This window comes from Antennarius striatus, chromosome 4, assembly GCF_040054535.1.
Source record: "Antennarius striatus isolate MH-2024 chromosome 4, ASM4005453v1, whole genome shotgun sequence".
Taxonomy (NCBI): Eukaryota; Metazoa; Chordata; class Actinopteri; order Lophiiformes; family Antennariidae; genus Antennarius; species Antennarius striatus.
The window spans coordinates 8,622,157-8,694,245 of record NC_090779.1 but is presented as its reverse complement, the minus strand read 5'-3'; the positions used below and the strand labels follow the sequence as shown (position 1 = coordinate 8,694,245).

The following is a 72,089-nucleotide window of genomic DNA, read 5'->3' as shown; positions in this document are numbered from 1 at the left end:
AGCATGAGGAACAAGCTAGCATGACTGTGTAAAGAGAAACGAAACAACAACCAAGCTTTTCCTTGTACTTCCTTCTCTTTATTCATATGTACACATTACATAAAAACATACAAATTCACTGACTTCTCTTTTTCTCTGCACAGTTTTTCATTCTCTCTCTCCTGTTCTCCTTCCATCTGTCTCAGTCTGCAGGTCCTTCAGTCAATGGAGCTGCAGAACCTGGATGTGTGACTGTCTCTCCCCGCTGCACATCTTCAGGCCAATTGTTATCATCACCGCTAGCATTAGCATCTGTAGTTTAAGTATTTCCTGTATAGAAACTCTCAAATCAGAGGCTTCATTAGCACCTTCCTCGACATAGTAAGAACCAGTGCTTGGATTAATAATTGCATTATTTTCGGTCTACTCCTGTTCTCTCTGTCTCTCTCCCTTCTGTTCTGTGTCATATCTCTGTCACTCTCTCTGCCTTTCTGTATTTTTTATCCACTTCTCTGTAAATATGTGTCTGTGTTCCCCCAGCACATTGCAACGACAAATATCCATCCAGAAATAATCATTACCTCTGAGGCTTCAGAGGAAGTAGAACTTACGGTGCCCCGTGAAAAGTGGATTTGAGGAAGCCAATGAGAGGAAACATGGTAAGTACCAGGAACTGGTGGAGCAGATAGATAGATAGATAGATAGATAGATAGATAGATAGATAGATAGATAGATAGATAGATAGATAGATAGATAGATAGATAGATAGATAGATAGATAGATAGATAGATAGATAGATAGATAGATAGATAGATAGATAGATAGATAGATAGATAGATAGATAGATAGATAGATAGATAGATAGATAGATAGATAGATAGATAGATAGGAAAGGAAATTGTACATATCCACTGCTCAGGCATTACATAGTGAATAAATACTGGGAAAAAGCCATGAGAAAAAGAAACACTGACATCACAGGGAGTGCAGGGAGGGAGGCTGGAGAACCTCCTATGAGACTGTAGATGTCGTCTGTAGAGGTTTTGTAGGATGCTCTCTATGCATAATCCTGAATCGTTTGGGCATTATTGGGGCAGCAAAAAAGGGGGCCATTAAATCCTCAATCAAAGCCACAGAGAAGGCCTGGCAGCGGTTTTGGGATTAAGAGGCTTGATCCATGGACTGTTACTAGAACAGGAGTTGGGACTTGATCAGCCCTGGTTGGGTTGCCTGGGCAAGTGTGTATGATGTTGCAAGACCCGAAACACCCAACAATCCCAGGATGCATTACTGAGGATTTCCCTCTCCCTCCTGCTCAAGTTTGTCTTTGCCTCCATTGTTAAAGTGCTTACTCATGTGGGACAAGTTGGATTCCATAAGAGTAGATCTTTCCCTGTTCTACCTGGAATGTGCCTTGAGATAAAACTTTGTAAAGATCTTGTGCTATACAAATGAAACTGAATTCAATTTCCTTGAATAAAAGGACATAGTCAAAAATGTTCTTTAGTGTTTTTTCACTGTCTGGATTGGAAAACGCCTTTTTGGATTACTTTTGTTGTTCCATTAAAGTAGCTGATTGTATCCTAAACAAACCCACACACTCACACCTACAGATTAGTGTGACCCATTTTCCCAAGCTGGATGTTTTTGTAGGTGGGAGGAAGTCGGAGGACCTGAAGAGTGTCCACGCAGACTTGGGGAGAACATGCAAAAGCAGCACTGAAAGGAATCGAACCTGAAGCCTTCTTAATGTGAGGCAACAGCACTACCCACTGCGTCTGATGCCATTAAATTAAAAGACAAAACACATTGCTTTCACATTTTTCTAGATAGCATTTTATTCCTTGGAAACATGGATTAGCATATTTTTGTGCGTTGTGGCTATAGCAAAAACAAATTTTGAACACTAACATCAGCTTCAACTTTAAAGTTGACCAAGTAAACTAAGCAAACAGATGTTGGATGTGGTTGGACACACCCAACACACAAAGAACAGATTTAGCATGTAATATTCACTTTTTGCTCTGCTTTTGGTCTCCACCAATCCCTGAAGGGAATGTCTGGCTCTTTAGCTGCTAAATGCTCCACTGCGTCCTCAAGCCTGTCAACATTGTACCACACAGTCAGTTTTTCAGAGCTGTTTGGCTAGCTAATGGGAGCAGTGAGAATGAGCCAAAACTGTAAAGTTGCAGGCTGTAAAACCAGAAAACCTAAAAGACACCATGCAACGATTTAGAACTTGGGAACTACAAAAGCCCCTTTCACACAGAGGAAGAAATGGGATCAATCCTTAACGTGGGCAAGTATCAATTACAGTGCCTTCAAAGACTGGAGAGCTAGCTGCTAAACGTTGTCTAGACATGTTGATCTGTGATGCAAAGCTAGCCAACCTGCGGGTGATTAGTTTTTATTTCTTTAGTGCCAGTCTCACGTTGCTGGTCCAATCTGAATTCTGGCATCCTTGCTAAAACAAATAACTTGTAGCGCTCGGCTGTCTATGCAGCATCAACCACGACCCTCTCCTTACCTCCGATCTCCTCATCAATTTTTCATGAAGTGTTATCTGCATCTCTCTCATCTCTGACATCCACCCCAGGTTTTATCCACCCCTTCTGTTTCATCTCAATCCTCTAGGGTAGCCAGACTTCTCAGTCCACCATTCACACCAACACTGCCCCCTTGTCCTATCTGCGGTCCGTTCATCTTCCCCCTGCTGCTTCACTTCTTCCCAGCAGAGTCACAAGCCTGCTTTGTCCCAGATTGCTTGAGGATCAGGATTCCTCATCATCCTGTTAACTGTACATTTATCTGACAAGACAGAGGAGAGAGAGCGACCTCCAGTATCATTAAGCTTTAATGGAGAGCCTAGAAATGAGGGAGAAGCCATAAAAGCAGGAGCTGAACCAGAGTATCTCTTTAATGTCTCTGATCGCCCTGACAGGATTATTAATCAGGAACTAAAGGAATTTAAAACCTTTGCTCTTGGCTTCCTCACTTAGAGTCTTTAGCTTGCACCATTACATAGCAACCCAGGGTCAGGAGGTCTGTGGCTAATTGGTTCTACAGGGTTTTGAATAACAATGAGCTGAGCCCAATTACTGAACTACAGAGAGGTGGAGATGAGAGGAAAGGGAGGGGGACCCAGTGGAACAGGCACATGGAGGATGGAGGGAGAAGGAGGAGGAGATGGGGGAGGCTGTTACACGGCTGCTGTCTCTCTCCTCCTCAGAGTAGGGATATTAATGAGATCAGTAAATGAGTGCTGGCAGAGATGGGGATGTGCTGCTGTAGAAAAACAGCCTCCCTGCCCCTGCAGGACACAGGCAGCAGCTCCTCATTCGCTATTCCTTTTCACAGGAAATGTGTGTGCCTCGTTCTTTTTTGTCCCAGATTTCCTTTTTCTTTGTCTCTCATGTTCATTTATTAGTGATGTATTTTTCTTTTCTTTCCTCTGACATAGCGGATCTCTTTCTGTGGCCCTTTGATAACTGCACTGTATTCCAGTCTGTCTCACTGAGCTTTTAATGCTGTCTTCCGGGGTTTGTATCTAGCAATGGTCAATATAGTTGGTTCCAACAATTTAGTTCAGCTGCAAATTTGTAGTCTCTCTGAGGCAGAACGGCTGCTGATTGTTCCTTATTATCGGGACCCCTCCTGTTTTGGTCAACATCAAGGATTGTTTTTATCCTCTTTTCTCGTCCATCATAACGTGATGCAGCCACATTCAGCATGTAGCGGGTAGATTACAACACTGCACAGCATCTGCACAGTGTCTCTCTGCTCCAGTGTGTTGTATAGTGTACCCCGCTGCCCTGTTATTGCTGATGGAACCGGTTCGGATGGAAGCATTATCAGATTTGGAGAGCTAATTTGTTCCAGCGGCAAGAAGCTTTTCAGGCAGTTAAAGGGATCTTTCTTTCTTTCTCTCTTCTTTTTTTTCCCACTTTTGGCTGCGCTCAGTATTTTTTTGTGCCCTTGAAACATTGCATCAATTTTGAGCTGTAGGACCAATTGATCTCTGCTTAAATAATCTCTCTCAAATTCATGAATTCACATTGAGCAATCCCCTCTTCTTGAACATTCATCACTTTCAATAAACCCCGGAGAAGCTGTCATTATGCCTCAACCTCCTCATTCCGCTCTAAACTGCTGTTCAAGGGCTGCAAATTGGAAATGCGATTTAAATATTGGTTGAAATGGATAGCTCATATTCACCTAAGCCCCTCCGTGCTTGTCGTGTGATGAAAGCCTGGATGTGGCTGCGTTTCCTCCATCATGAGTCAGAAACATTAATTGCTGCTAGTGAAAGGTTTAGCCCTGACCTTTCCAGATCACAAGGCAAACTAAATTCTCTGTAGGCCTACTACTCCGCTCGCTTTTGTCACTTCTTCTTCATGGTTGGATTTTCTCTGAGATGAGAAGGATTCTCTTTGCTTACACTTTTAATCGGCTATAGCAGTGAAATACTCCAGCTGGAATGAGGAGGAGATAAATGCCTTAACTGGAGACTGCAAATGAACTACAAATCCTTGAGCTGGATTGCTGCTCATTCTTTAATTATGTAAGCCTCCATCTGTTTGATTCTCCCCTACTCAATGGTGTCAGTGTGTTTATACACATATATTCTAGCTGGAGAAGATTTATAATCTCTTTCAACTTTCCAAAGCAAGCATTAATAAGTCCATTTTTGCCTGGGGTATTTCCAGCAATATAAACATTAAGTAAGCAGCTGACGATCTCCTGAAACAAGGCTCTGAATATTCATCGCCTTATGATTGATCGGCTACATATATGGAGGTGCTGTCTTGTATATACACTTTTGACCACCTCAGCAGTGTGCTTGGTTGTGTATTACATGTTAAATGTCATCATTTTTTAAAAATGCTTGGGTGTCATTCATCCCAAACAATGCTCTGAGCCCGTAATGTATTCTGAACTCTTGAATCTGCATATTTGCATAGCCTACTGTAACAGAGTTGTAGCTGTGGTCTCAGAAGAGTTTATCATTATTTCACATTTATTTTGTCTCCCTAATTACCTAATTAATTCTGTTGTTTTGATTGTGGTGTTTACCGTTTGCTTTTTGGAGGCGTAATCCTGTTCTATTTGTCTGTTTGAAGAAGGAGCGTTCTCACTGAATTATTCATGCTGCGCTCCAGTGACAGCACAGCCGTTTAAATGATGAAGGCATTTGTGAAATCCTTTCTCTCTCTCTCTCTCTCTCTCTCTCTCTCTCTCTCTCTCTCTCTCTCTCTCTCTCTCTCTCTCTCACACACACACACACACACACACACACACACACACACACACACACACACACACACACACACACACACACACACACACACACACACACACACACACAATCACACAGCCTCTTTCTCTTTCTCACTCTCGTCTCCCATTCTTTGTGAGCGCCTGAGGCAGTGGAAGTGGGATGTAAGGAGTGGAGAGGATTTCACGAGGCTCACAAGCACACCTCAAATGAGGCGATGGGAAAACATGTCCGTCTAATGTGCTGCTCTCAGAGAAGGCCCAACTCAAATCCGAGTCTAATCTGACACCCTAATGTGACCTCTCATCGCTGCTTCTCACAGGAAACATTGCTCCACCCTGCACATTGTAAATGTCCATGTCTGCGTGTGTGTGTGTGTGTGTGTGTGTGTGTGTGTGTGTGTGTGTGTGTGTGTGTGTGTGTGTGTAAGGCTGAACGCCCACTGAGCAAGAATGTGGACACTTGAGTAGACACAGGCCCCCTGGAGTGCTGCTGATGTGTCAAAATGTTGTTCACTGATTGGATATCGCTGTGTCATGTGGTGGCTGGGTGTCCACTTCACACCTTCAGCTGTGACTTTTTCCAGTGTTGAGGACATTTGATCGAGCACAAGTCAGCAGAACTGGTGGATCTATTCGAGGGTAGCTGGCAACTGGTTTGACTTTCTTTTTAAGAAACGCTGTGTCTTCATCCTGGGAGTCTTTACACGGAGTCTCAGTGAGGGAGACTCAGGGAGGTGAAGAGGAGAAGGAGGGAGGTGATAGGCCACTCCGGGGATTGTCTGATTGTTTGTAGTGTTTACTGCCAAACCCTTAAGGACTTTGCAATGTACTTTCATCAGCACTAGGTAGAACATAGATCACACTTCTCTGCTTATGTTCGTTAAATTCTTATTCTCCTGTCACGTTTATGCGCATTTTTAAAAACTGTACATGATCTTTTGTGTCCCAGGCGTCACTTATTTGCATCTGTAAGGACGGATGGCAATTCCTTGCAACTCCCATTATACACCCATTTTCATGAGCAGGATTCCGCACCAGCCATCATTTGTATGCATTTTCTTTCATGGTTTCCCCTCAGGTTGCCGTTGTCCTTAAAACACCAAGATCACAACCAGTAGCTCTGGTTCTCTGGATGCCTGTTTCTTTTAATGATAGGAGGCTTGATGGACGTTATCAGCCACCATGACTCCAGGCTCAGACAAAGCCCCGAGCATACACTATGTATGGTTTTATTTAAAATCTTTTTTAATGCGTTGTTTTTCTCTCTGTAGGCCTGTGGATTCTGCATTCTATTTGATCTGCCCTAAACATACATCTTTAATCTTTGCTGCAGGCTATTTGAGAGGGAGTGTGTCACTGCCTCCCCACTGAGGCTGCAGGTCTGATTTACACAGCGCTGCAGTCCCTTAGGGAGACCTGCAGAGGGCAGCATACTAAACCCGTCGACCCTTTTCACAGCAGCCCCTTTTGCACCTGCACCAAAACAACCACTGCAGCTTTCTTTATTAAAATACATCTTCATTAACTCATGAGAAGAAGTCAAGAAAAAAGAGCACTGAAAAAAAAAAGAACAGGCTGAGAAATGAAACCATCATGGGCCCGCGGGGTGTTCTGCTGTTTGTACTGACACAGAGGACGAGTTATGCTAATTGAGAGTTTTTACATAATTAGGGAGAAAAAAACTTTATCATTATTATTAGTAGAGAATAGCCAGACAGAGAGTAATTTCAAATTTCCCAGCAGGGTGCTGCCAGGGAACAGAAGAGAAAAGGACACACTCTCAATGTTACTCCTGCTGTATTTCGATGCAGAGAGCATAATTCATCTAAGATACTTAGCCTGAGTACGCTTTAATGATGATGACTTTTCCCAATGTGATTTTTCAAAGTGTTTTAATGTATTGTCTTCTTAGCAGATCTGTTTGCCGTGGTAGATTTGAGCGCTGCATATTAACTTATCCACCTAAATGGGGTTTTTTTCTTTCGTGTTTAATGAGCCTTTACTTTATATCATTTTTTTTGCCAAATCTCCATGTGCACTGTGACTGTCTCTTGTGTCAGTGTGTTAGTGTTATGAGTGTTATGAGATCCTCTTATGGGATGGATGAAAGGTTATGCGGGCAGATGACTGGCCACTCAAGCCACACAAAGCTGTAAGTAAGTAAGACCTTGCTTATAACAGGCACACACACACACACACACACACACACAGACGGGTGTGCTGAATCCATTAGTCCCTCAGCAGGGCTTCAGCAGGTCATTAAGGTTCAATTAAGATCCTCTGATATCCTTTTATGCACTTTTCCTATCCAACTAAATCTGATGATGCCACAGTTGGTGGATGCAGCTTGCAGGAAGTTGCCTTCCCCTCAGAGCAAAGAGCCTCATATGCTTGCTTTAAAATTGTGAATGAGGGTTTATGCTGTAGTAAGTATTCCTTTCAAAGGCTTTAGAAGCCACTAGGGATTAAGAGACTTACCACTCTCATCTCATTTGTGTCATGGCTGGGAAAAGGGAACACTCTAACTACATGCCGCACCAATAAAGCGTTTGGGTGAGAGTGGACACGAGGGCTCTCGAATGAGAGGGAGAAACATTGCACCTGCCCCGGTTGTTCTCCACCAACATGGCCGTCTGTGCAGCGCCTGCTTCACAAATGCAGGAACATTCCCTCGCTTCAAAGGTTCCACTGTGTTTTTTTTCTTCTTTTTTTTCATCTCTGCACTCCAGCCCAGGGCCAGAACCACAGATTAATATTTCAAAACATGTTTCTTGCTCACACCCTCCTCACCCACACTTCTCCCCTTTCCTCTCTCTGTACTCCCCCTCTCCTTTGCCCCAATGATTCCCTCCCCCCCTACATCATCCCTCTCACACACAGCCCATTCCCTGTTCACCACTTATTCTCCACGTTCCATTCAACCCACAGACCTGCCTGCTTGCTCACTCGCCGAAATGTGTGATGTTTTCCATATCTCATGTTTTGCTGCTCTACTGCTCCCTTCAATCCAATCGCCAGTGCGGTATGTTTTATGGATTAATAAGAAATGATCCTGGAAGGTCCAGTCAGGCTGTTGAGGAGCCAAAGGCATGAAGGATGAAGCAATGAAGCAGGGGGGCGGGGGGCAGGGTGCTGTCTGCAGTTGAATTTTAATGAGTACCAAGGGGAATATCCTTTTTTTTTTTTTTTTTTTTCTTGGGGTATCCTTCTGGTGTGTTGCTCTAAATCACTGTCACACAAACAAGGTATTTCCCATCATGCCTCTGGTTTGGCTTGGTAAGTGTGTCATCCTGTGGCACAGGCGCCTTACCGACGCACCTGCTCTGCTATCCTAATTGAACAGATGATCTGCCAATTTGTCATGTTTATCTTCAGAGGCATTCTGGCGTCAATGCCCTGCTCCGCTCAGCCCCTCAGAACAGATGCAGATGTTAGCAGAGCTTTTTTTTATGACAGATATTGTAGTCATTACTGAATAATTCATTGCCACATTCACGTCTTTAGATAGCATCTTCAGCATCTTGCTCTGCTTTTTATTTATTTTTTTGCTCCCTCTCTCTTTCTTCCTTTTGCAGCTCCTCACAAGGGAAAACTTTATTATTCTCTCCACTGACAGGAAAGCATATGGATAAAAGATAATTGCCTGGATTGACTCAACCATTGATATGAAAATAGGTTGAAATTATTCACTGTGGTGTAAAGGTTAGTTGAAGGTTATTATTCTGGGGAAGGCGAAGAGACGAGTCTTCATGAACTGCCTGGTGGCAGGCCTGACAAGACATTTCTGAAAGGCTAATATGCTGTGCATGCTGCAAAGGCCATCCAGTTAATAAAGTGAAGAAGTCTCCTGAGGTCTTAACATCAGAAAAGTCAATTATTTAGCAGCAAATTATGGATCGCCATGCGCATCAACATGATGTGCTCCAAATAAGATTGTAAGCATGATTTCAGCACATTTTTATTCAGATTATTATTTGTCCTTTCATTCAGCCCTTCATGCATGGTGGAATGTAATATGGACACTGTAATGAAGAGGAAGACAGTTTCTCAACAAGTTTAATATATTCGGTCTGTTGCATGCTTATAGGCTTGTTATGGTTCAGATGGACTTTGAACACAGGCTTAATAAATCACCTCCACCAGCACCCGTCTGATGTTTCTGCTTAAGAGCTGCTCTGATGTCTGTGGTTGGCCCGTCACTACTTACGCCAGTCTCTATTACCATGGCAACTGGGAGATGTATGCAAGTAGTGTGCTGTAAGCTGGGAGAAGTCATGGTGTGCTGTTTGATAACAGACATACAGAAGTAGACAGCTTTCTGTCTGTCTGGTCCTGCACCAATATGTTCAGGCAGCGGAGTAAATATTCACAGATTCACAAAATGTTTATTTAAAAAGATTTACAGGTGTACATTGTTTTCCTGTGATGCTATATGTACATATTTCCATGAAACAGAGTAGACTTTTTATCTATTTAAGCTCACGTCAAACATAATCTTGTTGGAATGTTTTATGTCTTTTTACTCCCTAAATAGTTTCCTTTTTTCTTTTATTTTATGTCAATCCTTATCATATGCAGGTGATTGACAACCTGTTTTTAGAATTGTGTGTTCATTTACAGACTCTGTATCTGCATTAGCGAATGTGAATGTTAGTGATGTGAATACATCACAGAGAGAAGCAAGATAAGAGGCAGACATGATCACACTCCTCTAGGGAGAATGTCGCGGTTGACACCTTTTCTTCACCTGTTTCCTCACTCTCTCACTCACGCCATCCCTTTTTCCCGTCCGTCGAGGTTCAGTGTCTTCATCCAAACAGACGCAGGTGTGATCATTCAGCCGTTCGTTGTTACTCAAAAACAGCTCGTCTGCTCTCAGAACAGACAATTATTCAAATTTCCATCATCGGAAGAGCCTGTCATCTCACAGAAATTCACAATTCAAAAACATTCAGATGCACTGGTCATACTTAATAGAAATGCACGAGTCTATTTTCAGAACGCGTTCCCTCACTTTGAAATAAAACTCAAGAAATCCAAGAATGTGGCGTTTCATTCCTCCAGTTGGTTTTACTTAATCAGTGATTTATTTATTTTTTTCATCTTTCCTTTCTGCAGCTGCGTTTGAAAACTCTCTGATATATTTGGTATCCGGTATCACTCCTGAATGTTTCCAAACAACCCATCCCAATTCAGCAGCATTAAACTGTAAGGCTTGGTCATTGGTAAATGTTTCCACTGGGCCAGACAAGAACAGGGTCCAGCTTCCCCGTGCTGATGATCGACTGCATGCTGTCGATAACCGTCTGTCCTCTGTTTCCAGAATGTAGTAAAGATCATTGACATCCTATCTCTCCCCAGTCTCCTGTGCAAAGAAATTGGATCCTGTCCTTAAAACGAATCACTTCAGGTGGAGTTTTTCTGAAGCCCAAACTGCTCATGTGATTACAGACAGATCAATAGCTTTGTGGTGTCCCCAGCCAGCTCACCCTGCTGGCACAGGAAATGATGCGATCCATATAGCTGTGACATTGACAGGCCCCAGAGAGGCGACAGCTTCACTTACTAGAAAAATGCTCACCATTAGTGCGGCTGGGTGGTTCTGCCCTGTCATTGTTATGCTAGCAAGGCTGTGACATTTGTGTTATGTGGATGGCAAATGGCTTTCTAGTCCTCTCTCCTTGCAGCGCAATTTGAATTTTCATCGCTTTTGATGGACAGCGAGAAAATGAAATCTTTCCTGACCCTAAAATGCCACGGTTGCCGCCTTCTTCCGATGGCGTCCCACGGTGCCGGTGACAAAAGCCATAGATGCCTGCACAGCGTCTCCCTCTGGATGTTTGCCCTTTAGCTGTTGTGTTGCTGCTCAGAGGTTAAACCTCATGACTTTTCTCATAGTTGTGTAGACGCCTGGTGATAGGCTGCGTCCTTTCTCAGACCCCGAGGACCCCTCTGCCCTCCCCTCTGCCCAGGAAGTGGTGCTCATATCCATGTCAGAGAACAGCAGCACTCTCAAGCACGTGTTGTTGTTGTTTTTTTAGTTTGTTTTTCTGACTGCTTGTTATTTTATATGGCTGAGCCAGTGTCTCTTAAACCCAAGCACTTGTATTGACCCACCTCCCACCTCACCCTCTCATCCCCCCCACTGGTTCCTTGTTTGAAACAATATAGCTTGCCTGTTGCTATTGATTCCAGAAGATTGGGCCCTGGTAAGTGCTCCTTTGAGTCTGGTGTTATATTAAGCAATTGTTCCAACAGCAGATGACAGGGCTGGGGAGTTTTGGCTGCTCTAATAGGCCTGGTATTACTCGTGTGTTAATTGATTGGGTAACAGAGGGAGGGAGGAATTGGTTGCGCTGAGAATCCAGGGCTAAACAGTGGATAAATAAACACTAACTCAGAACACTCACTTAGATGATACAAAAAAAAATAGCTGCAGTTCAAGCAGCTAAATATATTCCAGTCACATTAGACGATGTCCTTTGATGGAGGCACATCATAAACAACCATGACCAGCAAAGGTCATAGAAACAATGTCGGTGTGAATGTTTACTACTGGGAAAATAACCATTCATACTCTGAATATTGTTTGCATTAGTGAAGCCTAAAGTTATCTGGTTGGCCCTGCAGAGCATATTTGCTAAAGTGTCTGAGCTGCACAGTCAGTACTCAAACACTGTCAGCAGTATGAGGGCAGAATTGCATGGAAGGCTGTTTTTTATGGGAGTCACCCGAAGTAAATGCTCCATTCATCCTGTCTGTCTGCACTGGCTTCCATTTCCTCCTCTGTCACACGCATGATTAAGACCAGCTTGGAGCATTTATCACAAGTCCGGAGGGGGGGGTGGGGTGGGGTGTGTGGATGGGGGTGGGGGTGGGTGGGGGGGCAGGTAGTGGAGAGGTGGAGTTCAAGCGAAACGGAAACCAAGCTTTGCTTTTTTGTTTTTCTGACATCCACACACGTCTGACTTGTCACTGCAACGTCAACAGTAAAACCCCCTCTCTCTGTTTTCCTGTCAGTGTCGCACAATGGCTCCGAATCAGCTCAATATGATGACATTTGAGCAGCCACGGTGCATTACACATCTAATTCCATTAGCAGTGAGTGGTCATCAGTTGTTTTTCAATGAATTCAGTGTGTATGCATGGGCATGGTTTTTTTGTTTTTTGTTTTGGTCAAATAATCCCCATTAGATTCCATTTCCAATAACAGCATGTTTAGCTGCGGTTGCATTTCGGTACAGAGGTAATTTGCTAATGGCATGGCCCTTATTAGAAAGCAATTATTATTAATTACCAGTGGGTGATAAGAGAGCTGATTTAGTCCTTAAAGACCACTGTTTTCTGCCAGTGTGGCCAGCGTTTGTGTGTGCATCTATTTGTGTGTGTGTGTGTGTGTGTGTGTGTATGTGCCTTTCTCAGAGAAGATTGCCAACTCCACGCCATCACCCTCACCTCCCACTGGCCTGCTGCCAAGCAGCGACATTGTCATTATCAGTGTGCCAGAGGGCTGGGTAAATGTCGTTATTGTAGCTTGTGGATTCCTCCAGGGAATCAGCAGCTACCCGATTAATTTCTCTAACAGCCGGGAAATATTTGTTGCATCACCAGCCCGGTTCATGGCAAACATCTATCGCTGCTATGCAATTAACGACATAGATCATTTACATAGTCACAGAGCTAATTTTCATAATGTTCCTTTTATTATCAGAGGAAGAAATTAACCCAGGAATTTATTTACACACACACACACTGCAAATGGTAACAGTGTGCTAATTGGCTGTTAGATGATTAATAAGCTTATAGCACATGCTAATGAATGGTGCACTCACTGCTTCAGAGGTGCTCCAGCACTGTGCTTGTGCTTTGGCAGCTTAATTAGACAGATAATTATGTACTTGTTGCTTTCCCTTTCAAACAAATACCATCAAACATTTAAAATGATTAAACTGGCTCTCATTGCTATGAGCATGTGTTGGTTCTTTAATTTCTGTTTTGTTATAAATTGGCCATGTTACATCAGGACTGTTTTGTGAGCACCGAACTGTGTCTCTAAAGCACATATGTCAAAGTCAAGGCCCGGGGGCCGGATCCGGCCCACCAGTGAATTATATATGGCCCCCTGGATAATATTTAATTACGAACCGGCAAGCAGTCCACAGTCGCTGGTGTTTTGCACACACTAACACTACATTCCCCACAATGCAATGGTAGCTTGCGAAGACACTGCAGCAAGCGGGCCTCAGCTTCGATATTCATCAGCAGTCAGAGCAGAGGTCAACTTTCAGCTACCCCCCTCCTCAAAAATGGCTAAACGGAAGTTTCAACGGGATTTCAAGCCAAGAGGGAGGCAGAGGACATGTTCACGGAGGTAAAAGACAAACCTGTGTGTCTTCTGTGTGGAGATAGTTTGGCTGTAATGAAAGAATATAATCTAAGAAGGCCTTGTCAAACGTCTTTGACACACCCAAAGACGTGATTGTTCTTTGAAGGAAGTTCTTTTTTGTCTGTGTGCATGTTGGAAAATATTTTCTCTTGAAATTACTGACAAAGCCATTAGAAAATATTTCTTTATTCATTTATATACATTCTTGGTTCAATAGGCTATGAGCAATCATTTCATTATGTTTTAATAATCATTGAACCACTCATGTCCTCGGCTTGAAGCAAATTTCCTTTTTTTGCCCGCTGTGTATTTGACTTTGTCTTCTCACTCAGACATCAGTTCAGGATCAATGCAGAAATGATTAATAACAAATGTTAAATATAATATGGAACATACTCAATACATTAAAAAAAAAAGTTAAAACAATCATCAAAAATGTAAAAATGTAATCATAATTATTGCATTATTTGGAACATAAAACAACTAAACTGAAATGTTTTTGCAGTTACCTTCATATGGCTGGTAGCATTTGAACGAGCAGCAAGAGACAGCTACTCTCTTCTCCAAAAAACTTTCTTGTTATTTCACTTTGGTAATACAGTGATCATTTATAATTCATTGTGCTACTGCACTTAAAAGACTGTGTCCAGTCTCTAACTATGCCTTAGTCCGTTAGAGGGAATCGAGACCAGACAGTATCTAACAAAAAGGTTGAGTATATCTCTGGAGAAGTTTTCCACTGACTGTATAATGCTGTATAAAGCATTTATTTTCTTTTTAAGTTATAGTTTCTCAGATGATAATTCATAACCAGTTTGCAGATAATTACTGCAGTTTCCAACTTCCCTTACATAAGACCCAGCGAGGAGCTGGGAAGTCTTTGTAAGCAGTTCACACGGTGGTTTTGTTTTCATCATATGTAGCATATAAGTCAGCGGCCGTCTGTGGTGGCGACTCCTCTGAGAAATCTGACATCAAATATTTGATGTAAATCCTGCTGTTTATCACTGACACAGCTCAGAGGTAGGATCTGAATTGATCCAGTGTTATAATCACAGATTAAAAGAAGTCTCCCCAAACAATTCCTTTTATTAAAGCTGTGTTTATACGCTTCAGTCAGGAGTGAGATTCATACACAGGCATTGAAGAAAGCACCCCGCAGGATGAGCAGCACTGTGAACAGTCTTTAATGTGGATCCATTGCCTATTGTGAACAGCAAGTCTCTGAATGTGTTTCAGCTCATTAGCTTCCAAACTTGGCCCCAAACATGTTGTGCTTATGAATACAAACCATAGAGAGACGAGGATGTACAATAGAAAGAAAAACCGATGGAGGCGTTTTCCAGAGTTCAACAAGTTTGTTTCCTGGTGTCTTTTGTTCTGAATGAACTGTTCAACAAATGATAAAAGATGTAGCCTGTAATTAGCTCCTCTTTGTTATGTACATGTACAGAAAGACAAAATGTCATCTTACATAAATTTACCACAGCAAAAACCCTGCTAATTGCTGACATGTTTTCCTGCATGTAATTTCAGTTTCAATTATATTCTACATGTTCCCTGAATATTCCTGAATATTGTGTTACTCTCTGACTTTTATTTAAGGGTTTAATATCCCATTTCTTGAAAGATGATTTGGAGACGTCAGCTCATCCGTGCTGCAGAGACAGATATATAGCATAAAGACAATGGTATATTGATGGGCTCTTGGCCTCCAGTCAAACCTTCATTTGTGATTTTAAATGATTGTTGAATTTCACCGTAATTACACCAAAGATGAGCCAAGCCCCGAGTTCATTCTCATCTATTTGGATTCCCAATTATGGTTGTGGCATGGTAACGTAGCGGCTTCCACTTCTCATTTCTCAATCCCATAGTGTCCCTGGGCGAAGGAGATTGGTACGTGCCCGACCTCACCACTGCTGTGTTCAAAAATGAAGCTGATGAGATTACTCTGTCTGCATGAAGATGGTTTCACTTAATATCAACTACGAGTCTTCCCCATGCATGCTAATCATATGGACGTTCTCTCATAAGAACTAGAGCTCACCTCCAATGGCATCTAGAATGAAACTATTTTTTGTGATTGATATTCCAGTGACGTTTACCGAGTGAGACTTCTGAGACTGATTGCTGTGACAAAGCTAGGCTCACTCGCTTCTTCACAGGTCTTTCAGCAGTGCAGTACCAACTTGCCACAGAGCACATTAATATATGAGAAATCAGCACAAATAGAGATATTTTGTCTCTTCACCTGTCTTTCAGAGACACTTGTAATTTACATTTTCCCATATCAGATCAAATTTGCTGTCCTTACGCATGTGCTAAAGATAATCTGTTCCAGTGTTCAGAGTGATGATTATCCTGGTGGCAAGGACAGAAAGATAGAGAGGCTATTGCAGCTCCAAGTAATTAAATTAGCCCTGAATGGCTAATTGGATCAATTTGGAAGGCAGACACTGTCAAGGATAAGAGTAATCATCTATGCAGTAGCAATCTTTTATTGCTCAGACACGTCTTGTAAAAAGACAAGGTGTGATCCCGAAGGTTAATGTAATTACTGTCCAATTCTCTCGCTCACTGTGCACAATAATGCTAATTAATCTAAGATTTCTGGACCCTAATGAAGTGCGACAAGCCAGGTAACGCTGATTATAGCATTTAGGACATGACGGAATATTCTGTCTTGTTTCCTCATCCAAGGCTCAGTGTTGATGCTGCAATTAACCACCTCATTTCTCACACTTTTACAAGACTATTGTCTTCAAAGCTTTCGATCTACTGCAAACCGAGTGTGTTTTGTTCTCATCTGCATGCGGTTTTAGTATGATAGTCATGCATTTTAGTCCAATATAGCAGTGATTTACTTTTATCCAAGGCGAGCTCTCCGGGCTCAGCGAGGTGTAAAGCAATGTAATGAGAGGGAAACTTGGCTTATGAACAGAGCATTCATATTCATTAGCACTAGACATTAACATATGATGCCTGTGACAGATCTCTGATGCATGTTTTATGAATGCAGTTAATGGCACGCTGACAGCATGGCAGGCCATAAAGGACCATAGCAATCCACCAAATGAAAGCTCTGGAGTAGTGGGACGATCATTGATTCTCCCCTGTGTCCTATTGATCTCTGACGTTTTCATCTGGCACAGAGCTGCTAATCTGCTGTGTATCAGAGAGACGCCCACAGAGCAGCTCATTGACTCTGCTATCAATAGCCACAAAGCTGGATATCATTAAATCCTCATCATTTTGTTTCCCCCGGCCAGGCGTCACATATGACTGAGCACTCTGCGCGACCTCTGAATAACTATTGTCCACTGGCTTGTTTATGGCCGTGGCCCCTGGCGTGTGACATTTACTGCCTCCTTTTTAATAGGCCAGTGTAACAGCTCAGCAGTACACACAACTGATATTGACCACTGCCTTAAAATGTGTGACTGGATATGTTTTTTTTTTTCCATCAAGTGAGCACAAACCCACTGTGAACAGAAAATACACATAGGCTTTTTCTTTTATACGCATTTATGTGTCATCAGGGCAAATGTCAGAAATAGAAAAAATAGACCAGTTTGCAGACTGCAGGATTTAAGTACCTTTAAAGGTGCAGTCTTATAGTCTCCTCTAGCAAGAGGTGTTCAGGTTGTAGTTGTATCTATAGTGATGTCACAGTTGTGTCATTGCTTTTAATTACATGCTTGAATGACAACTTCTGAGCAGAAAGCTTGAGTTTTAATGTTAAATGTATTCTCCGCAATGCACTGGTGGTGTGTCCGGAGTGTCCCCCACCATCAGTCAATTGGGATCAGCTCCAAAATGAATGAATGAATACATGAATGAATAAATTAGTGAATGAACAAATGAATGAATGACTTAATGTTTTATTTTGTAGTATTTTCGGACTTTAAGTCTAACAAAGTTAAAGTGTACCTCAATTTTTGTTTGGTTCTGGTAAGCTGGCTGATGCATTACATTGTTGGAATACCCCTTTAACATGATGAATAATCTATATAATATTGGGAGGCTCTGTCTCTCTTCTTCACTTGACTATGCTAACCACGACTATGTCAGAGGTCAGAGTATGATGATTTACTCATCACTGTTTCCAAATGACAGTTACCAGGGTGACAGTCACTTCAGAAAGGACAGAGAGGCTTATCAGCAGGGCGACACCAGTGAGGAGCATATTTCAGTGCTGACAGTGCAGGAGGAGCCAAACTCCTCCAATGAGTGTGGCACTGGGGACCAAGGACGGGTGATGCGGGGATCGATGGTGCTTAAGGTGTGGGGGTGACAAAGACAGGTGCAGGGGGTCACCGTACCACGGTCCATTACTGAAGGAGGCTCCCTGCTGAGAGCAGACAGCATGATAAACAGCTTCAGCTCTGGTAATAGTCAGTCTGATCAATAGTCTGTCCCCCCGTTGTCCTTAAGGGACGAGTGGGAGCAGCAGCCACAACAGCTGACCCCCAGGTCATTCATGTGTGTGTGTGTGTGTGTGTGTGTGTGTTCGTGCGTGCGTGTGTGCGTGTGTGTGTGTGTGTGAGTGTGTGTGTGTGTGTGTGTGTAGGAGGGAGGTTTTTTGAAATCACTGAATCAGGAACATCACATTGCCCTCTTGACCTTTCTGCCTAACCTAATCTTCATAGTGTAATAGAATCAACCAGGCATATCCAGTCAGTATCTGCATGTCCTTCGTTTTAGCTCTAATGGTTTATTCATAGTAGTACATAGGAAACATCTTCACGTCCTCCCCATCATCCTCACTGAGAGTCCTCCCAGATGCTTCTGCCCTGACTCTCATTCCCTATGGAATTTTCATTTCAGGGTATATATAGATGGATGATTATCATTTTCACAGCTGATATGATTTGATTAACATCAGCAATTTCAATGATCAATTAAATGATTTGATCTTTTTGGGGTTTTTTTTTGCAAAAGCCAAACATTCTCTGGACCCAATCTGTAAAAATTACAGGATTGACTACTTTTTTGTTTAACTATTTTGTAAATAATAGTAAATGAAATACATTTGGGTTTGTACACTGTTACACCATGTTAGCTAAGTGTATCCTGTGCCCAGCCCATTAAAGATCAGGGTTTCCCAGGTGTCGTGTCATTGATGAGCCAGAATGTGTTGACGTTGATGCAGTGTTAGCAACTCTACGCTAACATGCTTGAAGCCAGCTGATATAGCTTTGACATTCATATTAGCTAACCAGGAATCTTGGGTACCATTTCTGTATAACATTATCAGTGTGTGTGTGTGTGTGTGTGTGTGTGTGTGTGTGTGTGTGTGTGGATCTACCCTATGCATTCAGTGTAAGCAGAACATTTGTATTTCACTGTTTTTCTCTAATCCAGGGCATATCATGTTACACTTCTGGTTACAGGAAGTGATTAGGATAATTAGAGGAGTCATGTGACTGTTTACATGATGGCTTACGTTTCATAGCTAAAGTCAGACCATGAAAAAATCGTCTGTGGAGGTCCAATTCTGCCTACACGCTGCTTTCAGCCGTGAGTTATGGAGCAGTAGTTGTTTGATTACAGATAGTCTTTGAGGATCTTGTGACTGTGAGGGTATCTGAGGGATTAGTCAGTCCGACACTGAGGGATTACGGTAAAAATATCAGAGACTGGAGCAGTGGATACACAGGGGGTCTGACAACCTTTGACCTTTTGTGGTTGAAATACAACCACTCTTGGAACTGAGTCTCTGATCTGAGTGAAGCTTTCCAAGACACTGATTTGCAAAAATCAATGGAGACCATGTGATTTAGTGGCCTTGTTGTGGAATATGACATTGCTCCTTGATGTTACACAAACTTTCTATTGAATGCTCAATTTTAGCTTCAGGATTCACTCTGTTTATATTGGTACAAACAGATTAACATAGCTAGTTAACCAGGTGTAGTATTGAATTAGTGGTCGTTAAGACTATACATACTAAATTCAATCTACCCACTAAAAACACAGGTCAGTGTCCAGAACAAACGGGACAAGAGGCTGGTAATTAAACAAGAATTTACAATTTATTAAAACAGGTTACTGGGTTAAAACCTTATTTAAAACAATTAAAAATCCAACACCTAAAATTACAGGGCAGGCCAATGAGACAAGCCTAGCGCCACACAGTATAAAAACACCTGACAGGTAAGCAGTGGTAGTTATGCACAAGTACCCAAAGGCTTCACCTTCTAGAGCCCAAAACACACACTAAAATACTGGGAGTCACTGCGGACACAGCACACACGTTATGATGCCAATATACAGGCAAGGCACTCCAAACAATAAAATATAGGATAAATAAAGCAATGACTCAAAACAATTAAAAGGAGGGTCACTAGAGGAATGGAGCCATGCGTCTCCCCCCGACCCTACCACTGTTAAATAATTGTACCTGTCGGTGTAGGTGACGCTCCTGCCCTTGTAATGTGTCAGTTAAAATAGAAATAAAATAATAAAAAGGGAAATGAAACCCAGGCCAGTAACTCTAAAAGACTAGGGAAAGAACAGTGACAGTCATCGCACTTGTGGACAATTCTATAAAATGAACAGGAAATTAGAATACATTAATTCATACATTTTCTAAAAACCATAAGCATTCATAAAACAGTCCAACAAATGAGCGTTACCTGGCTCATCCAGGGACTTAGTCACACTAAGGTGTGGCTCAGGTGTGTGTCTGCCACCGCGCAAACCAATACTAAAAAGAACAGCATTTATTAGAATAAAAACAGGTGGCTGGAAGCATGGTGAACAATCCTTAAAAACCCCAGTTCTCGGCTGTCCAATAATCAGTGCATTTATGTCAGATTGTGTTATGAGCGGTCACCATATTAAAAGCTAAGACTACTCTTTAAAACACTAAAATCACAAATATCGCTCAGCCATATTTGGCGTGACTTCCTGCACCGCGGCCGCACTTACGCATGTGACGTCTGATGCTGATAGAGAGAGAGCGAGAGCATTGCTACCAGCTGCTTAAATAGCTTCCGCCCTGGGTCTTAAAGGTATCCCTGTTACACTGGCCCCTATTTTGAAAGGTCGCCGTCCCGGTGACATGCTACAACCAAGGTCGGAATGTGTCTAGAACCACCTGGCTGTTGACCGTCTGAGATACCTGAGAGGTCCTATCTGTGGTAGCAAGGGTTTGAGTAACTGGTCTTGGCAGGTGGAAAGGATTCGAATGCTGTCCTGCATTGCTTCTTGTAGGCCGCTTTTGCACATCAAGACATTCCTCTGTTGCCAAGGTGGCTGTGCTAACGTTGGGGTTACTTTCCTGTTCAAGGATTTCGTGATTGACAGACTGCCTAGTTATTGTCTGCGAAGCTGGCACAGAGGAATTCGGGGAGAAGGCCTGAACCGGCTGTATCTCTGGTTCCAAAAGGAAGACACCTCCCTCTACATCGCTGTCGTCATCCACCGTATTGGATTTGGGATATGTAGTTGCGTCTCCAGTCAGGCCCAAGTCAGGTACAGGCTGCACTTGTGTAGTAGGCCCATTGGTGGCAGTTGCCGGCAACACTCTGAGCTCCGCTCTGTTGATATTCCTCTCCTGACCTGTACCATCTCTGGGACATATTTTGTAGACCCTCCCTTCTTCATCCATGTTTCTGACTACCACATAAACAACTGGGTCCCAGATATCCTGGATTTTGTGGCGCCCCAGAGGGTGACTCTTTCTGTAAACAAGCGTTCCAGGGGACAGAATAGAAGTTTCTGTTGGCTGGTGATGTCTATTTCTCCGTTCTGCGGCCCGGTGGAGCTGCTCTTTTGCCTGACCATAGACTGAACGCAGACGATGCTGGTGTTCATCCATCCAGTCCTGTGCTGAGGTTGGTGTGGTTAACTCCTGCGGTGCCCCTAACAAAAAATCTACAGGTAATTGAGCCTTCTGACCAAACATAAGTTCATAGGGTGAGTAGCCTGTGGATTGATGTTCTGTGGTGTTATAGGCATACAGCAGGTGAGGTAGGTGTTGTGGCCATTTTCTTTTCTTTTCCTGAGGAAGAGTACGTAACAAGTCATGCAATGTTCGATTAAATCGTTCACACTGTCCATTACCTTCCGGATGGTATGGTGTTGTTCTACTCTTTTCTATTCCGTAAAGTTGGCATAATCGTTTCAACAGATCTCCTTCAAAACTCCTACCTTGGTCACTGTGAATACGCTTGGGTACACCATAGATGTAGAACCATTTCTCCGTCAGTATTCGGGCAACTGTACTAGCCCGCTGGTCTGCTGTTGGGAATGCCTGGGCAAATTTAGAAAACACATCAGTGACCACCAGCACGTTTTCTCGTCCATCACTGGCCTTATCCAGTACAGTAAAATCAATGGCAATTACTTCCAGGGGTTTAGAAGCCACCAAACCACCTCTGAATGTCCGAACTTTTGGTTGTACTGCTTTGGCCAACACACAGCGGTTGCACTCCTGACAGTACTTCTCTATGTCTCGTCCCATGAATGGCCAAAAGCATCTCTGCCTTGCGAGACTGGTGGTGCGTTCAATTCCTTGATGGCCATGGTCGTCATGCAGGCTTTTGAGGACCTCAGACTGCAAACACTGGGGCAACAGAAGCTGAAGTAGAATTTCTGCATTCCCTGGTGTCTGAATTTGGCGATATAGGACACCATCCCTTGAGCTAATTCTGGTCCAGTGTTGCACCAACTTCTTCACACTTTTACTGACATTGGCCAGTTCCTGTTTTGTTGGCATCTTTCTTCTCTTCCAATACTGTAGGAAGGGTCCAATCACTGGATCTGCGGCCTGTAAGGCCCTTAAGTCAGCGGTGGGCCGAGAGGGAAAAGCAGCTACCTGAAAGGTGACAGCGACAGCATGAGGCGTTTGAGATACAGGGTTTGTTTGATCATGGACTTCGCGTGGCACCTTCAGGCCAGGGAACAAAGGGGAAGTGCTCTGGAGATGCATCTGACGGGATAATGCATCTGCATTACGATTAGCAGGCCCCGGTCGGTACTTCAGCTCAAAATCAAAAACTGCTAACTCGGATGCCCACCGCTGCTCAACAGCTCCAAGTTTAGCGGACTGCAAATAGCTCAGGGGGTTGTTATCTGTGAATACAACAAATTTGTTTCCAAACAGATACTCACGAAACTTTTGTGTGACTGCCCATTTCAACGCCAGAAATTCCAGCTTTCGAGAACTGTAGTTGGACATGTTCCTTTCTGTGGGTCTAAGGCCCCTGCTGGCATAGGCAATTGGTCGTCGCTTCCCATCATGATCTTGAGATAATACGGCTCCAAGTCCAGCATGACTGGCATCTATTTCAAGGATAAAAGGTTTAGTAAAATCAGCATAGCCCAGAACTGGTGCACTCACCAATAACTTTTTGAGGGTCTGGAATGAGGTTTCACACTCATCATTCCAGCGATCGCCGATGGCACCATTTCCCAAGGCTTTGCGTTTCTTCTTGGTTCCCTCCATTGCAGCCACTAGCCGATGAAGTGGAGCAGCATGCTTTGAAAAACCTTCCACAAAGCGGCGATAGTACGAGGCAAACCCAAGGAATGACTGTAGCTCTGTGCAAGTGGTAGGCCGTGCCCAATCAATCACTGCACTGATCTTTGACGGATCAGTGGCAACACCAGATGCGGAGATTACATGGCCCAGGTATGTGACTTCTGATTGAAAGAAGTGACATTTCTGTAGCTTTAATTTTAGATGGTGTTCTTTAAGGCGGGACAGTACCAGATCAAGACGTTGGAGATGTTTATCAAAAGAAGATGAAAAAATGACAATGTCATCTAAATATAAAAGCAAGGACTGAAGACTCTGGTCTCCAAAAATACGCTCCATCAATCTTTGAAAAGTACTAGGTGCATTGCAAAGCCCAAATGGCATCCTATTGAACTCAAACAGCCCAAAGGGGGTACAAAAAGCAGTCTTTGGTTTATCCTTTTCTGCCACTGGCACTTGGTTGTAGCCACTTGCAAGGTCTAGCGTTGAAAAGTATCGGGCACCTGAGAGAGCATCCAAAGATTCCTCAATTCTGGGCAGAGGATAAGCATCTTTCCTGGTCTTGGCATTGAGCAAACGGTAGTCTACACACAGCCTGATCTCTCCGGTTTTTTTAAAGACTACCACAATGGGGGAGGAGTATGGACTACAGCTTGGGCGCACAATACCTTTGTCCAGGAGCTCCCGAATGTGTGCTTTGACTTGCTCATACTGTGATGGTGGGAGCCTGCGATAGCGCTGCCGCACTGGGGCTTCGTCCAATAACGGAATCTCGTGCTCTACCAGTGTGGTACATCCCAAGTCTCCTTCTCCTTGGCTGAAAACAATGCCATGCTTCTGCAATAGTGCTATCCCCTGCTCTGTCTGTTCAGGGGAGAGGTTGGACCACGATAAACTGGACAAATCGAGAGTAGAGGGTTTCACTGCATTCACCTGTTGGATCACTGCTATAGTGCTCTGCTCCTCTGTTTCCTCCACAACAACTGTGTTCCCTGTTGGAAGTGGGTCCACCACATGCAGCTCACCTAGCTGTGTGTGAGGCCTTAGCCACACATCTTCAGTGCCGACATTTACAGCTGGAATGTCAACACTTCCGTTATGGACAGAAATAAGGGCGGAGGACACAAGAATGCCAGCTGGGAGTGTGTTTCCTGTCGCTAGGGGTTCAAGCAGCACAGAAGGGAGGGTGATTTTCGCAGCTGCAGGGCAAGTGGTGTGAATCCACTTCACAGAACCAGCAGGAACGCGAATGGCCCGACCCTGAACTTTGGCTTTACCCAAATACCCCTGTGCATCTAACGCCTCAAGACGCTGGCATGTAAAAAGTGTGTCTTTCCATTCCTTACTGGCTACTTGGAGGTCAGGTGAATCAAAAAGACTTGGGCCAAACTGTTCAAAGAGCAAGTGATAGCAGTGGCGAATGATGTTCATCCCTAAGAGACCTGGTGTGGCTCCTTGTTGTATGGGCTCACCCTGTGGATCCTCAACAACTAAAACACCCATTCGGGTCAAAGTCTTTCCCAACACAGTGATATCGAGCTCCAAATAACCTTTATAAGGTATTTTTAGCCCATTAGCAGCTTTAAGGCGTAGCCAATGACACCTTTTTAGCAGCCCGATACCTTGTGATTTAAAATGTCTCTCAAAAAAACTTTCTCTGATCGTGGTGACCATTGACCCGGTATCCAAGAGACAGGGTACCATAATGCCACCCATGCAGATCTCCACCACTGGGCAGTCTCCAATCAGTCGAGAGGGATCTTCAGGTGAGCCCACAATACCCTTTCCTGGTGGTTGGCTCTCTACACCAGAGGGGTCTAGTTTCCCGACGGCTGGAAGTCAGGATCTCCTTCCACCACTTGCGTGCAGACTTCAATGTCGGAACTAGTGCCTCTTTGGGTCTTAGAAGCTGTCAAGTTGACCCTACAAAACCTGGCAATATGACCTGGTCTACTACAACGGTGGCAAATTGGCTTTCCGTCAGCCTGGAAGCGGAAACGTTTAGCTGGGTTTGGGACTGCATCACTCTGAGTAGGCTGTGGTGACGGTGCAGTGACATGTTTCATAATGGCATCTAATTGAGCTTGCTGCTTACGGAGACACTCTTTTATTTCTGCAATCTCATCTTTTGGTCTGGCCATGACTGCATTAGTAGTCCCTTCAAAATCATCCACTGCCTGAGAGTATGTGTCACAAGAGTAGGCCCGAGGTTTAACTCTACCCCCCTGTCTGCTTATATCTGCCCATCTAACAGCAATGCCCCTAAGATTAACAAAAGTGATGGCTGGGTCTTGACTCACATGCTGTTTTAACTCTCTGCGTAACATGTCATCAAGCACATGCTCAATGAATTGATCACGCAACAGTACATCAGAGTTAGGAATACCCCCTGGTGTTTTACGAATAACAACATCCATTAAGGACTTAAGGGCATGTGAATAATCACGCAATGATTCCCCCTCCCGCTGTGTGCGTTGGAAAAACTGTAACTGGGCCGCTATGTAGGATTGAGAGCAAGAATAATTTTCAGTCAAAATAGCAAAAATTTTGTCAGGAGTATCTCTGTTAACCCCAGGGTGAAAATTAACCTCAGCTTTAGCACCCCCATCCAGATGGTCAGTAATGAACAACAACTGTTCAGCTACTGACATGTGCCTAACTTCCAGACACCTGCGCACCTCCTCAACCCATTGTTCAACAGTTAACAAGTCAACAGACAATTTGCCAGTGAACTTCGGACATTTACGTTCCCTAGGTATAAAAACATATCGAAGGTTTGTAGCTTCACTTGCTAGGCCACCGGCTGGAACCACATTGGGATGGGCATTGGACGGCCCTGGTTCAGGATCCGAAACCTGTGACTGTTCATGCAGCTGTTCTCTTAATTGTTCATTGGCAGCCTTAAGCTGTCGCAGCTGTTCTATGAGGGCCTGTACGTCCTCCATTTTGTCACAGGAAAGAAGCAGTCGCTCAGCGTCGGTTGTCAACTGGCTCGAGGTTCCCCCGTCGCTGCAGACCAGTCACTGTTCTTTCCCCAGTTCACACTAATCACCAAGGCCACAAGAATAATCAAAAATAAAAGCCTAAAAATTCAGCCTCTAGATCCTGCCGACAACGCCATTATTGTAGTATTGAATTAGTGGTCGTTAAGACTATACATACTAAATTCAATCTACCCACTAAAAACACAGGTCAGTGTCCAGAACAAACGGGACAAGAGGCTGGTAATTAAACAAGAATTTACAATTTATTAAAACAGGTTACTGGGTTAAAACCTTATTTAAAACAATTAAAAATCCAACACCTAAAATTACAGGGCAGGCCAATGAGACAAGCCTAGCGCCACACAGTATAAAAACACCTGACAGGTAAGCAGTGGTAGTTATGCACAAGTACCCAAAGGCTTCACCTTCTAGAGCCCAAAACACACACTAAAATACTGGGAGTCACTGCGGACACAGCACACACGTTATGATGCCAATATACAGGCAAGGCACTCCAAACAATAAAATATAGGATAAATAAAGCAATGACTCAAAACAATTAAAAGGAGGGTCACTAGAGGAATGGAGCCATGCGTCTCCCCCCGACCCTACCACTGTTAAATAATTGTACCTGTCGGTGTAGGTGACGCTCCTGCCCTTGTAATGTGTCAGTTAAAATAGAAATAAAATAATAAAAAGGGAAATGAAACCCAGGCCAGTAACTCTAAAAGACTAGGGAAAGAACAGTGACAGTCATCGCACTTGTGGACAATTCTATAAAATGAACAGGAAATTAGAATACATTAATTCATACATTTTCTAAAAACCATAAGCATTCATAAAACAGTCCAACAAATGAGCGTTACCTGGCTCATCCAGGGACTTAGTCACACTAAGGTGTGGCTCAGGTGTGTGTCTGCCACCGCGCAAACCAATACTAAAAAGAACAGCATTTATTAGAATAAAAACAGGTGGCTGGAAGCATGGTGAACAATCCTTAAAAACCCCAGTTCTCGGCTGTCCAATAATCAGTGCATTTATGTCAGATTGTGTTATGAGCGGTCACCATATTAAAAGCTAAGACTACTCTTTAAAACACTAAAATCACAAATATCGCTCAGCCATATTTGGCGTGACTTCCTGCACCGCGGCCGCACTTACGCATGTGACGTCTGATGCTGATAGAGAGAGAGCGAGAGCATTGCTACCAGCTGCTTAAATAGCTTCCGCCCTGGGTCTTAAAGGTATCCCTGTTACACAGGTGTACCAAATTCTTCATTGTTACAATGTACAAAGTGCTTTGGCATACAAAAACCAGACAAGTGCATAAATGTTTTTAAAAATCGTCATGTTTTGGGATTAAAGCAAAGTATTTGAAATGTGAAGAGGAAGTAGTAATGTTCAGCTAGCGGTTGCAGCACTGCATCTATCATCAGATGTGGAAAAACATGCGTACACACACACACACACACACACACACACACACACACACACACATACACACACACACACACACACACACACACACACACACTTTGGTGTTGTCACTCACTGAGTCAAGACCACATGTCTGCTCTGAAGTTCTTTCTTCTCGACGTGCCTGCCTTATCTCACAGCTACAGTTGTGGCTTCAATGGCGGTGAGACATCCTGACTTGGAAAGTGAGACTCCATATCTTGAACAACCCCACAAGCCATAAACCACAGGCAGCAGCTTCTGCAGCCCAGCTTGCTGTGACTTCAAACACTAACAAGCTGGAATAACATTTTGCTTGGGGTGGCTTCCCTTGACGGCTCCCAGCTGCTGGCAAGCTGATGGAAGGAAGACAAGATTTATTATAGGCCTTGTCGCATTTGGATAAAAACCTAACCACATCGTATAGAAACTGTGGGATTGCAAAATGTGTCATTACTGCTTCTCTCTCTGATCAGCGGAAGATCCGGGGTGGAATCAATCCTTTGGAAAATCAATTTCCATGTCTGCGCTTGCCTTCTGCTGTCAGTGGTTTTTGAAAGCACAAGTTGTGTGTGTGCTAGTGTGTGTGTGTGTGTGTGTGTGTGTGTGTGCGTGCGTGCGCGCGTGTGTGTGTGTGTGTTATAAAATTGACACTTGAGGTTGATAATGAATTGTTTGAAAAACCATACATTATCAATCCAGAATAAAATGAGCTTCAGCATAAAAATGTGGCTCCTCCATAAACTTCCTTCCTGTTGAGTTTCAGCCCTCATGACATGTTAAGATCTGTTTTACACTGTGTTGGGTGTGATGCTGTTTCATAACCGGAAATGTGAAGTTATGACGAAACAACAAAATGACCCCAAAAACACCCTCCTTGTGCGACTGTACTAGTACAGATGGGATTAGAAAGTATACAGTATGTCTATGGGAGTCTGGCTTTGAAAGATTTATGCATTTTTGCCTGAGGATAGCTGAATTATCTCATCTGAATCATCCACTCAAGATTGAATGTTAAACACACAAAAATGATACTTGCCTTAACCCAACAAGTCTGAACAGATAGTGCTGACATAGTTCACAGTATTACTTCATATCTGTAAGACAGGGAAGTGAAACCTCGAGCGAGCAACGCAATCCCACCACAGAAAAAACAAGAAGCGGGTACATGAGTATATTTTCAGTTACTTGGCTGTCATCATTGCAGCTGAAAGGTCAAGGAGTGTGTACGTGCTTGTGTGTGTGTGTGTGTGTGTTTGTGTTTGCATATGTTGAGATATCAGCACAGTTCAGCAACAAACACAACAGGACCGCAAAATCTAGGATTGATCCATCAACAGACAAACTCTAGGCTGGGAGATGATGATCTTTTTCCTGGACGTAATTTGTTTTACCTTCTCTCACCCTGTCTTGAACGTAATTCAATACAGCAGTGGATCAAATTAAGTTAGAGACTATAACTGCCAATGTCTACTTTAAACAGCACCCTGGTTTATTTCGATTTTTAATCCATTCATAAGTTGGCGGTTTGGTTGAAACATAACATGAGGAGTTGATTGTTTCAGGATACACACTGTTTATTCCTCCTGAGAAATGGAGACGGGAGACCGCTGAGGACCACCCACCTCGCCGTGAAGCTGGGGGGAGGCAGACTGTGGCCGCAAACCAACGAGCCCTCTCTAACCAGATAAATCTCCGCTTTCATGAACCACATGTGAAGGCTGTACATCTGCAGAACATTTCAGATGACGTTTGGACTTAGTGCAGCTTACAATTTGAACATCAGAGAGCTGTGAAGAAGTGGAAATTAGGCATTTGGGTCTATTTGGTGGAATGTTGTGTGGTCAACAAAACAGGATGAGTGAAGCTGAGCTGAGTGGATTATACAGGACACCTGCCTTCCTGGCATCCGCCTTTCGTCTGTCTGTCTATCTGTCTGTCTACCTATATCACTGTACGACAGCCCTACCAGCTCTAGTCATGTTTACCACATGAGTTGAAGGTGAATCGTCCTCCCACACTGGCTAAACAAAGTCAAGAAACTAAAATTGATGCTGGTGGGGGTTTTCTTTCTTTTCACATTAATTTGATTTATAACTGGAAGTCAAGCTGCATTGCACTAAAAATAACAAAGGAGAAGACGCAACGCTCGCCATCCTGTGATTGTATTGATTTTGATAGCTGGCTCTAGTGTTTTTGTGGCTTGGGGCGTATTTTATCCAGAGCAGTAAAATAACAAAGGAGATGGGCTGGAAGTTCTCTATGTATACCAATCAGAATTTATAAATTGCTCCATTACCTTTATTTCCCTTGGTTACTCTGGGAACATTAGCTATTATTCTCTCATGGGCTTGCCTCATAAAACTAATAATCTGGTGATTTAGTGCCTTGTGGCATAGTGCACCCAGTCTGGCCCACTCTAATTCATTCATCTTGCCACCTATTAGTTTTATTTTGGAGGGACAAATTGCTTTCCAAGAGAAAGTGGGTCAAGAGGTGTCCTCTATTAGAAATTGCTAACAATGTAATGTTTTTGTGTGTGTGTGTGTGTGTGTGTGTGTGTGTGTGTGTGTGTGTGTGTGTGTGTGTGTGTGTGTGTGTGTGTGTGTGTGTGTGTGTGTGTGTGTGTGTGTGTGTGTGTGTGTGTGTGTGTGTGTGTGTGTGTGTGTGTGTTCAGATGTGTTTGGTGGAGAGGCATGGGTTGATTATAATTCTATTAGCATACTGGGTGGTTTCCTCAATTATCTGTCTTGGGCTGCAAGACAAATTACAAATAGCCAACATTATATATGCAATACTTGCTTTATTCTGTATTAACTTCTTAATAAGTGCCTGTGCATTGGTCTGTAGGAGTGCATTTGCATGCTTTTTATACAGTATGTATGTATACATTGACTTGTGCTGCAAAATGAATTCTACATTGTTCTATTTTTTTCCCTTTGGAGTGTGATCATGGAGATGGATGTCAGGGCTTGTGAGCTGACAGGACTTCTGCTGCATGGTGGCTCCATCCCACTGTACCATTAGCGGCTCCCCAGGGAGAGACAGACCTGATATCTGGAGAGACAAACCCAGATTAGCTCATAAATCACTGCCCTGGGGACTGAGGCAAAACAGTGACATCATCACCCGAGACCTTCTGTCCTGTGATCCGGCTGACAGTGCAGTCCTGCCACAGTCGCTTTCAGCTGATATGAGTTGGCAGCAGATTCTGGTACAACACATCCCTCTAGAAAACTGCCAGGGTTATTTATCATCTGTAGCACTTGAGCAAATTCGTAATTTCTGTGACTTTATCCGTTTATTTTTGTATAAAACAGCAGATTTATGATTTATTTTCCTTTTCCATTTAGAAATTTACCAGCCATATGTTTATTTATGCTCTAAGAACACTACATACTAGATATACTTGTTTGTGATTGACAGTAAAATACAAGCATACTTTCTTATGTTGTCTCAGAACAAATCCCGCTGTGTTTCTCTCAGTGGCTGCTGTTGGCTGTGAAGTAGCTGTTTGTGAGGCCCAGGGTAGTCAGAGCTGTAATAAGGCCTGTGGATCCGTCATTCGTTCCCACATACACACACTCAGAGGCCTGTGGTCACACAGCTGGCCCCGTCTGGCCAACCACTCCAACCTCACCACTTCCCCTCTCTGGGTGGGATGACAGATGCAGAGAAGCAGGGAGAAAAGGAAAAGGGGTTGGCCTTCCATTGGTCGATCACCAGATGTGGCCTGTCTGTCTGTCTGGTTGGTTGGCTGTTTGTCTGGAATGGTCTGCACATATATTAGACAGATAGAAGCATGTTCAGGCAAACAGAAAGGGTGTGTTGATGTAGTCCAAAATAACCCCCTCCCGGTCACATGCTGCAGCTATGTCTCCTTGACAGCAAAGGGTCTGTCCCAGGTCAGCTGGTCAGCACTTCTGCCATTGGGACGCACCAACACACAACTGTAATACAGACGTTTATTCAAAGTGAGGCTTGCCGTCCACTAATATCACTATCACTGCACACAGTGTGCAGTTGACAGTGAAAACAAATGCTAAAGGGTGAACGTTTTGGACTAAATGGATGCTGACAGTTTTAATTCAGGTTCCTTTGGGGACTCAATTTAACAGGCTTAGAGGAGCCATCTACCACAGCAGACCACGGTCCTGCTTTGTTAGTCCATGAAGGGTGGAAGAGATGCATTTGTCGCATGAAGAGAGTCATCCTGGTCTCCCAGCGACCGGCCTCTGTCCCCAACAGGGTCTGATGATGTAATCTGTCAGACTGAGACTTACACAGAATCCAGAGATGAGATAAGAGACCCCAAGGCTGGCTTATCTGCTGCTATCAGAGGAGAGGAGCCGAGCCAACTTTCCTTCTCCTTCTCCTTCTCCCCCTGTGTCCGCCAGCCTTGTTGCTTTGCTGTCAGACAGCAGCAGATTTGTGTAATGACATCAGAGACTGAGGCCTGGCGACAGTGGCCCAAAGGCGCCCGAATCGTAAACCTAATTGGTGGCTGTCGCAACTTAACTACATAGCAAATTTCCACATTTTCCTTGCACTCCTTTGGTATTTGAAAGGCTGTCTGCTCTGAATGGCTATTTTAAACATCTTGTTTCATTTGTAAGCGGTCTGTACATGAGGAAATGCATGTTATGTGAAGGAATTTATACAGATAACTTTAGGCAATCAGTACAAGAATGTTACTGTACTGTTATCTTCAATGGCATGGTCCTTAGCCTTTTCTGAAGTCATTACATTGGCAACTTTTACAGAAGTTTGGTGCATGAGGAACGGTAACCAGGACATAATAAGGGATACGATGTGCACATTTATGAAGGATCTTTGGTTCCCTTGCCTGAGGAGCCAATTTAATGATGTGTAGGCTGCCTTAGTTAAACCGCCATAGTCATTGCACGGAACCACAGGACCTCTGCCGGAGGCACCCACTACGCCACCACATTCAAAAATACTGCGTTTTTCCCAGCCAATCGGCTGGCTCCACAGCCCAGGGTTAAGCGGCTTTCCGACCTCAAAGCAAAGGGTCAGTGTCGAGGAAAAACATCACACAAGAGCCACAATTGCAACCCTCAAACATGAAAAGTCTCCTTTTATTTTTGACAGGCTTCCCACTTTTAATGGCTGGGTCTATGTGCTGCATAAACAAACAGTGAGGCTTGGTCTGCTCAGGCAGCCAACAGCAGTGGCTTGGGTGGTGAGCTGGATTACAGGCTACGATGGAGATGTGGTTAAAATGGCACACACTGAGCTCCACTGAGACTCTGTGACAGTCAATCGACTTCTCTTCCACTTTCTAATAACTCAGTAGTAGCTGCAACATTTCCAGATGTCAAAGCTGTGGCTTCCCCAGAATTCAGTCCACAATGTAGCCTCAGTTAGGTGTAAAAGAATTCCTGCATCTCCTGTCATAGCAGATGATATAGTTTTGTGTGTTTTTGAGTCTCAGCTTTTCATTATTGTATAATACAAACTTAGCATCAGGATCTTCTTGTTCACTATGAAGTCGTCTGATCATCCTCACTGCGTAATGCTCCTCTCTGTTTTTGTCTGTTTGTGTTTTCTCTTCCTGTTACTGCTTCAGCACCTCCTTCTCCAACACTGATAATGACAGTAAGCTTAATTATTTCCAGCAGGTCTCCCAACTAACTGTAACTTCATTAACCACTGTCAACAGGCCAAGCATCGCTACACATAAATACAGCTCATTATAACTCTGCCCTGTCCTTTGTCTCCCTGATCTGGAACTCCACATTATTTATCACCATCTATCTCTTTCCATACACGCATATATAAATCTTGCACCATAATGAGAGTCCTCCAGTTAGGGCGAATGGGAAGCTGTAAGGCCATTTTTCACATATGTGAACTGTGAAGCGACAAATCCCTGCTTTTGTTTTAGTTCCCTATTTAAAGGTGGAGACAACTGTGATGGGAAAATTCAGGCTGTTCTGATTATTTTCCAAATGCCAAATGTGATGGTTCATACCATGTCTTAATCATGAGGCAGTAAATTGGAGTCAGTCAGTCTATTGAACACATGGTCGAACCATGCGGAATCTATTATTGATTTATTTTCTGACCCATGAATCTAAAGCATATTACTAATAAGTTCATATCAAAATGCATTGATTGACAGAGTCTATCAACAAAATCAATTTCCTTAATAAGTATATGTGATGTTGGGTGCAGGTCTATACATCCCTAACAGCTGTTCTGGCAGTGCGTTGGTTGCACGATGCCAGTATATCCAGCCTTAGCCCACAGGAGAGAGACTAATGAGACTGCAGAGAGCCTTCATGACTTCACTTCTCTGAAGCGCTGTGTTGTATGACAAGCAAATGTGATCATGTCCCCGGTCAATGATCCTCCATCCTTACTCGATTTGACTGACATTGTGCTGTGTTGCAGCACTTTTTTGGCTGCTGATAGAGCGATAACCCCCAAACCTTGTTAGATTCCTGACAGGCACAGTTTGTCAGTCGGTGGTTCTGAAATCATCCTAATCAAAAAATCTCTTGGAAGAAGCCAGTGGGTTCTGCAGGGGTGAATGACATTAAAGCCTTTCATGTTGTCTGGCTAAAAGGAGAGCGAGCAGGGAGAAGTGGAAGCTTCAGCAGGTACACTGCGCTCCTTGTTTACCCTTTCTCTTACCAATCTGGTGCACAGATGGCCAACAATTATTTCTCTGTGTGCACATTGCCGCTGGCAAGCCACCATCTTTTCAGAGATTGGTGTAATCCTTTATTATTTATGATTGTCTAGGATTTTTGGATCAAGATTGAACACAAGCTGTTGAATAACTGAGAGGAGCGGGAGGCAGCAGAGTGGAATGAAATGCAAACAAAGAGAGAGGGAATGGAGAAGTCAGGGCATCCATAATAAAGATGTGACGCTCTCTGTTAGCAGAGCTTCTCCTGAATCCAGCACGCTTTAATCTCATTAACACTGACTAAATATACCATTTGTTTTAAGCTTGCCAGTGGTGGTGTTTATGCTAATAGCCTGGACGCTCCAGGCAAATTTCAGAAGACTTTTGGAGGGCATTGGCTAATAATTAGATTTAATAAGGAAGTCAATTTCTATCCTCATTTGAAATAAAAATAAGAGGCTTAGCTTCTCACAGGACAGGATATAATTTGTTGATTTGGTCTCGTTTTCCGTCACAAGGCTCCTCTCTCTACTTTTAACCCTTTTATGCTCTTGGGAGGTAAAAATACACTCAGATGCCTCGTGAATGTATAAAATAAAACGTTCCAAATATTGGTGGAAAACGCTGTGGAGCCCCAAATAAAGATTGCTGAATGAAGTAAACCTCATGCTACATCTTTACATTTGTATGAGGACTACATTGAAGTATATAGTTGAGGTCCACTTTATTGAGTAATTTCACACTCGATTGAATTGAATTGAATATTTAATCCTAGTACTGTCGCTGTAGTCAGTTTCATATGCTGCATAAACATAAACTGCACCGATGATTACATATGAATCATTGGTACGGTTTAACCACAACACCTACGTTCAGAATAGACAAATTGAAACATGTAATAATGTATGAAACTTAAATCATCACCAAATACCATCCAGTGGTTTAATATAGTACAACACTTAAAGGGGCAGAATTTAACTACTCAATATACTTTCTTTCTAATACTGATGAGCATTATTATAATGCAATAATGTTCCTTTACTTTTACTCAAGTACAGAGGTGAAAGAAGTATTCAGAATCATTTTCTATGAATATACCACAAACAAAATATCAAAATAGTCCTTCACATTAAACGCTGTAATCAGGATCCTGCTTAATTTAAAACTGCAGCAATAATATCAGCAAGTACTCTTATGAGTACTAAGTTATAAAGGTGAAAATAACTACTCTTGTGCCTCTCATTTTTATATAGACATTTTCTTATTAACGATGATGCGTCAGTCTATTAGCAGCATTTGCAAAAATTTGGACTGATTTTTCCTCAATGTTCTCTTTAGACAAGTGGTTCTCAAAGGAGAAAAGTATGACTGCCAGTTTTTTATTGAATTTCTTTTTTGTAGTGAATAGCTGCTTTTTCTCATAAAATATTAGATAATGTCAGCTTTCAGCCTTCAAACAGTTATTTACAACATCTGAGAAACACCTCTTAGTATTCTGAAACATGATGAGCGCCCTCTTTTTTTTCAGTCACAAGCCAAACTGTTTCATCATAAATAATACCCTGCATTTAACTCTTATTCTGAAAAATAATTGGCAACTAGAGCTGTTAGGTATTTGCAGTGGAATAAAAATGACATTTCTATCTGAAACACAATATAATATAAACAGCATATGAACAAATTGCTGCACATCTTAAGTAAATGTCTTGTAATTGGTTTTCACTATGTCTTGAACAAAAGTTGGGGATACTTCCTCCACCGCTGATGGTGAAGTGTTGTGTTTTGCAGGAGCTGATCGATGTTTCGGTTTAAAGGTGCTGCTGCTCATCATCCTCTGCGGAGCTCCGCTGGGTTCTGCTCTTCCGCTCTCATGAGCAGCAGTTCCAGTTGGAGGAGCTCTCTGATCTCCTGTCAGACAGCAGGTTCACTCTTCCCTGCCCTGATAACTTCCTCAGCTCTCTTTTATTCTTCTCTGCCCAGTCAAGCTTTCTTTTTTCTCTCCCCATTCCCCTTCGCTCTGTCTATCTTTTTCAACTTAATAATAGAATCAAGTAGTCCTCCAGAGCAAGCGGCGATACTGGCTGCTGGTGAAGGAATCATTTTCAGCAAGCATGTGTCAGTCAGCAGGTATAGGAGCACTTGTGGAGTCAATTTGGCATGGAGGAGTGGAGCTATATTACTGTGTGCCAGGGAATATGAAATGCTCCTCAGCTAGGCAGAAGTGGTGAAATGCAGTATATGAGATCAGAAGCATGAAGCCTCATAAGGAGATTTCTGAGATACTAACAGCGCACATCATCAATATGGATCTAGTTAAAGGGCTCTGCTTACCATTCTTTGCACTCAACTCGGCACTTTACAAAGTTGCTTCATCGCATTTCTCAGCGTTGAGCTTTTGGCGTACATTCTACTGTTTGATGTCGGTAATTATAATGTTCCCTGTCCTACTGACACACAGAGCTAAACAATTCACAGACTCTGACCTCAGTTGCAATTGCACTTTTCTTTCACGGACTGTTACCTTGACAACATATTTTCCTTTGAGACAGTCATGTGCAGTCATTCCCATGCCATGTGAAAGTAATCATGAGCCATAACTGAATTTAGGCCTAAAGAATCTTTTTAATCACATTAGCCATTTCGCAAACTGGATTAGAGGAACAAAAACGTTGTTGAGCAGCTCAAGGTCGTCTCTATCAACTGGCACTGCTTGATCCTCTGATCAGTTTAATGCTGAATCATTTCTTACTGGTTGGATCCTGAATTATGGAGCCTGTCTACCTTTTTAGGCTGTAATCTATAGCTGTAGCTGTAATCTATGGTTTGTTTTTCACAACAGAAATGATACAGCCATGCATTTATGAGCTGAGGGTCCAGTCAGAAAAGCTCTCACTAGGATTCGTGGCTATGGGATGTAAAGGATGTGAGTGAAATTAGGTTTAGATGGGCTGCCACTGCAGCATCGTCGCCTTTCTGAAAGCAGGCTGCTAAACTGAAGTGGATAAGAAAATAACTGGCAGCTCTCCACCTCTGCTGGGTGGTGAACCCAGAAGGAAAACACCATAACAATACAACTACTTGGTGTGCAAGGATGAAGTGGTATGAGGGAAGAAGAGTACATATATCAGCCAGACGGACTCATGCTTGTTCAGCACCAAAACACGTCACAGTTTTGTGTTTAATGCGCTAGGAATTAGCAAGTTTTTACGTGTGTGGACTCAAAGGAATTAAGCTCAACCTTTTTTTAGCATATTGAAGTATCTACAAACCAGATCTGATTTGTTGTTTGAATAAATTTGAATATCATATCAACTACACTCCAAATATCAATGTTTGCATCTTATAGAGACACACAGAAAATAGGTATTATGTAATATGTAACTAACATGTAATTTGTAATAGTTGATAAAACTATACAGTATATTCAAAGAAAACATTCAAAGAAAACATGTTTTGAGAGTTACTGAAATGATTGTGATGGAATGATATGAAAGTGGATCATTTACATGATGCCAAATTTGACTGCTGGTATTTCCAGAATTTAAAACACTATCATGTAGATATCATATCCTACCTATAGATTGGATTTGAGATACAAGGTTGCATTCACCCAGGTTTCACTTCTTAGATTACAAACCCCATAACACATTTTTATGTATTGTTATTGATGCCGGTTCTTACACTTATCAGTGTGGGACTGCTGATAGCAGAGAACATTAATTTCAGAGTAGCTAGTAGCTCCATGTCCCTGTCAGCCAACAGCTAAGTACAGCTCCGGATCCCTGCCAAAGACCTCTTCTTCCTCTCATGTCAGCATTTTCCTCCTTTGATAAGGACTTTCATCCTGATTTCATTGATTGCTGTCATTATATTCCACAAACATCTTGCATGGATGTGTGTATTTCTGCTTTCGCAAATTTCTGTCTGTGAATGCCATGGCTGTGATACAAATTGTGTGTGTTTGTTTGTGAGTGAGCAGTGTGTTTGTGTGTATCTCCATATAAACAGCATAGCAGTGCCCTGAAGTGTAAATCACTGCAATATAAACCCACGCCTTTGCAGTAGCAGGCCCCTCATTTTCTGCTTCATGGGCAGGAAAGTAAGCCTGCATGAGAAAGAAAAACGGCCAATTCATTTACTGCAAGTCACATTAATGAGCCAATGCTGTGTAATCTCCAAACACACCCAATATAAGGTCCAGGATAAATGGTCCCACCATGCTGTTGATCTTTGCCTCGTTCATTGGCTGCAAACTTCTCATTTCAAAACAGTAGCTGATCGGAGTAATGCCAGTTCCTCCATAGAAATCCATGCCGAGGGTTGACAGTTATATACCACCGGGCAATAAGACCGAAAGTAATTGTTCTGGAAGCAGCATAATTATTCCTCACTTGCTGTATCTGAGGAATGTAGAGAGGGAAACGCTCCTCGGTTCAAAGTGGCAGGAGTGAGGACAATCCCTGCTCTGTCAAGAATTAGAGCCACCTCTGTAAATAGGCCAGTGTGTAACGCCTGAGGGGTGGGAGTTTCACTGAGACTGGGGTTTCCGTGTAAATAAACAGTGTGGGGGGCTCAGTGGGTGGACCCCCCCCCCCCACACACACACCCCCCAACCCTTTCCCTGGGGTTTGGCCGGGCCTTTTGTTGCCTTTAATCCAGGCACTCACTATTGAAAAGTATGAGGGGTGCCTGGCTGTGATTAGCCCACCAGCTCTTGTGTGAGCTTGAGTTTCTCACAGACATGCCTCCATACTTTTGGAAGTAACACAGTTATCCCACATCCTCAAGATGGCTGACAGGAATGACAAGTAAGACGACTGCTGGGCAAGATCAGACCTCAACATGACAAAATGACCTCAACATTCCCAAAAAGCGTCTGCTCTACCCAGTGTGAAACATGAAGGCTTGTTTTCTCACCTATAGTCCCACTACAGACTATCATATCCAAATGAGCTTTATTTGAATGAACATAATTACATTATTATAAAATATGTTTTACGTGTGTAAAAAAAAAAGAAAACCCTCATCTCAATTTAATTTAGCAAATTTAAATTTGCGTCCTACATTAAAAGTCAGGCGATAGTATAATTAGTCTGCCATTTTCATGCATCTGGTGTTGTTTTTCCTCGTTTCACAGGCTTGTTATCACAGACAAGTAATAACACACGACTGATTTATGGAGCTTCTTTTATTTTCATCATAAAAACAAGAGGACAAATGTCTTGTTTCTGGTCTTCTGATTATGAAGGCGCTGCGTTCGTGCATACAACATAACGCTAATATCAGGTTGTCGCTCATCTTTATGGATAGACGAGGTCGATTGGCTTTTGTGATTGCAGGTAAACAAGCCCTTTGACTAGTCGTTACATGGGTCCATATGTAAAGGAAAACTACAGGTTGTAAAGTTACAACTGTTTGCATGCTTCCTTTCTTCCTTTGTTTAATGTAGGCTCTCATTACCACGTGGTGGTAACAGATTGTCTGAACTGGAGAGAAAAGCCATTCGAAGCTAATTAAGCAGCCATTCCAGGCTCTATTCACAGGCAGAGCACCGAGGAGCACAGGCATTTGTCAGCGCTTGACCCCGCGTGGTATTGATTGACAACGCTGCCGCGTGAATGACAGGCTCGACGCTCCCTGACCAATGAGAAGCCGGGGAGTAAGTGCGCTGCGCCGCCATTGGTCGGAAGATCTTAAAGCCGCAGAGCGGTCCCACGTGGGGGCTGAGCCAAGCCTTCAAAACAAGGCGGAGAGGCGCTCAGACATGGCTGATGTGCATATCAGACAAAGGCAATCATCTATTCTCTTCCCGCTGTTCAGCTACTACACAAACGCTGATAGGTAGACGCGAGGCTGTGTTGTGCAAGAGATATTTTAAGGTCTAAAAAAAAAAAAAAAAAATGCACGCTGAGCTTCAGTTCCACCGATCGATTAGATATTATTGTGGGGGGTTTTTTGCGGTGTGTTGGCGGAGTAAACTTGCATATATATATTTTTTTATTCAGTTCGTTACTTTTAATGTTTCACGCTTACATAGCGTCACGTTTAAGAATGGTTCACTAAAACGCTCCTTCTTCCTTGTATGGGGATAAAAATGTGAGCGTTCCTTCTTGTTGCGCCCTTTACCTCCTTCACCCATCCGGTCGGTATTGCGATCTCACCCGAAAATTCATCAACTTTATATTAATGCGGACACTCTAATGAAGCGCGCGTATGGAATTTGTGCTGTCTCTGTCAAAATTTACATATTATCGTCCGCACATCAGTGCCTGCTGCTGTTGTTGTTGTACATAGTGGTGGGATGGAGGGAAGATGCCTTGTGGCTCCGTGGAGATGATGTCATGTATCGCTGCACCCCACGTGGGGGCCGTCGCTCTCCGATAGGCAGATGTGGCCCTATTCCTTCCGAGTAATCCGATTGGACAGATAGGCGCTTTCACGGCAGTTCAGCCCTGCTGCCTGTGTGTGGCAACCGGGGTAAGCTGGACAACTGGGAGAAATGCGAGATTGTGGAGAGCACCATGTTACGCTTTTAAAGAATCTCCAGCTTCTTCGAGTCGGAAGACAGATTCTGGACGCGTATTTATTTTCTCTTTTCTGGGATTAATCAGCCACAAAAAAGGCGCACATTCCTCGGAGGTTCGCGGCTGATGTAAAGCAGTTTAATCGAGCCCGACCGCACCAAATTTCCTCCCAACTGCTCCCCCAGTCTTTGCTGGGTGCGCTCCGGAGAGAGAAGATGCTTTTTCGAGATCCGCGTCCACCACGTTTACATGAGGAGGGATTAAACGCATGAATTAACGTTATAGCCTGTCGGATTTTTTTTCTTTTCTTCGGGAACCAAAGTCGGAAGGACGGTTAGGACGCACACACGGGTATGTAATAACCAGAAGTGTTGTTGTTGTTGTTATTTTTAGTTGTTTTTTTAATTCATCGGGCTCAAATAGTAGGTAGACGCTCTCGGTTTGTGGCCTGCCTTTACGTCCGACGACAGTATTTCTAGTCTTTAACGAGCATCAGTCATTATTAGAGCCCAAAGAAATGAGATAATTCAAATTTAACCGAGAGAACGCAGTCTTTTTTATTTCGGCCGCGTTATGTTTACATCACTTAAACTCTATAAACTGAGATTCTGCGCACATATGGCTGACCACTGACCGAATAAGGTCACCAAGACGAAAAAAAAAAAAAAAAAAAGCGCACGGCTGTGCTGCTTTTTGACGCACGGAGCCCGCCTGCAATTTACTGAAACTACTTTGGTGTTCTCAGGATCGACGGCCGCTCTGTGTATTGTGTGTTGTTGTTTTTTTTTGTTTTTTTTTTGCGTCCGTTGATTAAACCGCGTCATTTTTCAACACAGGGTTTCACGACCTCCCCCTACCCCCCCCACCCCCACCCCTGTTCGCCGACACTGGTGTTGCTGTGAGGACATTTCAACCATTTTGCCAAAGGACCTTTACGCAGGAGAGATAAACAAAGGATACGTTTCAAGATGTATCCTCAAGGCCGACACCCGGTAAGGAGCGCGTCCTCTGCACTCACGTATTCATGTGACAGGACTGATGCTGACACCATTCCAGACTGTGCTCTGGCCCATTTCCACTCCTAGTGCAGCTTGGTAGTTTTATATTAAATGGATTTATACTAAAGAAGGATGTGCAATTAAATGGATGAAGATAGTTTTCATGTCTGGACGTTTTTTTTTACGCACACCGCTATGGGACTAAATCATTTTTAGAATTCATTTCAAAACATGGGTATGTGAAACAGACTCATGTCTTTGGGGTTAGTAATGTCTTCAAAGGCAGAGGATTCTGAAGGTAGATTGTAACAGGATAACCCTTCAACTGCTCTCACCTGCATGGAGAACGATAAAGAATAATGACGGCACAAACTTTCTGCGTTCACTGAACCAATGTGATTTTTTTATTTATTTTGGCTATCTTCTTTCAGGCTCCACATCAACCCGGTCAACCTGGCTTCAAATTCACTGTAGCAGAGTCTTGTGACAGGATTAAAGATGAATTTCAGTTCCTGCAAGCCCAGTATCACAGGTAATGATTACATTCGTTTCAGCAAAACTATGGCAGTGTCAACATTTACTCTCTGTTGAGATGAATGGTGGAAGTTAAGACTAATATTTGACTTATTCTGCAGTAATGAAAAACACACTGCTGTCAGCTGGTTAGCTATCAGTGAGTTACTGGTGTGATAGAGATCCCTGTAATCGACACCTTGTCTTCTATTTTAGTCTTAAGGTGGAGTATGACAAACTGGCCAGTGAGAAGACGGAGATGCAGCGCCACTATGTCATGGTAAGATTATGTTACAATGAAAAGCAATTATGGTACCAAATTGCAGGGCTTGTAGAAGATGTAGTTAGGGGTGGAGGGAGACAGACTATTGTGATCACCTGTGTGGTTAGGGCAGCTTGAGTGTCAGGTACAGACCTGTGAGAGCCCCCCCCGGGGAGGGTGGGAGTGGGGGGGGGTTGACATAGCTGGTTGTTACGGAGGAGCTCTTCCTGACATGTAGGCGGCAGTGAGTTGAGGCCCCCATTATACACAGCGCGCCCCCAGATCTCCAAGGGTCGACTGCAGCATTGCCCTCTGTGTGTGCTGATCTGATTATTCTCCTAGGAGACTCCACGCTCAGACATATGCATGGCCATAAATTAGGTGTGAGCTGTTGGTGAAGGGGCCAGAAGCAGCATGTGGGAAAAAAAAAAAAGCACCACAGCTAACAAAATGGAGGATGTGAAACCTGCTGTAGATTATTTTGCACTGAGTGAATCTTAGTCTGTGTGTACACTGAAATTATTAGCTTTTACTGTGTATAAAGAAAAAAAGGCGTGTTTATGGCAGAAGTATTTAGCTCAGACATGATGCAATCAGAGGGCTCTTCTGTGGCAGCGTACTCTGTTGTCCCAGGTAAACACACACCAGGGACGACTTAAACCAATACATGCTGGCTTAAGTTAAACATTCTTTTCACAGGAAAATGACATGTCAGCCTGACAGGGAGGAGGTTAGGTAAACACGTAGGGAAGTATCCCACAGCCAGCACCGGTGTTGGGTTACACTACGGCTGTGGGGCTCTGATCTCAGACAGAATGGCTCTCTTGTTTGAGAGTAATTTTTGAAGAAGCTAATGGACTGAATAATGCATTGGCCTCATCAAATAGACGCTGACTGGAAAGTCATTTCTGCCCTTGCTGCCACTTGTGGGCTCCCTGGATTACATTTCAACTAGACAAACTGACCTGGCTTGAAATTATCAGGAGTGTTGAGCAATTGCGTTAGGCTAAGTAAATAGACATCCTGGAGATCTGAGGGCTCGCGATGCTGATCAATAAATCGAACCCTTTCCTCTTTCTAATCAGTAAGAGCTATTGATTTATCGGCTATTTGTTTTCATCTGCTGAAAAAAACTCATTTGTCGAATTGTATTTTTTAACATTTGCACCACTGAAGCTGAATTATATTCAACTTTCAGTACAACAATGTAAAACATTTGATGAATCAGTTGACGTGCATTTATGTGCCGTTTGTTAATTGGAACCACATTATGATTTTTAATATAGAAATAAAAAGAAAAGCTAAACCCATGTACTTCAAATAACTGCTTATGAATAGTAAACGTGAGCACAACTCAAATGCAAATGTGTCTTTTTTCCCGACTTCAATAATCACGCTATAAATCCTTGCTTTCCTTTTCAGTATTATGAAATGTCCTACGGGCTGAACATAGAGATGCACAAGCAGGTAGGTACCATCATGCTCCTCATATTTTTCAGCTCAGTGGTTTCGCTCAGCGTCTGGGGGGATGTGAGACCCAGGAGTATCCGCTCACAGGCTGTGAACCGAAGTGAGCATCAGTAATAGGCTGCAAACAGCCAGATCTGCTGCATATAAAGAAGGAAACACAAACACACACTTGTGCCAGTGCTTGGACAGCCGCTGTAGCTGTTGTTTTTTTGGGTTGTGTAAAGCCTGGATTTGTCTCAGCCTTCTGATAAGATTAAAGGTAGACTTTGGCAGACTTAGCCTTTGACTTAATGATTAAAGAGAGAGGATTGCTGATGTGTTACTTTTTTTTCTGTTGTTATTTTTCAATGAGCGAGCAGTAATTGCGAGAGGAGGGGTAAAAGTCCTTTTGGCACAAATTGTGCCCTTATCTTTATCCAAAGATCCTATCTAATATTGCCCCCACAGATCAAACGCGCTGATTATTTTAAGAGATAACTACTGCATGAATGAGTAACCCTTCGATTTCCACGCATGTTGTCATCATACCGGAGAGGTTCTCCCCTCTCCACAGCCTGGTTAATGACAGCATTTGAGACATGGCGGATTGGTGCGGTAGGGTGATCCATCAGTGTCTGTGCTGTGTGTCACACTGCCACATGTCTGTCAGGGTTGGAGCCGCTCCGATGGCTTCTGTCAGGCACTTATCGCCAAGCAGAGGAAAGATGAGGGGGGATGGGCGCCGGAGGGACATCATAGAAGAGAGATGGGGGGAGGTGCAACAGCCCAGCTCTGTGTAAACAGGTTAATCGACTGATCCATTTTAGCGCCTGACTTTTATCAGGAAACTCAACAGAGCTGATGGAAATGCTTGAATAATTCATCAGTGGGGCCCTAACCTGCTGAACGGCATGTTTGTGAGCAAACAGTGTGGGCCCCATCCGTGCAGCTCCCCACGTTTACGGCTCAGGCAGGGGGAGGACAGGGGGGGGGGTGGTGGTGGAGATGGGGGGAGTGGTTAACAGGAAGGGTTGGGATGGATTATTGGATGCACATAGGCATATTATTTTCCTGCCAGGAGATTTATTCCATAGTGAGGAAATCCATTCCTCAAACTGAGCCTTTTTCATTACTGTGCAGGGACGTAATTCAAATTTCAGCATGCACGCACAAGCACTGCTCAGACGGACTGATGTGGCACGTTATCTGATCCCTCTCTATCAGCCGTGACAGTATGTAGAGACAAACAGCTAATTTCTGCTGCGTGATGTCAGCCAGTAATTACCATCATCTGGCACTTGTTTCCCAGAGTTGCACGAGGTTTGCTGCTGGGGCTTAATCAGATTTGGCTGTTACCTGTAGTCCTAACACAGACATGAGACCCGTGGCTGCGGGACTCATTTGCTGAGTTGCAAACTATATACTTTATCTAGGGCCAAAACAAATTTGGTCAGCCAGCAGACTGTCTGCAGTGTTCATACAAAAGAGGCATGCAGCGAAAAGTGGTTGGAGAAGCTGTGGCTCGCCAAGCCACAAATGCTCCTATATCCCCAATCTGTCTTGTGGGACTGGGCTGGAGTTTAATAATTACAGGGTGTGAACTGTTGGCTGTCAGATCCACTTAAACAAACAGAAAGTTATGTATTTTAACATATGGCTTAATACGGATATGGTTTTATGCTATTTTTGTTGTAATGAGTTTGCTCTTTAAAAAATCACAGTCCTTTACTCTGAACAAGTGACCCGATCTGTTCATTCTCAGCAGTGACTCATGCATCCATCTCTGCAGGCGTTTGGCCAAATCAGTGGAGATTACGTCAATTACAAGTGTGATCTGGACTTGCTTCACGTCAACAAAGGATATGAGGCTTCATGCACACTCTAACTTTAATGGAGACATGCATATTCTGTGGCTTAGACAAAACCACCAGTGAAGCTCTACACTAATTTTCTTCCCACTACAAAAATCAGGAAATGGGTGACATTGTCATCTCAGGCAAGTTGGAGGCCCTCGAAATTTGACATGTCAAGTATTGTTTATAGATGGATCATGTGATCAAAGCCACCAGTGGCTTTTCTTTCTGTATTTAACGCTCATCAACATGTCAACCCCATTTTCCCACTGCTGATAGCAACAGGCGAATTCTTTTCTGCAGACAATTGACAAGCCAGCCTGAGAGTGCTCTTAAAGTGGTGCTACACAGGTCCGAGTACCTGTAATTGTGTAGTGGCAGTGCAAAGCTGGCCTCTCAAGGGCCAAGCTGTCAGCTACTTAAAGTGACAACAGACCCATTTTTATCTGCCAGCAGAACAAAAAAACACAAAAAAAACCTCCCTGCACTGTGCTGGATCTACTTTGACAGCAGCGGCGAGCAGAGTCGATGTGTGCTCCATGTATTTTGTACGTTGTGTTGAGAGTGTGTAGAGACCGCCAGTTGTTGGGGGCGCAGTAGATCGGCCACCTCCTGACCTCTTCCATCCAGCTGTCACCACGGCACTAAGCTACAGTGGAATGGACTCTGCGCTCAAGGCCTTTTCACAAATCCTGTCAAATGTTTGACTGCTATTGACATGGCTTATCTCAACAAACATGGATTATACAGGCTCTGTAGCTTTTCAACCATTTCTGAGGGCATTCTTGAGCTCTTGCTCGAGCACTTACTGCTTAGTATTAATAGTAATGTTCATAAAACTTTATCCATGCCTTTTATTGCTTTATTGGTGGTGGGTCTCATTTATTGCACGTCAGGAATGTTCAGTCTTGTCTACATATAGTAATCAAGTGATAATCAGTGTTATCTTATGGACTTCAGTACTTTATGTAAGTCATGCTACTATATATTTGTCGCTGATCCCAGGCTTTACTTTGCTTCATCCGATATTTCATCTTCAGCTTGTTTGTGCTGCTGGCTTGCCCAACTAAGTGGCTATCCATGTTACAGCTTGGGTCAGCAGGTCTCGTTCTGTTGGACATTACTCTCCGATCTCTCTGGCTCTGCTTAGAGGTAATATGTCTGGCTGCCAAAACTGCCTGGCATTTCTGCCATGTGTAATAAATAAGCTGGCGGTCTGCAAAGTACATTGTGTGTGCTGCTCCAAATGAAAAATTGGAGAAAATCCCTGTGATGTGTTTGTGTTCCGCAGTGGCCTTGGGTTGAACTGCAGCTCATAAATTCCATAGATGATGTAGCTTTGGCACTGTTATTTTTCTGCTCTCAGCACAGAATTTGAACCTGAGAGTCTCCTCTCCCATCCCTGGAAGAAGAAGAAGGAGGCAGATTTACCCGGCTGTGCAGTGTTTTTACAGGGGAAAGAGGGCTGTATGACACCTCCTTCCTGGTGCTCTTTTGATCCACCATTCATTTGCTACGTTCATGTGATCGACAGGCTGAAAATTCAATTTAATGACCTGCCTCCAAGCACGTAATATGATTTTAAAGCCTGTTACGGTCAAGAAGAGGTTCCATTTGCATAATGATCCCAGCAAGATAGGGCTGCAACCGTTGCCATGGCATTTGGTAGACAAGCAGAAAAATGGAGGCAGGGCTCATGGGTGGGAGTATGGGGATGGGGTGGGGGGCAGCTGATTGAATGAGAAATGGACCGGGCTTCAGCGTTGGGTAGGCAGAGCTCCACGGTTGTGCTCTAATGGTATTGATCACTTATTTGAGGCGACCCCACCCCCACCCCCCCAAGGTCATTAGGGTTTATAAACTTTGCTCAAACTACAGTTGAACCCTGAACGCAAATTGTCCACTCTGTCACATGTAACTACGCATTGCAGTCTGGTAAGTAGGTTCTTCTTCTTGGGGTGTGGCTGCGTGGTTTAACCGAGGTTAACTGCAGGACACCACAGTGGAAGATGAGGGGAAGAAGGGCAGAGCGAGAGAGGATCCTCTCTTCATAGCAGCCTGTTCATATCCGTTTAGTGTGGAGTGCACTCTCAGCACAGCTGTGCTCCATCCCCCTGGGCTCTCCTAATGTTTTAAATATTTCAAATGTCAATATCACGCTGTTTAGAGGATGTTGAGTCAAGCAGTTCTGATTGCAGCAGTAATTGACTTAATCGGTGTAAACATTAAAGGCGGGGTTATATGGAGTCACTGTTTCGTGCTTTACCATCTCATTTTGCTCCTCTTTTTTTTTTTTTTCCAGACGGAGATTGCTAAACGGCTCAACGCAATTTTAGCGCAAATCATGCCATTCCTGTCACAAGAGGTGAGTTTTGAATGTGGATTTGTGGCAGCATCACAGTTTAGAACTGGAATGAAGATGCTTATTGCACATTGTAAAATGCTTGCGCTTTTGAAATTGCAGCAATAGCATAAAAGAAATTCAAGTGTGAAATTCATCGTCGCTTCCATCATCTTTTTTGTAAATGTCTTTCCAACAGCACCAACAGCAGGTCGCTCAGGCTGTTGAGCGGGCTAAGCAGGTGACAATGACTGAGTTGAATGCTATCATCGGGGTACGTGGACTTCCCAATCTGCCTCTCACCGTGTGTATACCCCCTTTTTTATTCCTTCATTTGACCTGGGTTAGGGAAGAAACCTGCATGTTAGATAATCATTTTATATTGTACATATTGTACATTTCTTTATGCATGGAGGCCTGTATATGATTCATTTCATACTATTCTTTAATTATGTCTGTATGCTTTCCAATGTAGTACTGTGTGTGTGTGTGTTTGTGTGTGTGTGTGTGTGTGTGTGTGTGTGTGTGTGTGTGTGTAACTATATCATATATACACAATAACTCTCGAGAGGTGGTCTGTTGCTGCAGCTTTGGGCTCTATGGCTGCTCCTGCCTTGTTGTGGGTGCATATGAATGCGAGCCTGAGAGCTCTTGAGATCCTGTTCGCAGCCTGTATTGCTTTAATTGGCTAAGGTTTTAAGAAGGCGCTTCATCCCTCACTGCTGACCTGGATAGCTGTGGGAATTAAAAGGCAGAGGGTGAGCAGAACACAACCAGTATTGCTAGCGAGCTGAGGCGGTGCAGACGGCCGTCGGCCATCGCGTCTCTGCAGCTCGGCTCTCTCTGCTCATCACAGCACTGTGCAGTAATGCACGTCGTTCATCGCCACTTAAAAACACCATCTGCTCCTTATTGATCAGGTGTGCTCGCCCTGCCCTCCTGAAGCATAAGTGATTGGTGTCACCCCCGATACAAAGCTGAGGCTATCAGTGATCTTATTACTACGGTTGAATTTTGCAGAATCTTTAGTATGCATAAGAGGCTGACTCAAAAGGCTGACTTGATGACTGGAGGCACATATTGAAATTCAATTAATGCCCCCTTGGTGACCTTTTGTTCCAGGATAATTGCTCCCTAGATTTTGACTGAGTAGGTGTCTCAGCAACTGAGGGAGAGTGGTTTGTTTTTCATGTGCCTGACCGAAGGAGATGCATTATTACACTTTAATCAAAGCAGAGCAGCTGCAAGCAAAAAGTTGTTTCTAAGAAAAGCAGATTTGATTTATGCCTTGTGATTATCACATTTGGAACTTTACTGAATTTGTGGACTATTGCTACACTTTTGAATTTGCAGCTGTGCTGTATTTTACTACACCTCTCACTTGGTCTTTGGCTATTATTTAAAATTAGCAACACTGAAAATCAGCATTTTTTAATCTAGTAGACAAGTGCATTCGTGACTTTAATATATGGTCCCGTTTGGCACCTCGTCCGTTTTATGAAACACTGTTCCTGGCTCATGTCAGAGGACCTGGAAGTGTAGCTACTGTATGTTTTACGAATACCTCCCCATTAGTTATTCATTGCAGGGAAGCTCTGTAGGCATGCCAAAATCCTCATGCATATTGTAAAGCAAGGTGGGGTGAAAGAGCGTGCCAAGCAGACAGGCAGCATCCAGGAGCCAGCTGCATGCCTTATTGATGGGGCTGAGGGCCATTAATAGGATGCAAGTAGGGCAGCTGCTGCGTTGAAATGAACCTGACAGGTGGCGCGTCCTTTTTGATCAGAAAACACACAAAATATTGAACACAAGTAGCGGTTCAGCTAAGCCTACCATTCCCCCAGTGAGTGGCCACATGGATAAACACCACTTAATGGCTTTGCATTAAAATAGCATTAAACTGAAATAGCTGTTCTTTGTTTAGTACATTAGGAATTGCTAAGCAGCATATAATAAGGGATAGAAGACACCTAGAGTAGCTGTATGAGTGCTTTATGTCCCCATTTTCAGCAGCAGCAAGCTGCCTGTCCTGATCTTGTGGTCAGAGACATCCACAAATATCCACATGTGCTGTGCTGTTGTTAAAATACTCGGCTCGTGTGCACATCTTGACGTGACAAACCGGTGGGCATTACATGGCACTTTATGTGTCCAAGTGCTGTGCGTTTCCCTGCTGTTAGTGAAGCTAGTGCACTGGAGACCACTACAGTACATTTACCCAGTTTTGCCTGTGTGCTTTTTCCCGTGGCTCCATTCATTCCGAGGAGAAAACAGGGCAAAGAGAAGGTCTTTATCTTGGAATATTAAATTAGAGGAAATAGGCCAGACTCCTTTATTTATTTATTATTGTCTTCATTTATGGCCCTCTAATGAGGGCTCTTGCTGATCAACCATGCATATTACCCATCAGTGCCTCATTAAACACAATGAGCAAGGATGGCTCTCCCCTGCCAATGAACTGGCTCCATAATTTCCCTCATGGACATAATATTATAGCAGACAGTCTTGCTCTCTTTCTAGTGCTCGCCTTCCCTGTGTCCTTGGTATATTGTGTAATAAGACTGACACCTGACTTATGGAGTAAAGGTCAAGATGGCACATTTAAAGCCTCACTATTCTACAATCATGTTTTCTCTGTCTTTATGGCAGATACAGCTGAGGTCAATAAGTAACTGGAATGGATAGAGTGTGTTGGGACGTACATTAGCCAGTTGTATCCTTTGCAAGATTCTAAGTCTTCACGTTTCTAAGTGTTAATTAACCAAACTACTATGTTTTAACCCAGTCGGCCACATTATTCTGTGTTACATCGCCTCCCCAGTGGTTACAAAGTGACCAATATTCCTGAAATGACCATAAATGGTCAGTGATTGAAGTCTGTCTTGTAAAAAGAGGAGGTCCATTCTATAACAGCAGCTGAATTATTCAGCTGGCTCGTAGACTGGTAATAAATTGCTGATGTTTTTATTGGTGTCTCAGCTAAGTATTATTTAACCTTGCTTTAAACTGCTTACTTCCATGCTGAGTGCCTTTTAACTCCCATCCCATTTGCCCATGCCTTTCAAATATTGATGGTGAATATTGGAGGGTTGACTGAGTGCCAGCTTGGGACCCTTGGTCCTGGCTCCCGGAACAGCCTTCCAGACATACACACAAACATTGCACTCAAATACTCCGAGTGTGTGAGGGAAGGACTGCCAGCTCCTGGCACTTAATGTTCCCTCAGTCTCTTAAAGTTTGGATGTGCAAATGATTCATGTTCTGTTAATCCAGGAACATGAATTTGAGAGCAGTGATGCTTGTTGTGTTTTGAAAGTGTTTAAAAAGCAGGGAGTTGTTTTGCCCACAGGCTAACAGCTACCTGCACACCTTCATGTTCCTACAGAGGATTCAATTCATAAGTAGATAGCAGCGCTGTGCTGCAGCAAACACGAAATTCTCAAGTTTTCTTAATGCGAGATGAGCTTCCTCTATGTTAAACAGTCGCTTAAACTGAAACTAATGCAGAATGAAAAATACTTTTGTTTTCATCCATCTAATGCTGTGTGATTGTGCGTTTGATTGAGTGGTTTCTTGTTGGTCTCATGTACTCTTCACAGCACAAATGTCACATTCATGCCATACTGGTCTGGTATGGAAACAGCAGTGAGTGGGAATGCGTGTGATACTGACTGTAATAGATTTGTGTATGTATTAATATCAAGCAGGGTTTAACTGATCATTCTTGTGTGTAGTGTGTTGTTTCTCCTTGCCTTTTCCCTCTGACCCACTTGGTGTCTGTCTGTTTCACTGTCTGTTCACAGCAGCAGCAGCTCCAGGCGCAACACCTCTCCCATGCCGCCCACGGGCCTCCCGTCCAGCTGCCCCCTCACCCGTCTGGCCTGCAGCCGCCTGGCATTCCTCCGGTGACAGGTTCAGGATCAGGCCTACTAGCGCTAGGAGCCCTGGGCAGCCAAGCCCACCTACCAGTGAAGGATGAGAAGAACCACCATGATCTGGAACACAGAGGTGAGGAGACGTGTCCCGTTTTTCAACTAGAATTGAGATGTATCATATTTTACCAGACAGAACTGCAAACCACAACACCTTTTGTGTTGCAGCGTCATGTTTTAACATCATAGTACACTTTTTTTTTTTTTTTACTCTATTTTTGCTATGCAAAAGGCTGGTCATGCCTGTGAAAAACATCTCATGTCAGTCTAGAGATCAAAAGCAAGATAATTAATGTTTGTTTGCCAGATCATGATTTTCCTCTGTGTATTAATGTAGCTACACCTTTATTATTCAATTATTATTAGATTATTAGTCCTGTATGATGTGTGCCCATATTACACAAATAAACGTATTAATTATGAAATTTGGTTTTGCTTGTAATCAACAATAACATATGCTTCAATAAACAGATAATTCAATACAATTTATTTGAAGTTATTATTTCTGTATAAGTACATACATGAACAATGAAATATTAATAAGAAAAAACAGTCTTAAGAAGGTCTGCTTAAATGCTTGACGCTTACTCCGGTCGGGTGCGGTGCAGTTCCAATGCAAGAGCTCTAGACTCAGCCCACAAACGGCTATCTCTTCTCAATGTTGAAGTTTTCAAATTAAAGTCTTCTCCAGTTAAGTATGCAATTATGTAATTTCAGATCTTGTTTATATGCTGAACAACTTCAGCATATAAACAGTGGCAAATGGCTAAAAGATCTCGTTTCAAAGAAAGGCGTGTGGAAACATGAAGTCAGCCTTATAGTTACACATTTATCCTGAAATCTTTTCACGAGATTGACAGGTCGTATGGATGTTAAACAGAGAGGAGTCACTTTAGTGCGTCTTACGCTGCAGAGCAGGATCTTGTGGCCCGTAGGTGAGGAGCACATCCTGTCTGTTCACATTCTGTCTGGGTAATGAGCTGCTACATTCCCAGCCCATGATGCGTAAGCTATTCAACAGTTCCAACACACAGCGATAAGAGGTGTCTTGTGCCCTGCAGCTGATTCTCACACATTCAGCCAGAAGCATTTGTTATTATCATATGCTAACTGACTTGTTTTCTCTCTCTTTGCTTCCACTTGGTTTCCTCATCGCCTGGGCTGCCATTGTGATGTCTGGAATACAGAGAACACGGTGAGTGTCCAAAACCACAAAAAAAGTTTTTATTATAGGACTCGGTGACTCCATAATTCATCACATCTTCATCTCCATTGTGAATGTCAAGTAAAAGATTCCTGCCAGCATCATGCTACCTTTGATTTCATGCAGTGTAGTAATCTGCTTTCAATAAAATGATTAATTGGAAATGAGGTTTTGGAATACAAGTCCTGTGCGTTTTAATCCAGAAGGGAAATGACTGGTATCATGCTGGAGAGATTAGAAGCCTTGTAATTTCATCACATTTAAAGAAAGACCTGGACTTCCCCTTCTTAAAGGATTTATTTTATCCCCTCTACTGTCTCACTTGTTTACCAGCTCACTCTTTCTCCCCCTCGGCATGTGATAAATATTTATGAACACAAATGGAGAATTGTTTTGTTTTCTTTTTCTTCACCGTCTGCTTTGACCTGGTAAAGCGTTTTATTGAATGGCTGCGATTTCTGATGGCTTGTGATGGGCCTGTGAGATTGTGTTTCTGCAGGCTGGACCAGATGAATGGGTGCAGTCATGTCTGAAGAAATGGAACTCCTGGGGCGATTAGCAGCCCTGTTTTGTTTCTGTGCTCTTGTCCCAGGTCATCTGATAGCAGAGTGGTGACTTTGGTTAATGAGTCACGCTAAGCATCTCTTTAAAGGTCACCCATTATGCAGACAGTGGCCCTTTGCCCAGACTGCTAGTCCATCAGCCATTGTTCACTCTTCTGGATTGCCACTGACTTGGTCCACGTTGTCGCTTTTGGTCTTCAGAGGAAGAGCGAATTAAACTCTTGTGAAAGGCGTTGGACATTGGCCTAGTTCCTCCTTTTCTGTTGGGATTTAGAGTGAGCTGTCCCAGCTTGTGTTGGGAGCCAGGATCCACGAAGAAGCACCAGTCAGTCCCACGCTGCTGCACCCACTGGCAGGATATAGATTCTCTTTCTTTTGCCGAGCCTGAGCTGACATCGTGCCCAAGTGCACCGAGCCAATCAATGCCCAATGCCCACAACATAACAGTTTCTCTCCCACTCTCACACTCTTCCTCTCTCTTAGCCTGACTGCCTCTGGAGAAAAGACTCTCTGTTCAGCCACAAAACACGACTCATGTCCCTGTGAGGGGGTTTGTTGTCCAGTGATGAGGAGGAGGGATCCCAGATTAGAAAACAAGCCCTCCTCCTTTCAGTTGAGATAACGGCCCATTCTGCCGGTTGGCCAGGGACAGGCTTGTGTGAGCTTGGACTTGGCTGGTGTCAGGGTACTGCTTGGAGCTGGCCTGCAGCTGCGTTTTAGGTTATGTCTGCAGCACACATAGCTGTGTGAATGGGGCAATTTTTACTGTTTGGATTGGCGTAGCGTGTGCACTGTGAATTTGTGAATGAGTCAGTGCTCTCTTTCATGAGGGAAGACGACATGGTAATAAAGTGTGTTTGGTTTCCTTCTTTGCAGAATAACTCCATATCCCCGTCTGAAAGCTTGCGCACCTCCAGCGAGAAGCACCGCAGCTCCTCTGACTACAGCTTAGAGTCTAAGAAGCGCAAAGTGGAGGAGAAGGACAACATGAGCAGATATGTGAGTCTTAAGTTATTATATGCTTTTATGAAAAGAGTGAGTTAGAGATGGATTTGAGATAAAGCTACTGAATAGTACTACTTATTTTGGCTGAGCATGAAGATTGGGAACATGGGGCAACTAATGACTTGTTCTGTCTGTAAGTAAAAATAGATGAAGAAACAACAATGTACATCATATCGAGTGTCGCCCTCGTTACTTGAACCACACGCGATTATCAAATTTCACAATAGAGCGACAAACTATTTGTCTTATTATTTACGGTACTTTAAACGTCGATGAACCCTCCCCAAACTGATAATAAACCACCTTCTATCTGTATTACCTTTTCCCACACTCTGATAGACTGTTTAAAGCACTTTTGTGTCTCACCTAAGTCTGAGACTCACGGAACGTGACGCACTTCCAGGTGCCGTCAGCCAATAGAATGCGCGTATGGTATCACATGACTGCCTACCAAAAATCCGCGATGAGGTGAAGTCGTGAGCGTTGATGCATGAATGCACGAGGGCGCACTGTATTATACAGGTCTTTCATGTGGGGGTGATGTGCAAGAAAGTTTTTAGACAGAGAGAATAACTCCCAGTATTTCATGATGACATACAGGAAGTTACTGCTCCTCACTCCACCAAGAACACACTTAGACATATTTCCAAATTGCATAGTATTCCTGGGTCCCCAAGAGAACCCATTTAAAAAGTTTCACCGAAAATATTGCTTAGTGGATAATTTGCCAGTTATTTTCACAGGATAGTGACGGGGAGAAAAGTGATGACCTGGTGGTGGACGTATCGAACGAGGTGAGCAGTGGCATTTTAAACGACTTGCATTGAGATGATGCTTTTACACAAACATGTAAACCTTTGGCTGTGTTTCTGCAGGACCCTGCTACTCCACGGGCGAGCCCAGCTCACTCGCCACCTGAAAACGGCATTGATAAGCCCCGCCCTCCAAAGAAGGACACGCCCAACAGTCCTGCATCTGTGGCATCCTCTGGAAGCACCCCATCCTCCAAGGCCAAGGAGCTCAGTCACGTAAGATACCAAGAGTTAGCAGCAAAGTAGGACAGAAAGGGTTTAAATGAGTTGCAGAGGGAGCACAGGGATATGTGCATATAAATCTGGGGCGTGTTGTGGATTAGGAATGACTGTCGGTGCTTTAAGTGCATGACTAAATGTCAGGGATAATATTGTCCTGCATCAGGATCAGTCAGGTCTTCTCCGTTAATAGCTCAATGTATTTAACTATTCCAGGATTTTTCCCCCGTCTGCCTCACTAAAAGATTAAAGCCAAAGCAGTGAGGGGATAAAAACGGCCCCATCTCCATTGTGGTCATAATAGGTTTTAGAATAAATAGCAGTTTATGACTGTGCGGGACTATGAGGGTTGTCAGAATTAGATTGGATTAAGTTCAGTTTGCTCTCAAATTGTCAGTCTGTGCAGTGCCTGGTTTGCTGGGATTGTGAGTGTGCCTGCTCTTTCGTTCCCTCGACAGAATGACAAATCCTCCACGCCTGGTCTCAAGTCAAACACACCCACCCCGCGCAACGACGCCCCCACCCCTGGCACCAGCTCCACTCCCGGGCTCAGACCCATCCTGGGCAAACCACCAGGCATGGAGGCTCTTGGTTCGTCCCACACTCTCTTCTTTCCAGCAAGTGAGCTAATCTTATTCCATCCTCTCCCCATGTGCTGTTATGTAACATACCAATATCCTTCCTCTGTCTTTGTCTATAGCAGCCCCGGCGTTGCGTACCCCTCTGTCCATCGCAGGCTCTTATCCCACCCCCTTTGCAATGATGGGTCATCATGAAATGAATGGAGGCCTGACGAGTCCTGGTGTGTATGCTGGTCTGCACATCTCCCCTCAGATGAGCGCCGCAGCCGCCGCAGCCTATGGACGCTCTCCCATGGTAGCACCCTTTCCCGTCCTTTCCAAGTAGTTGTGTTTAGAATCACTGCATGTAGATAAAAAAGCAGTTTGACATTTTGAGGAATGCGCTCATTCCCATTCTGTATCAGTTCTTCACATTCTTGGCAAGAGTAAGATGAAACGATCAATACCTCTCTCATATCTCTCTGTTAAAGGTTCCCCATGGAGTGGACCTCTAGCAGTTAACTCAAAATGTCAAACTTTCATTTTTTTAGAATATCACTGTGTGGATTTGATCACCAGTCAGTATCTTTTCCCAGTTGAAGGTTTTCCCATATTTTCATTTTTCAGGGATTTGATCCTCACTCTCACATGAGAGCTCCAGGCCTTCCAACCAGCCTCACATCCATTTCTGGTGGCAAACCGTAAGCAACAAGCTCAATGTGATATAGTCATACTTTTTTTTTTTTAAACAGCAGCTTTCAAAAAACACTAATGTACTTTTTTTTTTCCCCATAAGGGCGTACTCCTTCCACGTCAGCGCGGATGGTCAGATGCAGCCAGTGCCCTTTCCACCTGACGCTCTGATCGGCCCCGGCATTCCACGCCACGCCCGTCAAATCAACACCCTGAGCCACGGAGAGGTGGTGTGCGCTGTTACCATTAGCAACCCAACACGTCATGTCTACACTGGCGGCAAAGGCTGTGTCAAAATCTGGGACATCAGCCAACCTGGCAGCAAGAGCCCTGTGTCCCAGCTGGACTGCCTGGTGAGTATCGCTTCGATTCCCATTGTTTTTTACACCTTAATCTTTTTGTGCAATTGTTTTGAAAGGTAATTGACTGTTTATAACAACCTCATTCGTTAACCAAATGGGATTATCCTTTGTTATATGGGAGGCACACAACAGACACACAATTTTTTAGCAAATGTATACTAATGATTTTGTGTAAAATATCGACAAATAAATGTTTGAATATGGAAAACTAAAACCATTTATAGTTTTGAGAATGCCTGTAGGATTTTTCTCCTCTTTCTCAGCGACTTGTTCTTCAATTTTCTGGCTCCACTTTCCAGAACATGCATTGATTCGCTTTGTCCTCTGCAACAGAACAGGGATAACTACATCCGCTCCTGTAAGCTGCTGCCTGATGGACGCACATTGATTGTTGGAGGGGAGGCCAGCACATTGACTATTTGGGATCTGGCTTCTCAGACACCACGCATCAAAGCTGAGCTGACATCCTCAGCTCCAGCATGTTACGCCCTGGCCATCAGCCCTGATGCCAAAGTCTGCTTCTCCTGCTGCAGCGACGGAAACATTGCCGTTTGGGACTTGCACAACCAGACCCTCGTCAGGTTGGAAGAAAGCACTTATTCATGCTCCTGTGGCATGATTGCTCTTGTATGAGTAATTTTTAAAGGAGATGTCAATAAATGTTTGAATTTTTCTGATTTTGTAGGCAGTTCCAGGGTCACACAGATGGCGCGAGCTGTATAGATATATCCCATGATGGCACTAAACTTTGGACAGGCGGTCTTGACAACACTGTTCGTTCCTGGGACCTGAGGGAGGGTCGACAGCTTCAGCAGCATGACTTCACTTCACAGGTCAGAAATAATGGATAACATATGTCCACAGGCTGAAGTGTGGAAGATGGTTTCCTTTTAGCTGCAGTGCTGTCAGTAATATTTTTTTCTGTCCTGTTGCAGATCTTCTCCTTGGGGTACTGTCCGACCGGGGAATGGCTGGCTGTGGGCATGGAGAGCAGCAATGTGGAGGTGCTCCACCATTCCAAACCTGACAAGTACCAGCTCCACCTGCATGAGAGCTGCGTCCTCTCCCTCAAGTTCGCCTACTGTGGTATGAACACACACATGCATGCATAAAACAACAGATATTGCTGACTGTTCAGCCTTAGCCTGTTATACTTCATGTAATGATAAAACCTTTTACAGTCTGAAAGGTTATTGTGTTTCTAATGTTAGCTCTTTGCTTGCTGGAATGTCTCCGCTGCTTTCTGAGCTGGAAGAGGTCTGATTGTGCTGTTTTCTCTGCAGGTAAATGGTTCGTAAGCACTGGGAAGGACAATCTGTTGAATGCCTGGAGGACTCCTTATGGCGCCAGCATATTCCAGGTATGTAGATCAATACACTCAGTCTGCAGCCAGTACAAAAGCGCACACAGTCGTCTCTGCGAGGAAGGACGCAGTGACCGCTGTCTGACAGGACTTTCCTATCAGTGAAAGCTGAACCTGAATTATTGACCTGACAAAGAAGTCTTTTTTTAAGGGGCATCGTACCAGAATTTAATGCCACCGCAGTCTAATCTGCTCCCGTAGTCAGCTAATGTTCACTTAACTTCATGTGTAGTTGAAGATTTAAACTGTTTCCAAACTAATTCTCTTTCCAAATTTCTTCAGTCCAAGGAATCCTCCTCTGTTCTGAGCTGTGACATCTCAACAGACGACAAGTACATCGTGACGGGTTCTGGTGACAAGAAGGCCACTGTTTATGAAGTGATCTACTAGAGCGGACCGCTTTGGACCGGAGCATTGCTCATGCCCAGGAACAGTAAAGACTCTTCCTCCATGTACCTTCCCTCACACAGACAGCATGGATGTTGCCTGCAGCCCCTGGGTGGATGGGCAGGATATTTGGCACTGCCAGACTTGAAATGGATGTCAGCGCTGTTGTGTGCCCTGGATGCTGTGACCTTCAGCTCCGCCCCTCCTCACACAACACTTGTACAGCAAGAGCAGTTCCCCAAGGCACTAAGAAGAAAATAATGTCTTGCTGTTTTTTCTGTTTGTTGGATATTTCTTTTTTTATTCGTCCTTTTTAATGTGGAGATAAACATCCATGACACAACTAGAAGCGGCGCTTCGCTCTGGAGCTTCTCCTTGGAGGTCCTGTGAAAAGTGTACATAATGGAGTAATAAAAGGCCTTTTATAGATTTATATTTTGGTGTCCAGTTACGCTTGTGATGGTTCTTTCTCGTTCTCACCGTGAATTTCTGTCCCTTCTGGGGATGGAAATTAGATTAGGACTTTGTAAGAGGATATTCTATTTCAGTTTTCTCCCTCCTCTGCTTTTTTCATGTTCGATGTCTAGTTTGACCTTTTCGGAAATCTAATTTGGATTTTTTTTTTCCTCCCTGACAACGGCATTTTTTCTTCACTATTCACTTCACTACAAAAAAACAGACGTTTGTTCCATGGATTTTAGCAGTAGAGACTTTTGGAAAAGCCCCTTTTTCAGACTTGAAGGGGAAAATCATGGCTTCCAGTCCCTTCTACCCTTTGGCCCCCAGTCAACAGAAAATCAGCTTTGAAATGAAGATCTATCCCAAAACACTGGCTGCTTTCACTGACATTAAAACGGATAACCATCAAATGGAGGAAATGTGGATGTTATGGAGAAGCAGCTGTGACTCGAGTTCAGTCTGTTGACAATTGTATGAATCTTAATTTCTCCTCTCAGCAAAGTTTAGTCATCAGTCGGGAGTTAATTATTTCCACTCTGGTTTGACTCTCTGTGACTGATATGCACGACTTACGTAGTTACTGATGAAGGTGGCGGGCAAAGCCATTACACATTTGACATTTTGGGTATGCTCTGTTTGCTTTCTTCAGTATTTCATACTATTCAACTACAATCTTCCCGTAGACAGGAACGGTCTCTACAGAAACATAAGTAAGACTGTGTAGCATACACGTCTCATCATCACTAAGGATTGTACAGTTGGCAGTTGTTGATAAATCAATAAACTGTTTTTTGTATAAAAATCATGTTGACTGATTTTGTGTAGTGCAACGCTGCACATTTAAAATGGAAGAATTCAAAATGAAAGGCTAAATAAGGCACTAGATTTAGCAAAGCAGGTTAATGTTTGCTTTTATGCTGCAGCCAGCGCCGGGACAGGGAGTGTAAACCAGCTGAAGCAGTCGCCGTTGTTGTCTTGGCTGCTCTTGTAAACCCAGGAAAATACACTGCATGTATTGACAGGTTGCATGTTGGTTCCAACCAGAAAGGGATTGTCCCTAAGGCTGCTCTCGTCTTCATCTCTACGTACATAGAGACTTACTCACAGGCTCTCCCTGACAGTAGATGGAAGTGCATTGGTAAATGGTTGTTAATGCAACCAGATAGGAGCTGACATCTGTCTCAACAGAAGGGCCAACATGAGATGAGAAGTTCTGTGCTCTGCTATACAACCTTTGGCAATGTATCTGAACTCGTATGAACACTTGACAGATGAACCTTTAAGTCCATTTCTGCTACCAACTGTGGCCCTTTGTTCGCTGATATTTTTTTCTGTGTTACATCCATGAATATTGGTAACATTAAACCGGCGCGCCGTCTCACAGTGATACAAATGAGGCATTTTTTATGCAGTGCCACTTAAGAAGTATGACGCAAACACTGCTCTTGAGTTCTCTTGAGTGGTCTTTTGGTAGTTGAGTACTTTTGGGCAGGATGAGGTGAATGTCCCAGTACTTCCACTCAAAAGCAAGGCTCTTCTAGTACTCTGTGTTTGAAGCTGTGAGCCCTTCATATGGCTGCCTCTTCAGAGATGTTATTGTTAGATTATAAAAGCAGGGCCGGATGCTTTCAGCATGGAGCCAGCCGCCATGCTCTGCTCTCACGGGCTCATTTGTTAAAGGCTATAGCCTTTCTTTTCCCACATCGCTGAAGTGTGTACTTCCTGTGCGCCTTTGTAGCTTAAGCTCCTTGCTCAAGTAGAATTTTCTTCCTCTCTTAATCAAACAGTGGAATATCTGCAGATGAAAGGTTGTACCTCCTGAGTGCCTACTGCTGGACACTGAGGGGGTCATTGTCTTGCCTTCCGCCCATCTGCCTCTCATTCAAGGGCTCTCAGTCAGTTCTCATGCACAAGGCCAAGGCTGCTCTCTTCTATTATGAATACACATTTGTTAAGATGTTTTACTGCAGCTCTGAATGTGAGAACATTGGCCAACTTTCTATTTTTCAGACTCCAGAAAAAATTATGGCGAGTCTCAGTGCTGTATGACTTATTCATTTCATTTATGCTGTTATGATTATCATCCTCCAGGATTCAGGTCAGGCTTTTTGGACGACATTCTGCTTTTCGCCATCCCTCATCCATCACACAGAGAATCAAGGTTTTCTTCTTCTTCTTTTTTTTTTTTTCCAGCAGCCAAAGACTGGCACCGTGCTGAAATGCAGAATAATAATCCTCTAATCACCTGAGTATTGCCAGTCCTAGGTTTTATCCGCAGTGGATGTGAAAGCCCCCAGTGCCTGGTGATTACAGCATTTGATCTGGGTAATAATGTCTTCACTGTTGCCCTGCTTAGGGCCTGAAGGCAGTGCAGCTTTAATCCACAGTGCATTCTAGTGGAATCGCATTACACAAAGACCACCAGGGTTCTCCTATAGAGGGGAGGGGGTGATAAAGGAAGAGGTTGCCATGGAAACAAGCTTCTCACTCTGTGCATCTCTCTCTCGCACACACAGACACACATAATATACACACTCTCTCCTGGGAGAGATAAGCAAAGGACAGGTTCTATGTTTACTTTCCATGGGCCCTCCAATCCCTGAACAGGCTGATCCCTGATAACATGAGGTCTGTACAGCCAGCGACCGCTGACAGCAGATAAGCACCCCAGCAGAGCACAGCAGTCATCACCCTCCAACCAGGATGAACAAACCTGGGAGACCCGGATTCATTTGGATTTGGCTGGATTGCTGCAGCCGCGACCGCCAGTGCCTCTTCTGCTGCTGTGTTCAGACTACTGATTGTTCACAGGACTTTCTACACCAGAAGGTGATGTTGCACTTCGCCATGTGGACTCTCAGAGCTTAGAGGCGCAGCAACGGACTGGATGCTATTTTAGATATTGAGGTCACGGGACTGTCTGCACAGGGCAGGCTTGTGTCATCACAGTTGGACGGCTGTTAAGCTACAAAAAATAAATTGCTCCTGATGTGTCTTGAGGAGCAGGTGGCTGCATATTATCAGTATGTTTTTTCACCATCTTGTCACATTCTTTTTCTAATAGCTGTTTTTCAATGAAAGGCCAGCCTGCTCTTGGGAAATTTCTTTGTACTCTGTACAAGTTTCCACTGAAATCCAGTAATTCAATACCCAGAGTAATTAGATTTGTATGATACTGGTTCCCTGACAAGAAACCAACATGCTCTTTGATGTTGATAACAAGACAACTACAAGTACTTTTTTAATTGTGTGCATTATGCCAACATGCTAATTCTATTTCCACACAATTCTTTTGATTCAGGCACAGCTGGAGGTGTTTAAGCAATCCTGCTATGGAGAAAACTGTGTTACTGAGTCAAGCGGTGGGAGATGGTTTTAGCTTTGGCCTCTTCTTCCAGGGTTTACTTCTAGAGTATGTATTTGATTACAAATCTGATTAACAGCCTGGTCACATAGCCTGAAGTTTTGGTAACGTGGTTATTTAAATATGTATTATGAATAGATGATATTTAAAGTATTACTGCAGACACTGCACGTTTTTTTTATGAGTCTATGCAGTTACCAACATGAATGAATACTATATTTACAGCTGTGCAGTAAATACACGTGTAAATATTATTGCATATCAACAATTCAGTGTTATAAATATAACAAACAGATGGAGTTTGGGCAGCTGTCAGCACATCCTGCTGGTTTAAGCATCTTAAAACAATAGCAGTACGCTAACTATAGTTTTCATTTAGCCGACTGGTGTTATTTACAGGATATGGTGTAGAACTGACAAGTTATTTTCTCATTCATTTCGCAAGAATGAGAAGTTAGGTCTCATTCACAAAATACCAGTCGGCTATATGTGCTGTATCAGACACATGACTCAGAACTACGACATACACATAAACAAATGCATTCCACTCTTTACCTTTTAAAGGTAGGTAAAGTGTTCACAATGTTCTTTTGTCTTACACACCTGTCCCTGGTGTTCAGGGTTAAGGAAGAGTGTAAAACTCATTTTGACTGAGGGCCACATCAGCACGACGGCTGTCCTCAAAGGGCCAGATGTAACTTATAAATGTAACTAAATGTAACTCAGTGTAATGTAAAATCAATGTTACTAATCCTTAATGTTAAATAACTCCGAATTTATTACAAGTTACAAACATTACAGTTGCACAGAAAAAAATGTTTGTTTGTTTCTCTTGTTTTTTCAACAGTAAAGACACTCAGAGATATAAAAGCTTGTGTATTACTCGTTTGGAAGATGAAGAAGGTCTTTCTCTTCTCTATAATGGAGTTGGAATAGTCAAAACAAGACAAGGCCATAAAAACAGCTCTACCAGCCAGCTACTCCGACCTCACATGCTTTCTTTTGTTTCCCCAAAGTTGGTTTTGACTTTGGCCTGATAATAGTTTTAAGCTTTACTTGTTGCTCAAGAGGTTTGAGACTAAACTGCCTTCCATTGGCGCAATCCAGATACATCAATTTGGTAGAAAGTGAGTTTTTTGCCTCATGAATTGTTTAATCTTTTCTTTTCTTTTCAGCAGGAAAGAGAGCTTACAGTAGGAATGTAGCCAAACATGCACCATACACCAGAGAATGCTGAGAAAAGGGTAAGAGATGACGACATCTCAACTACTCAGAAGACTCAATTCAGTTGTTAAACTGTTTTTTAAGATGAAAACTACCATATGTCTGAAAACCAGTGAGAGATCAACTTCATTCAGGCTGCAATGGAAGGAAGATCCCACATAAACATGTCAGAGTCTTGTATGGATCCAAGAAATATTCTGGATCTGGTGATCTGGTGTTCAGGGTTTAATGACAAATCATTATTGTAGGGTAATTTATGTCAATATTACAGACAGAATCTGTGCTGATTCAGTTATAGGCCTTACATGTCTTCAAAAGTCATTCCTCATTAGTGAAGTATTTTTCACTAGTGGGAGTTTACTTCAATAACTCAAACTCATGTTGTGATTTTGATTTCCCTGAAACTTTTATGCTGGAGACTGTTTCATGAAGAATTACCACACTGAGAGAAATATCTCTTAGAACGTTTAATTGGTTGAATTAATATGTGATTTTCACACAAAGTATTTCAGTGCTTGATTCTTCTGGCAGAGACATAAAGAGTGATCCTGTGACGAACGCAGAACTAAAGAAGTGCTACTGTTTTATACAAACTAGCTTTTACCCTCACAGGAGGGGAGCATCCTGCCATGTGTCAGTAGCTTTATATGGTAACAGCAGTTATGTATTATGGTGCTTTTTGTGTGTTTGTGTTTGTGTGTGTGTGCGTGCATGCGTGCGTGTGTGTGTGTTTGCATGTACGTTTAAGCTGGATGCTTTACTTTCTCATGACTAAATAGGAGTAATTACATTGATCCTACACCAGTGACACCAATGTGAACCCAAGCTTGAGGGTTTCATGGTCACTGAGTATTTTGAAGGTCAAACTATCAGCGAACTGTTGCGTCAGTGCGATGACATCATGGAGGAGCTGAGCTGCTTTGGCTAAGGTTTGAACACTACGAGTGCTCTCCAGTATTGTTCTGCCTTGATCAAGTAAGCCAAATAAATCAGAGATCCTCAGGAGGTTCAGAGTACACTTTCATTTGTGTTGTAAAATAAATTGTTTTACCGATCCTCAGAGAAACATCAAAACTGGTGAAAACATTTTAATTATTAATATTAAGCGTGTACAGTAAGTACAAGCTTAACTATTGATTATTCAAGTAACTCTTGAGTAACAAGTTATTTGAATAATCAATAATTCATTACAGTGCGCCCTCGTTCCTCGCGGTTAATGCGTTCCAGGAACCACACGCGATTAACGAATTCCGAGACAAAGCGACAAACTATTTATCTTATTATTTACAGTAATTTAAACGTTTATGAACCCTCCCCATACTGATATTAAACCACCTTCTATCTGTATTACCTTTTCCCACACTCTGATAGATTGTTTAAAGCACTTTTGTGTCTCACATAAGTCCGAGACTCACGGAATGGAGGGCAATTCTGGATGCCATCAGCCAATAGAATGCACGTACGGTATCACGTGACTGCCGACCAAAAATCCGCGATGAGGTGAAGTCAAGAGCGTTGATGCGCAAATACGCGAGGGCGCACTGTAGTTACAGTAGTACTTTTCTTTGTCAGGCATATGTGTATAGAATTTCACCTTTCAAAATTTCAGTCCTGCTTTGTCACAAAAACAATGTTCGAAAGGTCATATTTTAGTGACTGTCTGAGCAACATCACTTTCCTTTACATTTCATCCTTGCATATTTTATGAGGAAGCACTAGACCTTCTGCTGTCATTGCAGGCATGCTTTCCTTTCAGTATAGCTGTAGTTTGTTATAGTAGTGACTGAGAGGCAGTAATACTGTTATACTGTCCACCTTGGATTTGTGGTCCTCTGGAAAATAAAAAGACTGAACCGACACCTTCCAAACATCAGGAAGAAATCGTTATTTTAGACAAAATTGGACAATCATCATATGTAATCATGTGGTATGTGACATTTTATGTTCACAGTATTTATAGACAGATATAAAGAGAGAAAAGCTGAAAGACCATTGACATGTTTTTTATAAATCCAAGCTTCAATACAAATCATTTAACAAACAGAATATCTCAACAATTTTAGTTCCAAATTGCAATGAATCAATTAATTTGCTGTTTGTCACTCAGTACACTAATGCATGTATTTTTGCACCTATAATATTCAGCCAAAATTTATGTATATTTATACATTCAGCCAAATTGACTCTTCATCTTATTTATGATATGATTATTTCAGTAAATCATTCTTTATGAACACTTACCTGAATGATACATTTAATTAAATCCTGGAAAATATTGACACCAGCGTAATGAGATTCATACAACAAAATTTTAAGCGAAACCAGATTTCTTGCTTTTTCGCTACTTTTGGTCTCAGATGTTTTATTTCCTAGCAAACACTTTATTTCTCTTCCAGTTTGGTTCATTGAAGCATCTGTCATTCTCAGTGCTCCCACTATAACTGACAAAAGTAGAGCCGTGTTAGATTGAAAGGACAGAGGGGCGATCTTTCAAATGGATCTGTTTTCAAAAATATACTATGACATAATCATGTTTTCTCCCTAAAAGCCCAGAGGATGCCTGTCTGTCACACTGCAGTCATCTCTTGGCTTCCGGGCCTGAAACAGAAACAGCAGTTGTGTGTTAATAGAACCCAGAGGCTCTCTGAAACCTCACCCATTCTGCTTTACGCTCTCAGCCAGGAGATTAAAGTAAGGGAAACATTACAGGAGGCTGGATAATTGCCCCTGTGTCTCCAGCAGACAAAAGGCAACGCTCTGGCAATTCCCTCGATAAATTGTCAAGAGAGGCTCAAGGATCCTTGAAGGCTGCAGCAAATTGTACAGTGCTGTCTAACAAACTACCAATCTCTGGATATTATGAGGCTTCCACATACCCTTGCCCATAATGACAGCTTGCACTGCTATAATGGAGTGCAGGCACAAGATAGCTTTTGTGAGCACACTTCCAATAGAAAAATTATTACCTTGGTTCCCAGTCTCCGCTTTTCTTTTCTTTTCTTTTTTTCTTTTGTTCCCATTTGTATTTTGATTTATTCTGCTATCATTTTTATTTTTTTTATTCAGAACTGAGTGCTGGCTGCTGCCACCAACAGATGATTGCAGCCTTTACTCCTGAGGGCCACTTGATCTTCCGACAGGAAAAAAAAAAAAATCTGCAAACAGTTAATGAGTTGCCATCCATGCCTAGTGTTAAGAGCATCTACAAATTAACACAGCCTTTTGTAAGGTCTCTCCTTGCTCTCTCACTCTTTCCTGCTCTCATCACCACTATTTCTCTCATTCTCACAGCCCCTCCACCCCCCTCCCCTCCTCTCCACAATTCACGCTCCCTCCTGCTCTTCAATTTTCTCCCTCTACCTGCCTGTTTCACGCGCCAGTAGCTCCATGGCGGGAGCAGTTCTGTCTGGCTTTAGCTCTGAGCAGCACTCATTGTCAGTGTGGTTCATGTTAAGAATTAGCCATTTAATAAGAACAAAAGAAATTAATTGGTGGTTTAAGCCTAATGAGACGTCTGTGAAATTAACGGGTCTCATCAATAGAAACAAATAAAATCCTTCATCTTATTGTTGTGGAAGCATTATTCTGACAAAGCTTTTGACACAATGATGAATAGCAGGTCAGGAGAGACCATCTGTGCTTTTTTTAAACCCCTGCGAGGAGGAGGTGGGGGTGGGGGGGTGGAATGTGGGTTGGCTCGCAAAAAGATGGTGATAAAAGAGGGAAGAGAGGGAAAATCGGATGGATGAGAGAAAATAGAATAGAGGGGCTGACAAAAAAAACAAATTCACTCGGTTTATTCATCGCCCTTTAGCATGATACCGCTGTCTAACCATGGTTACAAAGGAAATAAAAAAACACAGGCATTAGCATGTGAAAGACACTGGGTCTCTGACTATGAGTCCAGTGGAAGGATATTTAACCTCCATTCAGACAGCAACAAAGGCCTGGCTGTCGCGCTGAGAGCAGTGGTTCAGCCTGATTGGGGCTAAGGGGGGGGGGGGAGAAAAAGGGGCGAGAAGGCGACAGGCAGGATCACAGACCTCATTTGTTCCCCTTCTTTACTTTAGCCTGTCTGTATTGCCACTGAAGAGCTGCATTTCCTCTCTATAACCCCCCCCCCCTTTTTTTTTCTCCACCTCCTCCTCCTCTCTCAAATTTGTAAATGTATGACCTGAGGAATAAATTGGATGGGAAGGAGGCGAGGAGGCAGCACAGAGTAGAGTAATACATCTCTATCATGCACGGTGACCTTTATTGAGCAACATGGCTGTTGTGCGTCTGCCTCTCTTCCTTCGCTTCCCCCGGTGTGGAAGTGGTGGACGTGACGCCGGCGGTTATCTTGCACGTCTTCAACCGAACCCCTTCGCTTTCTGGGCCACCCAGCAGGGTCGGCCCAGCCCTGCCTGCCTGTTTGTGTATCATGGTGTATCATGTTTGCTTTCCTGTGCTGATCAAATAAACAGGCCATGTCTTTTGGGGGGGGGGGGGGGGGTTGGAGGAGTGGTGTCTGTGTGTTGTTTAGCTCCCCGGGTGCAGATAAGGAATTGTTTGATGGGGTAGAGGGAAACGAGAGCGATTTAGGTCAGCTAATCTGATTTACACAAAAATGGTCTGGCCATTGCAGGGAGCAGTAATTACATAGAGGGATTAGACACCCCCTAAAAAAACAAAAAAAAAGCTCCCAACCTGCAGAGAGGGGTGGAGGCTTTCAGGCCTGAGAACTGCTCGGGTACGTTCCTGCAATAACAACAGCTTGAACAGTACGTGGTGCAGATTAAAAATGGCCGAGATGGTGCTCGAAACAAAGAGGGTATTTGCTTTAAGAAGCGTTACTCAGCTTGTTTACACACATTTACATCTGCCTCTTTGATCCCATAATGATCAGAATCTTTCGCCAAATATCACAGTTGTGACTGGGAATTAGTTTAGCCGTTAATCGGTCGTTTATCCCCTGTAGGAACCCGTACATTCACCCGATTCCCTCTCTCTGCATCATTCTTTGTTACTGCCACAGCTCTATTTGAGTGTGCCTATAATTTGCAGATTGATCACTTCCAGCCTTGACATTCTGCTCACGATCAGCTGTTTTTTTTCCCCTCGCTTCTGCTAGGTACACAGAACAAATATTCCACGCTTTGTCTGTGTATTTAAAATGCACAGTTGAATAATTATACTGCCAGAGTCATTACTTCATCCACAAGAATGACTTGCACGCTTGGCTGCTGTTTCTAGAGTGTGCTTGGCTAATCCACTCATTGCTTTGTGCATTCAGTGCTGTGAACCATAGGGCACCCGCTTGGATGCCCGTGCATAAATTACTGCCATGGAACATAAAGTGCTGGGAGGATTTTCCTTAACGATCGCCAACGCTTTAAACGCTTCTGCTTCAACAGTCGATACAGCTCAGCCCATTCAATTATTCAGCGGTCTGTCCCTCATTAACAAAATCCTGACCTTGACATGTCTGCCCTATTTCTCTGCCCTGACAGACTTCAGCGCTCTGAACGACTCTGTTTGCTCCAATATTGGCTGGGAAATCCATGCATATTGATAAGTTGTTTGCAGTGTAATTGAAAATGTCAGTTATGAGGCCTATGCAGGCGAAAGGCCGGCCCCAGGAACGAAGGCTGGATAGGCTGCTATGTATGGAGCATAAACATCAATAAAATAAGGGGATGATGGAGAGAATGATCACAGTAGAATGAATTCTGAATTATACACTGTCATGTTCACCGTGATCCCAAAAGGATAAGTAAAACCCCAAAAAAGACATTTTGAGGTATATTAAGGCAGAAGTAATTACACTCTAGTTTTATGGATTGATTTGTGGTCACTTGATTGATATTCTAATCTGTTTCCAAAGGTCAAATTGCTTATCATTCATATCTCACGGCCAGAGCAAACATCCGCGGCTCAATCATCCGATAAGAATTATGAATAACGCTCATTAAAATGGGTAAGCAGCTGTCTCTGGAGGATTCACAGGTGTCCTGTGGGTGATGTCTTATCTCAGGGACGTAAACCTTGGGCATCGGTGACTAAACGTGTCAGTCAAACGGTTCCATGCCCTGCATCTCTGAACGCTAACTGCTCACAATCTGCCTTAATCTGCTCCACGGGGGGGGGGGGGGACCCGAGGTTAAACTTATTGCCACTATTTCTACATAAACAAAGAGTTGAACCTCAATCCTCAGGGGTGTCGGATGGCTGACCATAAGGCCCACCCCCGCCCCCCACCATACCCAGTCATCTCTGCAGGCAGAGTGGTGACTGCCTGCTGGTTCTTTAATCGATTGCTAATGGGTTCAATTCCATAGTTGAGAAGATGCTTGGAACCTGGCCCTGAGACTGAATGAAGTGGAAATACCATTTGCGGCTTTATGAGCCATTATACTGCAGCGAGAGACCTCTATTCGGCATGCTTCAGAGCGCTGCAGAGGGTTTTGCACCACCGCTTGATGGTTTTTCTTATGCCGGCTCCTACTGCTTTCGTCTCAGTGCTCTCCATTTACACTGTGCCCTAAAGCATTTACATCCATTCAGTCTACAACAAAATAGCTTTGCTTTGCTGCATTTTTCATCGGGTTTGATGTGTAGGGTAATTACCATGGTATATACCCCATGTGCACATGAGGGCCCATTTGATTCATTCATTCCATCTTGAAAATGTGAAGTTATTCATCAGTTTTTATCAGTAGCAGTGCCCGTGGCTCAGAGGAACTCAGCTGCCCGTGATCGCCGTGTGTTTCACACACAACCATGAGCATGCAGTCCAGACAGTACGAAATTCACCAGTGGCGGATAAGTTATGACACTGTGGTCACGTTAATGTTGCACGAACACGTTGCTTAGATGTTGCATGGAGACATGTTGCAGCTCATGCTCCGCTCTCCCCGGTTTACAGATCTGCCCAGATTTTCTGCAGTGTTCTCATGAGCTCGCTCTGGCTGAAATGCAAGCTAAGCAGCCAATGCTGCTCTACATTTCACAGCCAGTCCCAGCAGACATGTGCTCTTTGAAGCATTTCTGGGCCAGGGATACAAGTCTTGTTTGTTCAGTACTTCTGGAGGAAAAAAAAAAAAGAGAGAGGGAAAAATGCAAGCTATTTTTTTCTTCCACTACGGCAGAGAGTAACATTCTTTGACGTCTCAACAGAGAGCCTTGTATTACAGCACTTGCTGCCAGATGCCTTGATAGAATCACCCATGTCAAACAGGAAGAGAAATAAATGCTTCATTGAACTTGAGCTTAGCTTACTGATGGTGGGAGGGATGGGATGGGATGGGATGGGAGGGGTGAGCAAGCCGCTACGTGGGTGTCTGTGGGTGTCGGCTCACGAGTGGCGGGTTATTCTCAACCGTCACTGTGAGCACTGTCTTAGATGTGGTGTGAATAATTAGTGCGCCTGGCCTAGATAGTCTCCTCAATGGATATTTAATCTTGTAAAGAAATGGAAAACAGAAAGCTGTAATCAAGGAAAGCCGACGATTTTTGGTAGGTGACCCAGTGCCAGCAGTTGCTGCTGGGTACAAAGCGCATGTTTGTGTTTGTTCTTTCAAGCTCATCTTCCAGCGCCAAGTAGAGTATGACAGGATTTACATGCAGGTTCCTAATCTCTGTAAGCGAACCTGTTTCGGGATGTAATTCACATGGTATGTCTTTTGATTTGGATTAGTCTGGGCAATCCTCTTACCCGTGGCTCAGTATAACTTATCACTGACAAGGCCGTCTCGTGGAGCAGTTCAAATCCTCATATCCGCCCCTCCCAGA

General features: G+C 43.4%; 1 protein-coding gene across 1 annotated transcript; it reads left to right on the top strand.

Annotated features, from left to right (window-relative positions):
• The first annotated feature begins 40,681 nt into the window (after positions 1-40,681).
• tle3a (TLE family member 3, transcriptional corepressor a) lies at positions 40,682-60,533 on the top strand. Its single transcript, XM_068312229.1, has 20 exons — positions 40,682-41,104; positions 41,590-41,745; positions 42,183-42,283; positions 42,481-42,544; positions 43,949-43,993; positions 48,131-48,193; positions 48,369-48,473; positions 51,973-52,194; positions 54,745-54,867; positions 55,617-55,667; positions 55,749-55,901; positions 56,363-56,495; positions 56,605-56,780; positions 57,092-57,165; positions 57,261-57,510; positions 57,853-58,100; positions 58,205-58,352; positions 58,455-58,605; positions 58,803-58,879; positions 59,165-60,533. The coding sequence occupies exons 2-20, from the start codon at positions 41,722-41,724 to the stop codon at positions 59,270-59,272; spliced, it is 2,316 nt and encodes a 771-aa protein (XP_068168330.1). The 5' UTR covers positions 40,682-41,104; positions 41,590-41,721; the 3' UTR covers positions 59,273-60,533.
• The last annotated feature ends 11,556 nt before the right edge of the window (positions 60,534-72,089 follow it).

What these genes read in the sequence shown, in the direction of transcription:
- tle3a (XM_068312229.1), top strand. Translation starts at nt 41,722, where the DNA reads ATGTATCCTCAAGGCCGACACCCG. An exon ending in ATCCTCAAGGCCGACACCCG is followed by an intron (nt 41,746 to 42,182) that starts GTAAGGAGCGCG and finishes ATCTTCTTTCAG; the next exon opens with GCTCCACATCAACCCGGTCA. An exon ending in TTCCCAATCTGCCTCTCACC is followed by an intron (nt 48,474 to 51,972) that starts GTGTGTATACCC and finishes GTCTGTTCACAG; the next exon opens with CAGCAGCAGCTCCAGGCGCA.